We start from the raw sequence: 70,226 nt of genomic DNA on the forward strand, positions 1-70,226 counted from the left end.
CTCTTTAGATTCTTCCTCATGTCCCTTTTTATTGAGTCTGTCTTTCTCCACACATTAGCCCCCTACCCAGGGGGGTTTCTGGCTATCGCAGCTGTGATGCCATCTTCCTGCCTGCCCCAGACACCCAGCCCCAGGAGGCCCAGCCCCATTAAGGCCCTGCCAAAACAACATCTGGGGCAGCTCCAACAGCCTCAGGGCCTCTTCTCTTGTTTTCTGTCTGGAGATGAAGGGGGTTTATGCTGGGCCCCTGGGAGTGAGGATGAGGAGAGTTTGCAATGTGTCTGTCTTCTAAGTTTGGGAAAGAGGTAATAAATTCAGCTTCAGATCTGCTGCTGTCCCCAAGTCCGTGTGTTCCCCCGTTGAGTTTACGGCACTTTCAGCCACACCTTCGAGTACTATTGGAGAAGGCCCAGAGGGTGAAGGTGTGGGAGGTCACATTCCTGGGGGGCCCTCCAGGATAATAGACTTTTAACAGATAGTCTCCATCCTTTTGCTCCTCTGATACACCTAGGGAGTCACAGAAACAAAAACACATCGCTGGGGACCTTTCCAGCCAGATACTGGTCTAGCCATCTGTCCACATGTCTTCTCTCCCCCAGCTCCCACCTTATTCACACTCTCTCTCATACACCCTCAGCCATCCTGTCTTCCTTTGCTCTGTCCTCACCACAGGCCCGTGCTGGTAAAGGAGGGAAGGAAACCGGAGCATTCCTCTAGTGGGTCAGTAGGGCACAGCAGCTGAGAAGCAACCCTCAAGGGAATAGCTATCTTTGGGGAGCAGATCTCCTCCCTAGATAGGAACTGACGTACTGTCAGCATATGTCACAAGTTTGATGAATTAATAACACTTTCCAGCGCTCCCTCCCAGCAGAAGGAGAGTGAACCTGTATGAGCCAATGTGGTGCAGGATGATATAAGGGGATGAAGAGGTGACTTTGGAGAGCACAAAGCAGGCCCTTAGAGCCCAATTCCAGGAACCTGGAGGCCTCAACCCTCCAAGCCACAGAGGTCACCTGTGGTCCCCTGGCTGACCCCTGAGAGCAAAAGTGGCAGTTCCCTGTCCTGTCCAACACTCTGTGTCTCATGTTTTTGTGGCTCTTTGCCCTGAGACCCTGAATTCAGTTGTCTCCCAAGGCCCAGTTAGGTCTAAGTCCTCACTCCTCCTCCCACTGGTCGCCGTCCAAAGGACAAACACTCTCATCCCCACCCTCTGTGTAAGCGCTCTCTGCTAATCCAACTCCCGCCACCTCCCTCTCAAACCCTCTTGTGTCCAGCAAAATCCCTTGTAGCCTCAAGCCCATCCAAGCATTTTCTGTGCCTCCTGACCCTAGCTGAATCGGGGCTGTCTCAAGGGGCGCTTGTTCCTCTGTCACAGCCCACACCACTCAGGCTCACGTGGGGGGGCAGCATCTTCCGTGCTCTGCATTACCGCTTCCGACCGTCACTCCGCATCACCTTCTCTGAAGTTCATTTTGTCCTGCTGTACCATCGTCTTTGACCCTCCTGGTCACTCTTTCTCACTGACCCCAGGTCTTGCCCCTGCAGGGCTCACAGTCTTTCTCTCTGTCCCAAACTCCTGCCTCCACCTGAGGAAACATCAACATGTGTGTGAGCAGCTGAATTCATTCTGCCTCCTGGGCTTTCAGCCTCCTACTCCACCTGACCGTATCCTGCCCTCAGCTTCCAACACCTGCCACTCCAAAACCCACCACTGTTCCTCCAGAGCCTGGCACCAAGGGAACTCAATAAATAGTCCCTGAATAAGTGAAAAAATGAATGAGGGAGTGAATGAAGCCTGTGTCACAAGACGGGATGTGGAAAAATGGAAAGGGCACTAGATGGGGTGGGAGACGGAGGTTCACCACTAAACAGCTGTGTGATTTTGGGCATCTTTTCCCATCTCACAGCCTCCTTTTCTTCATCTGCAAAATTAAAAATTTTGTGTAGATGATTTCTGAAAACTGCTTCTGACTGTTGGCAATACCAAGCTGTGGTTTACTTATACTTATCTGTAATATTTAGGCTTTGCACTAAGCTCTTTCTATATGTTACTACTTATCTACCCAGTAAGTATGTGAAGAACATATTGTCCTCATTATAAAGATGAGAAAAATTGAGGATAAGAGAGATTAAAGATTTGCCTTGTCATAGATAGTAGGTGGCAGATTCAGGATTAGAATCCAGGTTGGTCAACAAAAGCAAGTATGTCTGAATGTGTCTCAAGATGAAAGAAGCCTCCTCTTTAGAGGAACTGCTGTCTGCTCTTCTAAACTAGGCCTCCGAGGAGATTTCCCTGGCGGTCCAGTGGTTAAGACTCTGCACTTCCACTGCAGGGGGCACGGATTTGACCCCTGGTCGGGGAACCAAGATCCCACATGCTGCGTGGTGAGGCCAAAAAATATATAAATAAATAAATAAGGATAAACTAGGCTTCCCGTAGTGAAGGTCTCTCTGAAGTGGCAGGGGGCTGCCTTCAGAATCCTGGCTGCGGGTACAGGCCACCCTTTGCATGTGCCTGACCACCACCAATTCAGCCAACAGTTATGAGCCAGGTGCTGCAGCAGGGGGAGGGGTTGACACAGATGGTGGTGTCTGGGCAGACGTGTCAGGTGGGTTTGGAGCTGTAAGAGTGCCTCTGAGACAAGGTGTGCTGAGTGGGGTCCATGGACCACTGCATCAGAATGGCCTGGATTCTCATTACAAACAGGCCCATATCCCATCTCAAACTACGAATTAGAATATCAAGGGAGAGGCTGCTTAATCTGAATTTTTACCAAACTCCCCAGTGATCTGAGTTACTGTCCTAAGAAGTCCCCGGGTGTAGGGATTTGAATGCCGGATAACAGATTTTTAATTAATGCTGTAGGCAATGAGAAGCCACTGATGTTTTTTAAAGGATGGGGCAGAAAGACTGGGGGAGGGAGGACACTGCCCATGGCAAGAGGCAAAAACAGGAGAGATGTTGCGATTGCAGACTCTCTAGGCCTTGGAAACTGATTAGCAGGGGTACAGTTAAAGGTGTCTGCAGACTGTGAGCCTGGTGACCAGACAAAGAATGGTAATGCTATTGAGAGAGAGAACGAAATCAGAAGTAGAGAAAGGAGAAAAGTATCTTGATTCCTACATGTTGAGATAAAAACACCAGAAAAAATATTTCAAAAATGTCCAGTTCTCAACTGAAAAAAAAAAAAGTAGTTGGGAGTTCAGCAGGAAAGTTAGGGTTAGAGATGATGCTTTGACATTTGCTCTATATCGGGAGATGCTAATTCAAATACCTCCAGGATCAAGGCAAGTTATACAAAAGAGGATTAAGTGTAATAATAATAACAAATCCCAGCATCCAGCCCTGGTAAATGATAACCACCACTTGGTCTCAGCAGGGATGCGATAAAGAGTTGGTGGGGACCCGGGTGAACTGAAGGACACACTTCCTGTCTTAAGTAACAGTCATTGCTGAATAAGAAGGTGGAACCAGTGTAAACAGATATTCTGATTTTTAAAGAGAAATTATAATTCTAAGGTTTTATTTTGATATGACACTTTCTAATCGTTAAATGCTGACAACTAATTTTTTAAATGCTTAAACACTGTAGAGACCAAACACTATATATCTGTGACTGAGTCAGCTCTGCCTCACAGGCTTCCAACTTGTGACTTCTGAGCTGCACGGACCGTATTTGGGAGAGAGAGTTGAGCACACTGAGAGGAAATCCAGAGACTGTGTGCTGTGGAGAACAATGACCCACCCAGGCTCCCAAGTTTGCCTATGTGTGAGCCCAGTAAAGCTTAGAGAGGCTCTGATTGTTTTAGCCACCAGGTGTCTGATGGGCTCCCGGGTTGGTGGTAGCAGGTGGAGCCTGCATCTGCCTTGGCTATTTCTATTCAGCACCTGGAGACTGTGTGGGCAACGGCTGACGTTCTGATACTTTGCAGGTTAGATGCTGCTTGGGGCCAGCAGACTTCACTCCACCACCCTCTGTGGCTATTTTCATCCTTCACTATAAAGGTGCCCTGTACCTCAGTGTCTGAGTCCTGACTGGAGCAGACATCTTGTTTAGCATATCCTAGTTGCTCACTTTCCTATAAGGAAGTTCTTCTGTTGCTTAATTTAGGTGCTTTTTATACAATGGAATCTTCTTTTTGCATGTATCTTCAGAGCAAGTGGAGAAATGGGTTACTTTTTAGCTTTCTGATTCTTCTCCAGCCCTCAAGGCATTCTTAGAAATGGTCCTTAGGGACTTGAAAATTGTTGTGACCTGGGGATTAGAAAGCCCTTTTTCATATTTATATTCTACCAAGCCTTCCTTCAGTCCAGATGGGTAGTTTTCCACTCTACCCTAATCATCTTCGCATTATCTGTTTCTGTCCCTGTTCTCAGTTCACTTTGGGGTAGGGGGGAGGGATTTAAAGACAGAAACTTAAAGATAGCTAACATCCCCACTTTCTTAGTCTTTGTTAGCAGTTTCTAGGGACAATGTCATCTTTTTTTGTCCTCGATTCCTGTTCCTGATTCTAAAGAGTAACCCCCAGACTGGCTGGCCTAGATCTGAACTTGAAGGGTACAGCTTTGTGAGAAGGTGATAGGGAACTCAAAAAGATGTTCTGGACATTACCCAATGATGCTTGCAAAGAATTATGAATATATTTAGTGGTATTTCCACTCTGATTAGAAAGTGAAGAAGAGGCATCTGTCCTCCCTGGGTGATGTTTCTTATCAGCTCTGGTGCGCAGAGCAAGGTTGTCACCGATGAGGCCTGAAAAGAGGAAAGATCAAATTAGCATCTATACCAGCCACACTCAGACATGCCTGCCAAAATACACACTCCAACAAAACACCCACACATCAAAAGGATGTTCTTCAACATATACTAAGTACGTGTTAACATCTGCAAACATATATCCACATTCCCTCCTATCCACAGACATCATACACATTTCAGTATGTACACTCAAATATATATATACTGCCCTCCTACCCACACTGATACACACATACACACACACATACACATGCACACTCACACACAGACCTAGTAAAACTACACACTGCACAGTGTAGGAGTGAGCTGATGTCATCTTCCTAGAATATTGCAGCCCAGACTCTGCCTGCAGATCAACTTTACTCAACCTCAGGTTTCAACATGTGGTCAGGAAACTGGGAGGTAGCCTTGACAACCAAGCCAAGACCCTGCAGGCCCAGCAGGATGCTGAGCAAGACAGTCACGTACAACGTTCTGGTTGCTCCTGACTGGGGAGTAGAGAGCAAGGCATGTGTGATGACTCCACAGACAAGGCCAGGGCTGAGACCTGAGGAGAGGGACCCAGTTCTGGTGGGGATTTGGTCTGAAGAGGGCAGTTTGGGATGCTGTGGGTCACTCTAGAGGGGCCACACAGGTAGGCTGTGCAAGTGGGTGAGATGGGCATCCAGGACCAAGGGAGCCAGTGGGTAGGGGTCACATGGTACAGAAGAAGTTTCTGATCCAGTTGAGGCACAAACTAGCATCCACCTCCAGCTCCACCACTGCCTGCCCACTTGGCAGTAGGTAGAGCCACAGGTCAGCACAGTGTCAGGACATTTAATGTTCAAAATTCAACTCAAGGCCCTTCGGGGGAGGGGAAGAGAGGAGTGAGGAAGGAGAGGAGAAGAGGGAGGGAGGGACACACTGTCCTTACCCTGATGCTTGAACTATGCCTTGGCTCTACCGAGGAAAGGGAGGCAGCAGGCAACAGAAGAAGAAGTGAAATCTGGACTTTAGAGCTTCTAAGGACTGTGGTCCTAGCAGTTTAAGGGCAGTTTCAGCAAATTTCAAAAGTAATTTGGATTATTATAATGTATTGGGTTGGCCAAAAAGTTTGTTCTGGTTCGACCATAAGATGGGACAAAAAACCCGAACGAACTTTTTGGCCACCCCAATAGTTGGCCTTAAACTGATCGAGAATCTAAATCCTGAGTTGGGTACAACTACACTGTAGAGTAACTTGGAAACTTTGAATGTTGGCTACATTAAACTCCCTCTCCCTTGTGTGTAGAAAGAAGAGAGGATGAGAAAGTAGGTGAAGTGCTTTCTGGTTCTTATTATCACTGCCCTCTACAAAGTTCAGAACTAATCACCAATGATGAGAATAAGACACTTCCTAGGTAATGGGGGAATGTGGGGGATAAGACCTTGCTACTGTCCAAAAATGAAGACTGTTTCCCTTCAGTTCATTGCATCATCATCTAGAACAGCTCTGTGGGATGAGGTGGGACCAGCAGCCATTGTAATAGCACAGGGACTCCATGGTCTAATGAAAAGGGCATATTTGAAGTCAGCAGATCTGGTGCCAGTCCTGGCTCTATTAAGAACTAGCTGTGTGACCTGGTGAGTGATACGAGAACCTACATAAGGACAGAGTTCTATTTCCTAAGTCAAAAAACAGGTGATGATCTGTCACAAGACTTTTTTTCCGTCAATTTTGGACTAAAGCAAGGCCCAGAACACCAGACCCCAGTCAACAGCATAGTCAGTTAAGTATTTTCAGGTTTTGGTGCTAAACCACCCTGTACACCTGTCTATACCTTGACCTGTTTCTCTGGCCTCCTTGGTGGTTGACCTTGGTCAATTCTGGTCTTGCTGACACCTGATCTTTTTGTTTGATGCACTCCAGGTTATCTTGTTTCCAGTCCTAGCCCTGTTTCCAGTAACAATTGTTTCCCCCTCAATGAGCAGAGGTCTCACCTGGCCTGATCCAGCTTTGTGGAGGAGCCAGTGAAGAGGCCATCTAAGAGATGTGTTCAATGCCAAAATACTGGAATTCCAGGGCATTTTAGTGAGCTATATGAAGCAATGGAGCAGAATATTTGAAACCTGAAGTGTCCTGGAAATGTAGGACATATGAGCATAGTAACCTGTTTTCAAGCAGTCTGCAAACAAGATGTCAACCTCTAAAAAGATCACTAAGAATATCAAACAACAGATTATAAATGCCAAATGGATGGTATGGATAATATTAATTCTGTAGTGAGAAAATGGTCAGCACAGGTTTTCAAGGTGGAGGACCAAGCTTAAGCTGTGCGTTCAGGAGTGTGAGGGATTGGGAAAGATGGGAAGGAGGCAGTGAGGTATCCAAGAGATAATGGCATGAGCCATGGTGCAGCAATGCCAGGCACATATAGGCATACATGGAATGGGGACCACATTACAGGGCAGGGATAGGGATCATAGGCAAATGTTGAGGGCTCTGGGATGCAGAGCTGCTCTGATGCTTAGAGAACAGTGATGAGAGTCACCTTGGAGCACAAAGTGGCAGAAACCTAAAAAGATAGATGGGGCCAAATTATGAAAGGTCTTAACTATTAGGCAAAGAAGTCCATACTTAATGCAGTAGACAAATGGAGGGTGTCTCAGAATGATCTGAGCAAAAGAAGAGCAAGTGAATGTAGAACTTTAGGAAGGTAGGTCTACTAACAGTGGGAAGGGTGATTTGGGGATTGGATTTGACAGAGTCTACCGCAATCATCTAGATATGAAGAAGCAACAGGTCTTGAGACTGGATCTAAGGAGCAAAGTACAAGGTGAAGCCAAAAGTGAGTCTGAGTTTTCTGGGTAGAGTGACTGGGAACCGATGGTATCTGATAGAAATGGAGATCAGGAAGGAAGCTGGCCTTGGAGAAGACAGTGGGCTTAGACTGACATTGATGTGGTGGCTGGACATCCAAGGGGAGAGACAGAGCAGGTAGGAGGGGCGGGATGAGAGAAGATGTGGACAGACTATGCAGATAAGAAAGTCAATAGTAAAAAAGTAAACATCAAAATGGACAACATGAATAGAATCTCTCTAAGGAAAGAAAGTGGAGAGAAAAGGAAGAGTGAGTGGACATAGTGAGGGAACGGGGACAGGAAGAGATCCAGGGGAGACACAGCCAGGGAAGGTGGCAGAGAAACCTGGGGTCAAGGAAAAAGAGGGGAGACTGCCTCCAGGAAAATGTGGTCAAGGAAAATAAGAATTTACAGAGGCCACTGGGTTTGATTCATTTAACATATATGTATGAGGCACCTATGTATGCTGGACCCTGGTATATTAAGAATTATCCCCATTCAACAGACCTCTAGGAGTGCCTGTGATGCTGCCAGGTTCTGAGCCTGGTTCCCCGTGTGGAAGAGGAAGACTGAAAAGTTTCGCAACACTCCCTCCACCCCTACCCACCCAGCAGTCGGTAAGACTCAGGATGGTACTAGGCAAGAGAAAAGGCATTGCTGTAGAAGAGCATAACTTGTTGGGGAAGTTGGTATTATTGTGGAAGTAAATAGAATACTTCGTCTCCATTTCCGGAGAGCCAAGAGGAACCCATTCCGACTAGTTGGGAAACGCGGCAAAGCGGTAAAATGGGTGAGTTCTGACAGGGTGTGGTTGAAAGTGGGGGAATCAGAAAAGGCGACCTCCTGGTAGAGGTGGTGTCAACGAAGGCTTCTTCTTGGAGGTGTTCTTTAACCTGTCTGGAAGAATGGGAGAATAGGAGAGGTCAGAGAATCCCCAGCTTGAAGCGCCGCTCTCCTTCCCAGAGAGCCTTCGGGCCCCCCCACCCCTTTCTCCTCCCGCCTCCCTCAGCCTGCAAGCTCAGCTACGGTTCCCAGCACTGACGTCAGCGGGCGATGACCTCAGCGCAGAGGAGGTGGCGGTAGGTGGGGGCGGGACTGAGACCGATGGCGCGCGGGGCGGGGCGGACGCCAGGCTCCGCCCCTATCCGCTGGCTGCGGCCAATGAATTCCGCCGCCGGCTCCTCCGGCTCTCGCAACAGTATGAAAGGCGTGTAGCAGGTAAAGTCCGGGCAAAGCCCTCGCGACTGGCGAGCGAGCAGAGGCTTACGGTTCGGCACGTCCCTTCAGAGACCTCTCTCTGACCCCCGCCTCCGCCACCGCTCCCAGAGTTGCACACGACATGAGCCAGGCCAGCTGGACCGGGAAGAGAACAGACATGCTCCCGGAGATCGCCGCCGCTGTGGGCTTCCTCTCCAGCCTTCTGAGGACCCGGGGCTGCGTGAACGAGCAGCGACTTCAGGTTTTCAGCGGGGCTCTCCAGGAAGCCCTGACGGGTGAGCACATTGCGGAGGGTCCTGGCGCCCGTCGAACCCTGACACCGGGGTTCGGCCCCCCTCCCTGCCTGAGGCGTCTTTCCTCTCCACTTAGGGCAGGGCTCCCCACTCGAGCAGCTCCGGGACTCGGTTTCCTTCCAGCTCCCGGGGCGGCCTGCAGTCTCCTCCCCCCACCCCCACATCCCCACCTTCCGCCCATTCCTCTGGGTCCTGTCCCTCCTCCTCGGCCCTGCTCTAGGGTCTCGGTCCGCGGTTGTTCTGGTTGGGCGCTCCCCTCCAAGCTGTCGCGGGCGCAAACACTAGACCTGAGTGCGATCCCGAGTCCCCAGCTTATGTCCCGGAAGGGGGGGGTACCTGCGGCTCTGAGTGCGAGCTCATCTCCCTCAGTGGACCCTGAGACCCTGCAGGCAACAAAGCCTGACCGGCCGGGGGGTCCTTATGGAACAAAAAGGCGCAATTGAATCTTCTAAACAACTTGGAGTCCCAGCCGTGGTTCTTCCCGCCGCGCGGGGCTGCGCTGAGCCTGCGTCTGCTGTTCACTCAGTCGAAGTTGGAATCCGGGCCCCCTTTGTATTTTCTGCCCACCCCCTTAGCCATCTGCCACCTATTATGGTACAGAGAGAGCCTTGTACGTAGTAACTGCGCTCTGCGGGCGTGTGTCGGGGTTGGGGGCGGTGCGGTGTGAGACGGAGGAGGTTGACAAGATACAAGCAGCCGCTGGCTGGGGAAGAGACCCATCTCCCAGCTGTTTCTAGCGGGTTGGCCGGCGGTCTTGGGCAGCAATAGCCATCTCTGAACGTGCCCACACAGATCCTGCCTTCTGAGGAACAACGTATGTTTCACCCAAACATCCCGGTTTTGCCTCCCTTACCCGCTGAGACAGGCCTCTGACTTTTCAAGGCAGAGGGAACCACTGAGGCACAGGGTGGGAGACATGGGTCCGACAATGATGGCAGCCTTCTTGGCCTTGAAACTTCAGCTCATAGGTCCCCAGAGGCCCTGCCTGGACATGCCAGCCCCAGTCACACCCCTCCTCCTTAAACTGGGGATGTGCCAAAGGCAATATACTGGCTACAGAGGATTGACCCAGAGCTCTGGGACACCCTCCCGATACACATAAACCCTTGTCCTGGAAGGAGGGGTTTTTCCAGATCCCGTAATTTTTTTTTCTGCTACAGTGTCAGGAGGGTTTCAGGAGGGTCCTGAAACTCATGAGAAACCATGTTGCTTACTTAAAATCACTAGGTCCCTTCCTCTCCTATCCCATCACCCCCACCCCCCTTGTGGTAGCATCCATGGCCCAACTGTTCTAACCAGTGCATATCCCCCTTGTCCTGTCTCCACAGAGCACTACAAACACCACTGGTTTCCTGAAAAACCATCCAAGGGCTCTGGCTACCGCTGCATCCGAATCAACCACAAAATGGACCCCATCATCAGTAAAGTGGCTAGCCAGATTGGACTCAGCCAGCCTCAGCTGCACCGGCTGCTGCCCAGTGAGCTGACCCTGTGGGTGGACCCCTATGAGGTGTCCTACCGCATTGGGGAGGATGGCTCCATCTGCGTCCTGTACGAGGAGGCCCCGGTGGCCACCTCCTACGGGCTCCTCACCTGCAAGAACCAAATGATGCTGGGCAGGAGCAGCCCCTCAAAGAACTACATCATGGCAGTCTCCAGTTAGATCCCCCGCCACCCCACCCGGCGCTCTGCTGTACTAATTCTGCTGTGACAACAGGCCACTGCATACCTCTACCTGGGGAATTGTATTTTAAGTGAAGAGTTATTTATATATATATATATATATTATTTTTTTTAAGAAAAGGGGGGAAAAAAACCAAAAGATTTTTTTAAGAAAAAAATCCTTAAAGGGAGCTGCTTGGAAGTGGCCTCCCCAGGTGCCTTTGGAGAGAATTGTTGTGTGCTTGAGTCTGGGAGGCAGTGTCTGGAATGGGAGTGGGGAATGGTCAGGGAGGGCATGGGTCTGGCCAAGGTGAGGTGCGAGAAGCTTGGCTAGCAACCCAGGAAGATGTGAGAGGGAGCAAGCAAGGTTAGTAACTGTGAATGAGAGAGGTCAGGATTTGCCCTGGGGAGAGAAGAGAGGCTGAGTTCAAACCTCTCACCCAGGACACCTGCATCCCTGGCCCCTCTCTTACTCTTAACTCAGGGGCATTCAAGCCTGGACTTAAATCATACTATATTGCCTAATCTTCTCTTTCAATTTTTGATGAGATTCTAGGCAGAGAGTGAAAAGGCCTCTCCTGATTCCTTCTGTCCTGAGCAGCTTTTCTTGAAATCATGACTTGTTTCTAATTCTATTCTCAGGGGGCTGTAGATGTTGCTTCCCACCAAGAATATAAAGCTTTTTGTTTTGGGAGTCAGGGGAGTGAGGCAGGGGTTGAGAGTTATTGGAGTTGGGAGAGAAGGGCACTCTGCACAAAACCTTTGCCTTGCTATGAGCTGCTCTGTGTGTGAGTATGTGTGGCAAATACCTTGGGGTTGATTTGCAATGGAATTTTGGGAACCATAGAGTATCCACTGGGATATTTTTTGGCCAAAACCCTTCTTTTGTAACCAGACAGAAGTCCTCATGATGCTGCCATTATCCCTTTGAGAGGTGGCTCAAAAGCTACAGGGAACTTCAGGTCCTTGAATACTGCCTTCTTTTTAAAAGCACAACACTCCTCTCTAACTGCCCCCCCCCCCCCCCCCCCCCGCCGCTCCTCTCTCCCCTTCTGGTTGGGTCATGGAGCTACCCTATTTTCTAGGACAAGAGTTCTCAGTCACTGTGCAATATGGCCTCCTGGGTCCCAGGAGGATCTGGAGGAGAACTGGCTCTCACAACTTCCTGGTGCCCTGGTGGGCTTAAGGAACCATTTCTCCCTCTGTCCTCAGGACTATGGCTGGATGCTTAGCCTTGTAGATATTCCTTGGCTGAATGGGAGAATGCCCCAAGTTCTGCAGGACTACTTGGTATTCTTGTAGGGCTGACATTGAAAGCCAAACCTTGGGCATTGTTTTTTCTCCCTGGTACTCAGAGCACCTGTGGGAGAGGCTACTGTCTCTCTCAGTACAATCCAAATTTGTCTATAGACTTGTGCAATACTTACTGTTCTGGGTTGGAGAAAAATGGAAAATTACACAGGGAAGAAATCTCCTTCCTTCAGTTTCTCGGTGACATTAGTGAGGGATCCTCAGAAGGCCTTAAGTTTCCCAAACCTGAATCACCTTAAGAAGGATGTAGCTAGAACATCTGGTCAACCTGGCTACCCTCCTGCTGTTGCCTTTAGTGAGGAAACTTTCTCCCCACTGCCAGTCCCCTTTCCTGGATTTCTTAAATACTCAATTCTGACTCAAGGGTGCTAGTTACCAAACACTCCCCTACCCATTCCTGCCAGTACTGCCTCTTCAACTTTCCAGATCCCGAGTACCTTCCCAGATCCTTTTTCCAGTCCTTATTGCTTTAAAGTTAACTTCAGGCCAGTAGACCCAAGAGCTCATTTTCTGGTCTGTGGGTTGAAACAAAGCTGTGAATCACTGCAGATTGTTGTTGCATCTTGTCTGCAAACAGGTCCCTGCCTTTTTATAAGCAGCCTCATGGTCTCATTCTTAATCTTTTCTCTCTTCTTTTTCACGTTCACTTTAAAAACAACAAAACACCCAGAGCTGGACTGTTGAGCAGGCCTGTCTCTCCCATTAAGTAAAAATAAATACGTTTGTAAGCTATTCTGACAGAAAACACAAAGGTTACTAATTGTATAATAGTGTTTTTATATGGAAGAATGTACAGCTTTATGGACAAATGTACACTTTTTTTTGGTTTCTTTAATAAAAGTGTAGCAGATGAAGTCGTGTGGTATAGAGAAGATAAAATTCCCACATCACTAATTTGCGTTTCCCTCAGAAGCAAATCCTTTGTGCCTCATAGTATTTCTCTTCAGTTGGATTCAGCAGACCTATCGCGTAGGTGGTAGGGACATTTCCAAGCATCCCCTCTTTCCTGGGAGATAGCTCCTTACTTCCCTTCTTTAATGCATATTCTAACTTCCCTGTGAAAATGCTAGATGGGCCAGTGTTCTAGTCTGAGCATTCCTCAGTCTAGCCAGGGCTCATCTTATGCATCCTGTTCTTCCTCCGCCTTACTCATTAGTTCATTCTGCAAGCATTTATTGTATGTGCTAGGTACTAAAATTATTAAAAATGATTAAGACTCACAGCCCATTCACAGACTGGGATGGTTAACAGAGGACACTGAACCCCTTTCCAGGTTGGGGCAGAATTTTTTGAAATTCCTGCTCAAGCTCTCTTGTCATCTTTGGGGCTCCCACTTGGCAACCACCATTCTTATTATACAAGAGCAATTGGGCCTCAGGATACAGGCACTGGAGCTGAACATGTGACAGAAGGCCAATGTTACCAGTTAGCTAAAAAGGAGCTGCTTCTGACAGCAAACACCAAGAGCATAGGTCTGTTACCCTTTATAACTCTGGCTATGTAGATAGGATCTATGCAAGGACATAGAAACACCCTTTCTCATCCCTGACTCTAGGGTTCTGCCCATGAGGTTTTGAAACAGGCTTCCCCACCCCCACTTCACTTGCTAGCTCCGCAGTTTGCACTAAGGTCACAAGTACATTTTTGACCTGGGCTATCTTTTTTCTTGGCTGTACGTGGGCTATACTGAAACTAAATTGTAAACATGTTGTCTCATGAGCAGTGGTACCACCCTACACACACACACACACACACACACACACACACACTTCATTTCATACCTCCATGACCCTCATCAACAAACATGCAGTTTGACCTAGGTGTCTTAGGTGGGAGGTAGGCCTGGGAGTCTGTGTGTGATATACTGGGAGGGTAGGTGAGCCAGGAGATGGGGGTCAGGGAAGCTAGCTCATCTGTATCACAAATAGAATTGGTTAGGGACCCACTTGTGTCAAGGAGTTGTTTAAAAGAATGGTCCCATTTTCATGTCTAGCTTCTAACACAAATGTCCTAGGTACTCATTTGTTAAGGACCTACCTAGGTCCTTAACAAATGAGGTTAGGGCCGAATTTTTGCCATCCTGGTGTACTCTTCTCTTATTCAGTACAAAATCAGCATCTAACTTCTTGTTTCCTAACAGGCTTCTCTCATGAAGGATATTTCATTGTTTAGTCAAAGGCCTGAAATTCAGGGAGGGTTGTCTGGGGGTTAAGGGGACACCGTCACCCACCTCTGTTTCCAAGCCAGGTAAACCACAGAATGGCAGATTGATCTTGAGGTTTCTCATGGCTCTAGGTAGAACTAATAGTCCCTCAATTTAAATAAGAGGGTTCTGTGATCAAGCAGTTTGTTATTTACTTTAGATCTGACCAATGTCAATAGGAGTGGAGAGTACCCCTTAGCCAGGTGAGGGAATAGGGGCTGTAGACAAGAATTGCTTGAGGAATTGCAGTTGGTGGCTTTTATGTGTTCAGGGACTGGGCATTGGTTGGTCCATTCTGCTCCCAGCTTCCCCGCTTGGTAAACAGTGCCAGCCTGGGAGACCTGTGCTTGGTCAGCTGTTTCTGGATGATAAGCACCACCCCAAAGAGTGTAGACAAGGCCCTGGGAGCTGCAGATTAAGAGCCCATCCTGGCTCCTGATAAGGAGGTTTTGGGTGGGGAAGTCCTTGATGCTGCAACAAACGAGCCCCGGGGGAAGAAACCCACTTCTGTGAGGCTGACATCTGTTCCTCGAGTAGCCTGTGGTCCGGAAAGATAGTGAGGACTCCTGGCTTCCGAGCCAGTGCTGGCACCCGGCCCAAAAAAGAGTGGTGCAATAGAAAGAGTTCTGGGCTGGGGTGGGGTGGGGGGGCGGGGGATAGAATCTATGGGCTGTGGTCCAGGTTCTTCTTCCTAACTAGCTATGTGAGTTCATATAAACCCTGAAAGTTTCCTGTCTCAGAAATTAGGGGGTGGATTAGATGAACTCTGTTCCTTTCTTCAGCTTCTGGTTCTAAATTATCTCCATTATCCTAGCAATTACTGGAGAGCAAATTAGCACAATTATTATCATATTTTCAGTTAGTTGAACTGAAAGTTCATTGGGGCTGGGAAGTGAAGTCTGTAATAATCTTCCCTTGTTTGGCTCAGACTCCTGCCTGATAAGGTTTCAATTTCCAGGTCTAGTGAGACAGTGCTGCAAAGAGGTCAGGAGCTCAGGCCCTGGTGTCAGGCTGCCTGGAGGTCTAATCTCAGCTCTACCACCTACCTACTGGCTGTGAAACCTGGGGCAGATTACTTCACCAGGCCTCCATTTCCCCATTTGTAAAATGGGATTAAGAATAGAACCTATCTCAAAATGGTATGAGGATTAAATGAGATCCATATTCTACTTAGAATAGTGCTTTGCACACTTGAGTACTAAATAAATGAGAATTGTAGTTTTAAGTAGAAATTAACCTCATCTCTTCATGGGCTCTGAACTGGTCCTGAGACGAATAAGGACACTCTGACATTCTGATAACTGGAAGGAAACCATTATTAAATTAAAATTCCTACTAGGGCCTCCAAGAGCAGCTACAGTTAACACCAAGAAGCCTCTATAAGTACCTGATAAATAAATGAATGAACTGATGTCTGACCTTTGTCATTCTTGCTGAAATGGACAGTGTCCTTTCCAGACATCTGATCTCATTGACCACCGAGCAGTTTTGACCTGTTGGCTTCATGTTCTGCTTATGGAGATTAACCAAACCGGCTACGTGCTCATTCACACACCAAGTGGGTGGGGAAAGGGATTTTCCAATAACAACTTTGCTTACCTCCATCCTGCCCATCTGTGGAATCACACCCATCTGCTCTCCCTTCCCAGAAGAGAGAGAAATGGGGAGATGGGGAAGGGTAATGAGTTCTGGAGAGTTCTGGCTTTCTCTCTGCACCATTTCTTTGCAGAGCTGGCAAAAACAAAACAAAACAAAACAAAACAAAAAACCATTTGAGCTTAGTCTAAAAGGCTACCAGGGCCCTGGATAACAATGATCTTATACAAACAAGTGTACCCCAGATGTGCAGCCAGTCCTTTCCCTTGGATTGAGAGAAGCCTGGTTCTCTGAGCTCCCACCAGCTCCAAGACATTTTGTTCCCAGCTGAAGTCTGGCTCTTCCACTCCCCACCCTCATTGCCATAAACAAGGGCGGCCTTAATCCAACCCTGGTTCAGTAAACCTGACAGGCTGCCCAGAGCACATCAGATAAGAGGAGGTTATAGCTGGGCAGGTTGGACCAAGGACTACTTTATATACCAGCAGGGAGAGCTCCTTTAAAATTTGGTGGGTAGCAGGGGTGAGGGTAAGGCCAGACAGTCAATGAATGAGGATAGCTGGATAGAGGCTACAATGAACTTGGAGAGCCAGCTCAAGCCTTGTCTGAAAAGGACCCCACTCATTAGCTCTATACCAGATATTGTAATTTTTCAAGAGAAACCTGAAATGTAGACTTCTATTTGACATCTCCCTAAATTCTAAAGATGGCAACTAATTTTTTTAAAGTGTTAAGCTATTTTTTTTAAGTGCATATCAGCCTAGGCTGCCAGTTTGTGACCTATGATGCCCCTAGGAGTGGGGATGTAGAGGTTTCTGACCCCATCCCCCATACTCACAGCGAGGCTCTGCATTGAGGACATCAGTGGCTGGCTGTCACCATGGCCATGATCTTTAGGAAGGAACACCCCTAATAGAACCAAGGGCACACCTGAGGCCTTCTTCCCCCTCCAAGGACTGGACTAGAAGCAGCTCTCCCTTCCCTCAACTGGTGTCCATTAGCCTGTGCCTGGGACTGTGGCCTCTGGACCTTTACTCAGGGATGCTCTGCCCCTCTCCTACCCACCCACTTCATCTGGTTAACTCTTGCCTCTGAAGATTTAGAGCATCTCTTCCAGGCAACTTTTCTGTGACATTTCCCCTTCCCAGTCTGGGACATGTGTTCCCATGTTACTCAGTTCTTTCCTCTACCCTAGTCCTTATAACCCTGAGTTTACAGCTAGAATGTAGGCCAGGGACCTTATCTGAGTAGTGTTTGGTGCTTAGTGGGTGTTAGTGAATATTGGTTGAACGAATGAATGTCAAAGTGGCCAAGAGTAGAGGCTAGCAGATGAAAGAGATTTAGATCAGGGATGGGAGGAAAAACTCAAGTCCATTCAGGGTCTGCCACGAGGAGTCCCAGCTCAAAATACCAACCTGTGATTGCACCTTCTTAAAAAAAACCAATCCTTTGACTCTAGCAGCCTCTTAGGTCTTTAACCACCTGCCATTGAAATGTAAATGTCACTTAAAGAGGCGTGCACACACTTTAATTCATAATATGGGAGAGCCTTAGTTAACAATGAACTCCTTAAATGGGTTTACCCAGAAAGTAATCACCTGGAGAAGAAAAGCCTGGGCTGCCATCAGGAAGGAATTCCAAGGTGGCAGGAGAGAGAATAGAGTCCACAGCTCCTGAACACTGATGCTGTCTACAGAAATTCTCTTCCCCATGTCTACTTGTGAAGCCAGCTATGAGGTGGTGGAAATAACTCTAGGTTTAGGAGTTGGGAAATAGGGGCCCTAGCTTCAGGTCTGAAAATAGCTAGTAATAGATGTCTTTGACAACTTAGACTGGTCACTTCCACCTTCTGAGTCTTGGTTTTCTCATCTGTAAAATGAGTCACTTATGCTAAATCACCTCTCACCATTCCATTTCCATTTCCAGATGGAACAGGAAAATCTCTGATTCTTCTGTCCCATTTAGGGCAGCACAGAGTTCTAGTCGGGCCCCTGTCACACTTGAAATAAAACAACAGCCTTCTACCTGCTCTACTACCTGGCCTGCCCAGCAGCCCGGGGCAAGTGCAAACTATTTTCATTGTGCCATTCCCTTCCTGCTGCCTTTCTTTTTCACTCTGAATCCCTAAAATGGGAATATAAGGCTCTCCCAGTCTTTCCAACCTCAAATACTCTGTGCAATGGCCTATCTGCACCAGGACCCCTCACCTTGTCAATTCTTACCTGCTCACCTTTCCTTGCAGCCACGTCCACATTTGCAAGTTTCTCTACTCCGACAATTATCACGGCCCAAAACTGCTTGTAAAAGACTTTGACACACTTTCTTCTAGGACATGAGCACTTAACCATGTGCTGAGCACCCACAATTGCCAGATACTCTGCCTGGTGCCTTACACACAGAATGTCTCTTGTAATGTCCACAGCGCACTGTGAGATATTGTTACCTCAAGTCACAGATGAAGAAAGCAAAGCACCAGTAACTAGAGGGAGAGGTAGTGGAAACAAATTTAAAATCAATGTGACTCTTGGGACTTCCCTGGTGGTCCAGTGTTTGAGAATCCATCTTGCAATGCAGGGGACACAGGTTCGATCCCTGGTCAGGGAACTGAGATCCCATGTACCGCGGGGCAACTAAGCCCAAGCGCTGCAACTACTGCGTTCTGGAGTCTTCATGCCACAGCTCAAGAGAAGCCCGTGTGCCGCAATGAAGAACCCACGTGCTACAACGAAAGATCCCTTGTGCTGCAACTAAGACCTGACGCAGCCAATAAATAAATAAATAAAGCTTTAAAAAAAAAAAAAAACCACCAAAAAAACCTACATGACTCTCTAGAGTTTTTTCCTTCCCCTGTTGCCTCTTCAGGATACTTTTCCTGAATAATCCTGCTAGTCCTCTTTAAAAACATTCTTACCTCAGGGCTTTTCAATGTTTGTACATATGGTTTAAAACTGCTTGCACTTTTATAACACATTTCTTACTCTAGAGCCTCTTAATGATATATATATACATGTCATTTATTGCTATTTACACTTTCATAACAAAGAGTCAGCACATCTTCATGTTTTGCTTTTGGTTGAGGTCTGGTGGCTTTGCAAGCTTGCATCCCCTCTCCAACTGTTACCGTATACACCTCCACAGGAGGAACCATTGTGTTCTATTTCTTTTTATACCCCCATGTGCCATGCACAACTTGGCATGAGACAGTCTTAGTACACTGAGTACACTGGCGGTTGAATGAAAGGATGTGCCCACAGGTGACTGTGGGGCAAGTGCCCTCTCCTCACTGCCCTCTTCTAACATCCTCCCTCCCATTCAGGACCTAAAAAGGAAATTGCCCACTTTGGGAGTTTCCTAAGAGCGGGTGAGGGAGCCCTGTGAGCTGAGTCCCCCTGCAGATATCACAGTTCCCAGCACATGGTCTACACACCAGCAAATTTATTCTTAGGTGGATACTGATGGTAGGACTTCATTTGATCTTTTCAGTCAAATCTGTTCCACACAACTGGAACCACAACAACTTGAAATAATAAGCAATGAGTAGGCAGATATGAATGCAGGTCTGGATAAATACGTTTGGAAATAAATGGAGACTTATTGTTGGAAAAATGCTTTCACATAACACAGGCTGATGCATCATTTAAGGATTCTGTCTTCATGCTTACACCATGGCTTTAAATTTACATGGTCTGAAGAGGATTAAGCTTTCTGGCTGAGGGTGAGGAGGCCACGGAAGGAAGGAGAGGGGCAGAGGCACAGCCCTCTCAGGAGTCTTTCCTTTATGAGCCTTCTTGTCCTGGCTCTAGGGAAGCTGGTGCCGGAGGGGGATGATCCCTTTCCTCTGTGTGTGTGTGTGGTTGGGTGGGGGGGAGTGACAGTGCATTTGAGCAACTCAGCTGTTAGTTCTCTGCCGCTGCTGGGTACCCAGAGAAGGCAATCAAGCAGCCGAGCCCCTCCCCCAGCTCCTCACTGGCCTAACTAATCCTGAAAGCCCTTTCTTCTCCTGGGCAGAGCGTCCCCTTGCCAGCTGCCCATTCCTCCAGGTGTTTCCTGTAGCTCTTTGTTTGCTGGCTGGGTGGCTGAGGGCAGCGGGTGGGAGTCTGTTTTGGCTTCCCGTTAACCAATGGCAGCCAGTGTGGGGGTAGGTCTGGAGCTCCTGTATCTGGGGGGAACTGACCACAAACACCAGCTGCCTCCTGATACCTGCCTTTCTGAGAGTGTATAAACAGTACTGGGCCCAGAGAGGAAGAAGGCTTTCTCAGCAGAGCAGGGCAGGGGCTTCAGCTGGGTCAGAACAGAGGGTCATATCGCAAGTGAAATGTCTGGAAGCTTCCTACCTTAATTCCCCTTTCCCCAGGGGAGAGGGTCAAGGTCTAAAGTGTGAGTCACCACAGGAACCTCAGCACAAAGGCCTGGTTGCCCTGGACTCTAACGCCAACGTGACAAGGGCTGGTGGTGCTGGGTCACCCTCCACCGTTCACCTGCCATAAAGTGGAGTGCATGGCTTCTCAAGGCAAAGGCTGAGAGCGGAAGGGGCCGTCTTGACAAAGCCTCCGTTTTCTTACCTCAGAGCTGAAGCGACTATACACCCCATCTTCACCAAACCTCCCCAACCCCAGACAGTTGGTGCAAAGACAAACGCTGTCTTGGGTTTCTCCCTGGCCACTCTTCCCAGGAAGGTAGGGTAGTATTTGCGGTTCAAGTTTCTCCATTTTAGTTGAAGTGATCCACTCATCTGGATGATTATTTTATTTATGTCTCCCTGGGAGGCTGTTGGCTCTGGGAGCTGGGCTGCGTATCTTGATGTTACATTGTATCTCCAGTGCTTGCATGGGGCCTGGCATACAGTAGGTTCTCAACAATAGTGTAAATGAATGAATGGGAATGTTACCTCCTTAATCCTTTTCTGTCTTGGTGTTTGCAATGGGTTAACAGAATAACACAATAATAAATGTCACTAGTGAGCTTTCGCCATGCGTATAATATCATTAAATTCTCAGAGTAACTCCATGGGTTGATATTATTACCCTTAGACTATAGATGAAGAGACTAAGTCTCAGGGAAGGTGAAGCAAATTACCTACAGGCGTACTGCTAGTAAGTGACAGGGTCGGGTCAAATCCAGGACTGACTGAATAAACAGAGGGGGAAAAGAAAGAAAGAAAAACTAAGGCAAAACTGGATCCAGGGTTTCTTCTAATTCCCCCCGTCACCCTTAGCCCTCTGGTCTTCTGGATTCCAGGAACTTTTACACCAAGCCACAGTTCACATTGCAGGTGGTCAAAAAAAGTTAAGAAGTCTGGAATCTCAATCTTACGTATATTTTATGTCCAAACTCAGATTGCCTGTCCTCTGAACTCCTGCCACTTATCCTAGACTTGACTGATTTTATAACAACCCTCTAAACTTTTATAGGAAGAAGTTGCTGTTCCCTTGCTTATTCATGTATATGATCTTTTATTTGTGTATGTCTTCCTTGAATTTCTTTTCTTTTTATATGTCATATTTCAATTTGAAGGCTCTAGAGATCACCTCTGGTATTTCTCAATACCCACTGTAGCTTCTGGGTTTAATGCAGTACCTGGGTATGAAACTGAGAGCAAGAAGGGCTGGGGAACCAAGCAGTCTAGTCTATACACTTCAGTGGACTCCCCCCAACCCCATAGGGCTCTCTCTCTCTTTCTCTCTCTCTCTCCTTTGCCCTTTGCCTCTTTCCAGATGGAGAAATCCTGATCCAATAGAGACCAACCAGCCAGATGGATTGCTTCATCCTCAGCTGCTGACTTCCCAGCTCTTGTGCAAAACACAGGAACTCCTTGTGCTCATTGTGACCCACTTCCTTTCTTACTAGGACCTGCTCAGGGTAGAGGCTTAGGTCTCAGTGGCTTCTCTTGTTTTTGCAAAAGGAAAATAATCTCCCTGTCATAGTCGCCAATAGGTTTTTCCCATGACTTTTCCCATGGCACCTCCCAGGTGGGAGAGAAAAGAAAGGAACACTGACTGTGTCCTGAGATGAGCTTCAAAGATACCCAGGAGGGCGGAACACAATGTAAAACCACTTGTTAAGATTATAGTGTTATTTGAATATGAGGGATTGAAGTGGGTCGACACAGGTCTTGGAGTCCAGGGTCTGTATCTGGGCTCTAGCACAGAGCCAGCTGCACGTGCAGCTTAAAGGACATTTTTATGGTTTTGAGTTTTCAGTTTGGCAGGCAGGCAATGTGTCCTGGAGTAAGGGCTCTCTTATGTCCAGAGACAGGTCCTTGTGAGAAGCACAGTGTGGGGGGGTGGGCAGAGGCGAGAGTTTTTGTCCTCAGTGTGTTGTCAGTCCAAAGATGTTGATGGGATAATCATAAATGCCGGTACATAAAACACTGATATGTGATTAAATACAAATTAATGGAACTACATAGAATGATACATTCTACATAAATAAGTGCTTAGACAGTTGCTAGACAAATGGAAATGATTAGAGATGGGTGAGGTTAGTTCAAGCAAGGATCGGGAAAGAGAGCTGTTTTGAGAAATGCCTTTATTATCTTGTGCCCAAACAGCTCTGAGCACAGGCACCTTGGCCAGCTCAAACAACAGGAGGTCCGGTGGGTGGGTGGAGGAGCAGGGCATGGAGCCAGGTAGGAGGAGAGTGGTGAGCTGTGTGTTCCCTAAGCTCTGAGCAACTCTGCCCACTCCCACCCCTCACCCCTCACCCCCAGCACCACAGCTCAGTTCTTCTGCAGAAAGAGCAACCGGGGGCATTCAGCCCCGAAGAATGCAGACCTGTGGCCTCAGAATCATAACTTTGCATATGCGATACCTTTTTACTGTTTTAAGACATAGGGAATGATTCCCTTTTATTCTGAATTTATCGAGATCTTTTAGCACCTTAACCTAGAGCTCCCATTAATCCTCCCAAAACAGACTGGACTGATGTTGGAGGGTGGAGCGAGAAGGAGACAAAAATCGGAGATTCAGGAGATTAGGGGGCCAGGGGAGCCTTCACCTCTACTCTTTAAAAAAGATCTTTGCATTGCCCTAGACCTTTCTGGTCTCAATTGCCTCATGAAATAATAGATGTGAAGCACTCTGAAAAATGTTTCAACACTCCACCTCCTGGGAGTTATGACTGTGGGCAAGCTGAAAGCAAAGCCTCCATGGGGGACTTGCCTGGGGGACCAGTGGTTAAGACTCCATGCTTCCACTGCTGGGGGCACGAGTTTGATCCCTGGTTGGAGAACTAAGATTCCACCAAAAAAGAAAAGAAAAGAAGAGAAAACCTCCTATTGCACAGCCTGTCCTGTTTATAGAGCACTGGATTGCACACCAGCTTACTCTCTACTATGCTGGGAGGTAGAGGTGGCGGGTGATTTTACCATTTATGGAGAGGAAACTGAGGCTCAGACAGGCTAGATGACTTGCCCAGAATTATACAGCAAGCAGATGGTAAGCTGAGCATGGAAGCCAGGTCTCCTGATTCCTGGTCCATTTCTTTCCACCTAGCCTCTTAATGTTTGAAAGCACACATGGGTTGTTTTGATAGAATCCTATTCTAGAACAACTCAAAATTCATTATTTAATGGCAGAGTGCCAGATCCCACTGTTCTCCACCTGATAGGTCTTGGAGTTTTCTATTTAACCCTATTTTTTGAGAGGCAAAACAATGCCCAGTCAAGGGAGTTTTACAGAACGAAAGCCTTCAAAGCACAATACCCCAAGCTACCACAGTGTAACATTGTTGCCCCAAATTGAGGTCTCGCTTCCCAGGGATTCTGGCTCTGCACAGAGCTAGACAGAAGCCGAGGAGTAGTGTGGGGGCAGAGCCTCCCCAGAGGGAAACAGATGGGCAGGCTGGCCCCAGTGCCAGCACTTTGAACAACCCTTTTCTTTTCCAGCCAAACGTCCAATGTCATTCCCCTCTCACCTCCAGCTCCCAGGCAGCCCCCCCACCCCCATTCTGTCTTTGGGTGGGCTCTGAGTAGCTGATGGACTCTGGAGGGATGGAGGCTGTTCTTTATGACTGGCAGAAGGATGAAAGGAGGCTTGAAACTGGTGTGGGGCAACTGTTGCCATCTGTCTTGTGGGACGTCACCAGGGATGGTCTCGCCCATTCACTCCTTCACGCACCGCTGGGCTTGGGCCTTTTGTTTGGTTGGCTAGGGGTGGGGTTGCTGTAGTACAGTGAAGAGAGGCGGTGGGTGAGAGAAGCAGCTTCTTTGTGTCTGGACCAAACTTTCAGTGATTCACTAGGGTGATTTGCATGAGGAAGCTGCCTAAGCCCCCAAACACCCAAGTGATTGACAGCCTCCAGCCCTCTCTCCTGGTCACACCCCTCCCCCTCCCCCTTCGGCCAAACAGCTCCCCAGGGTTAGAGGGAGTGGCCCCAGCTCCTCTGCAGGGATGGGGAGCAGGGAAAGCTGCTCTGTCCCTCTCTGTCCCCCCTCTGTCCCCCCTCTGTCCCCATCCCTTTCCCAGTTGGAGGTGGGTCTGATGTCTTCCTCCCTCCCCACCCCCATCAGTCCCTCACAGCGTTTTTCTTTTTGTTTGGTTTCTGCGTACTAGGCTGACAGGCAGAGGGGCCAAAGCGGGAGGAAAGGCCCATTAACCACCCAGCAGCTGAGCAGGAAAAAAAAGGAGCTGAATTGAGACGTCGGGGTTGGCAGCCCTCCAGCCCAGCTCCTGGTCTTTGAATAACACCCCAGGCCAGGAGCTGGGATCAGTGTGTGGAAGGCTTTGGGGCATTTAATTATTTAAAGGGCTCACTAAAAGGAGCTAAGACCCTGGGGAAGGGGGAGGATAGGCAGATGGTGTGCCCAAGTTGCTGGGAACCTGGGTGCAGGATGGGTGAGGGTGGGGGTGGGGGAGGGAGGGAGGACTGAGCTAGAGGTCAGGGTTCAGGGAATAAGAGAATGGGGGAGGGGAAGTGAAACAGAGATTGCCCTCTAGACCCAAGCACGCCCTGTGGATAGTCTTTGCCTACACCAGCTGTGAGCAGGCTCTCAGCTTCTCCCTTCTGTACTCCTGCCCACCACTCCCCAACTTTTAAATTCGTATCTGCCCTGAGAGGGAACCATTTTGGAAACACACAACAAAACTGTTAAGTTTAGGGGATTACCCCTTCTCTTCTGGCACTTAGGGATGTTCCAGATTGGTTCAATGGTGACCTGAACTGGGCAGACGGATAGGAGGATTTTCTCTTCCTCCCTCTCTCACTCCCTCCCTTCCTTTCTTTCTTCTTTCTTTCTTTCTTTCTTTTCTTTCCTTTCTTTCTTTCTCTCTTTCTTTCTTTCTTTCTTTCTTTCTTTCTTTCTTTCTTTCTTTCTTTCTTTCTTTCTTTCCTTCTTTTCTTTCTTTCTTTCTTTCTACTTGTGGTAAAACTTCTGCAACATAAAATTCACCATTTTATCTAGTTTCATTTTATAAGATGAGACCATACACTGAGTCTGTGGAAATACTGAGAAAGCAAATAATTGGAGGTCCTGCTCTTGGGGGCACAGGGTGCTTCGAAAGGCAGTCTGTGCCCCCGAGAGCACAGGGGCCCTAGGTCCCTAGGTAGAAACATACTAGTCAGATTCAATTTGAATTCAGCTCTGCCATGTACTAGCTCTGCGACCACAGGTAAGTTATTTAATTGTTCAATGCCTCAATTTTCTCATCTTTAAAATGAGGATAAAAAATTGCTCCCACTCAGTATTCTTGAGGGGATTAATATAGGTGAAGCACTTAGAAGAGTGTCTGGCTCTTTGTAAGGACACAACAAATGTTATTAAATATTATTGTCATTACCATTACCAGATCAGGAGGCATTTATATAGGCTACACAATGGAAACTGAGAGAAACAGGGAATTTGGGAATTGGGTACAAGGCCAAAGGGGAATTTGGTAAGGGTGTAGATTTGCCTCCATCCTCTCTCCCATTTGTAATGAGCTACGGTTGGAAATGTGGTCTTTGCTGTTCCAAAAATAGTAGTCCTGTTCGGGTAGCCCCCCTTTCCCACCTGCATCCCTCTTCCACCTTCACCAGGGCGAGCGAACAGCTCCAGGACCTGGGGCTCTGAAACCCTCTGGTCCAGACCCTTGCTTTGTGGCAGTTTAGGCATTATTGTTAGCCCTATTTTACTGATGGGATGACCAATTCAAAGGGGTTAAGGGACTTGAGATTTGATTCTTCTGCTTTTTGGGGCTTTCCCTACTCTAGCCCCGCCCAGGCCACAAGGTCATGTGGAATGAACTGGTCACTTGGTCACTGTGGGGCACACAGTGCAATACAGCATCTCAGCCTGTCTTCACTTCTCAGTCTGGCCGGCCTCAAACGTGTGAGGTGGGCTTGTTTTCTGCACCTTCCAGCGAGGCAGTTCTCCCGTCCTCAACACGCCTGGGGGGCAACGGCGACGGCTTTCAGTCGGGGACAGCCGAGGATGATCCCGCGCGGGCCGCCCGCACTCAGACGTGCACCGCAAGGGTGGTGCTACGGGGAGGCTGGGGGCGTGAGGGCAGGCAGGTGTTTGGCTCCCTCCCTCCCGGATGTGGGCAGAGGGAGGAGCCCCCGGCCAATCATCCACGTCCCTCAGTCCCTACGGAGAAGCTGTCTGGGACCTTGAAACGCGACCAAACGCGCTAGCTAGTTCGTTTTCCTAGTTTGGCAACTGGGTGGTGCCGCAGCCTCCGCCCCCTCTGGGAAGCCCCACCTTGGTAACAAGCTGCTGATTGGCTGGCCGTGGGGCACAGCGGACCAGTCAAAGCTCTCCTTGATGTCGAGGTTTGGCAGAGAGGAGTTAAAAATGGGGGGGGGGGGGGGGAGGCGGGATACTACGAGTTTTCGGAGTGGAGGTGCTACGCGGGTAGGTAGCGGAGAATCGGGCCTTTCACCAGGAAAAGGCAGGCGGGGGAGGGGCCGAGAAGTGGCGGCCTCTGTGACGGGACCCCCTCCCTCCCGCCACCTGCTGCTAGAGCGTCTCGGGTCCCTAAAGCTTAGGTCTTTCCTCCATTTCTCAGGCCTTCCTCACAGCCTGACCGACTGCAGGGCTGGTGCAGCCTTTCTTGAGCAATTTTGGAGGTTCCGGGTTTCTGAAACCTCCTCGGTCCTCTCTCCAAAGTCCCTCTGTATTTGGGCGTTTATTTTCCCAAGTTTGTTACTCGGGCCCTCTTCGTTTTCTTTTTGTACATCTGTGTGTCTCACGCCCTCCTAGGGCCGTGTTACCAGTCACCCATCCTCTAAAACCAACTTAATCATCCGCTTTATTACACTGTACCTATTGGCACCAACCTCCTAGACAGTACAGTATACATTTCTGAGGACATACATTGTAAGCTTTGTAAGAGAAAGCATTTTGAATAACTTTGTTCCCCCACCTCAATGCACACAAACATACACACATACATATTCAAAGAACCTAGCACGGTAGCATCAAGATTAAGACTCTAGAGACCGTGACAGGGTACAATTCCAGCTCTGCCACTGCTACTGGCTGTGTGACCTTGAGCAGATACTTCACCTCTCTGAACCTCAGTTTTTACCAATGAAAAATGCTAATGATAATAGCACCTACCTCCTAGCATTATTATGACAAAATGCCTGACACATAATGCCTAATAAATGATATTATTTTAGATATTAATAAAGAAGGAATGAGTATTACTTCCCCACAGTTAATCTCAGCCCCCCATTCTTGGTTTAGGTGCTAGGGATAACAACTAGATTCTAGGGACATTTAAAATTACTATCAGTAAAACAATTTAGGACTCAGAATAAAACTTAGCACAGTCTCACAGCTCCCAGCCTTCACATGGGTCCTGTTTTAGCTCATAGATTTTACGAAGGGAGAGATCTGTTGGCAAGATAGGATTCGTTTTTCCTCAAGGACTTTTCTTAACAAAGTTTTTTTTTTTTTGGCCGTATTCAGCATGAGGGATTCCCCAACCAGGAATCAAACCTGTGCCCCTGCAGTGGAAGCTCAGAGTCAAGGACTTTTCTTCAAATTCCTCCCTCTCAAAAATTTTAGAACAGCAGTGTCTGAGGATTTACAGTAATCCCATTTTAACAGGATTTAACAGTCTCCTTTTTTTTCACGGACTCATGGAGTGCCTTACCTGACCTCTCCATATACTTACAGTAACACCAAGGTGTGATTGTTAAGTTTTTCCCAAAACTCTCCACTGAAGTCCTTTCTTGTTGCTCAGAGACTCATCTTTTCTGCAGTCTCTGCCTCTCCCCCGAATGCTACACACTGGTCCATAGATTTTCTTCAGTGAACACAGAGGCTGGCAGTTCAGTGCTCCCAGACCCCTAGTGGTCATCCTGCCATGTTCTATCACCTGCTGTACCCTGTTGATGTCAGAAGTGGCCTTCGTTGATATTTTGCATTATTAAGAACAAAAGCAATGATGTGTCTGGGGCGCCTCAGTGGTGCCAGATGCCGGGGACAGGGAGGATGCAAGGGGCACCCAGCACTGGGGTGTATTTCAGTGGGAAGCCAGCAGACCTGGGTTTCAGTGTTGAGTATATGCCATTAGGGACAAGTCAATAAAAAGTGTTAGGTCTCAATTACCCTATCTGTAAAGTGGGTGAATCAGACCTGGCTCCTTACTTTATAGATATTTTGGGAAAATAACTGGGGTCATACTGTTGAAAGCACTTCATATTTTTTGGAAATTAAAAGGGGTGTGTTTGTGTGGGTGTGGGTGTGGGTGTGTGCAACAGGCTATTAAATTCATTTTATGCTACTATTTCCATTTGGCTCCCAGAAATATGATCCAACAGTTGTTATTAAAAACTTATGAACCCAGCTTTGTGCTAACTGTTGTGAGGTATATGGAGGGATCATATGACACGCTCTCTACCTTTAAGGAATTTACAGTCTAACCAGGTTGCTCAACTAACACATGAAATGATGTGTCGTATTGACTGTGGATCCCCCACATATCCTCTTCTGACTTACAAGTAAAGGATGATCTGGTGGTGTAACAATGGAGCCAATAGGTGGACGTGCCTTACTGCAGCTAGCACAGCTGCTTGCCTCTTACCTCTCTCTTTCTATCCTTGGTGGGGTGTGGGGTCTTACAGACCATCCTCACTGCTGCCTTCACCAATGCTCATGAGTCATGGCCTGGTGCCTTGTGACCTGAGGTTGGGGAGATGCTCACCTTTGATGCTGCCCTTCACTTACTGTTCATGTAGTTACCTGTTGCTGATGCTTTCTCATCTGCACCTGCCCACTGCCACTGCTTACAAACGCCATCACAGCCATTGTAGCTACAGCAGCTCCTTTGGGGTGGGCTTTGGGTGGGACACTGAGGATGCTGTTATTCCCAGCCCCCTGTACCCGGCAAGAGAGACCACCTCCCTACCCCTTCTAATCTCTGTATTTGCTCCCATGGCCAGGTAGACTAGAAAAGATGCAAGTTGCTCACACTTCCCCACAGCACAGAGGGCTGTGTCCCATTTGGGGCTCCCCCCAGCCTTCTTGGTGGAGGGAGCTAGTCTGGGATGGGGTTGAGGACCAGTTCTGCTGCGGCATGCTCAGCAGGCAGATTCCAGCTCCAGGTTCTCTGTGCTGGGCCAGCAGATTTAGCTCCTTTCCTTTTTGGAGACTGTCAACAAAGGCTCAGCATAGCTTCTAAGAAGGAATAGATCAGTGTAATTGCTATCATCTTTGAAAAGAAAAAGATGGGCATGCAAATTAAAATAAATATCAATACCAAGTCTCATCCATTAGACTGTCCAAATTACTAAAGTCTGAAGCAGTATTTGGCGTCATGGGGATGTGGGGAAATGGAGGCTCAGGTACAACTGGTGTGAGTGCACATTCGTACAACCCCTTTGGAGAGCAGTTTGACAGAATCTAGTAGAGGTAAATTGTTCATATTTCACGACTTAGCAGTTCCCTCCTGGGCATATATACCAGTAGTTTTTAACTGGTGGTGGTTTTGACCCCCCAGGGAACATTTGGCAAATTTGGAGATATTTTTGAGTTGGACTGGGGAGGGGACAGATGCTAATGGCATCTCGTGGATAGAGGCCAGGGATGCTGCTAAACATCCTACAGGCAGTCCACTCTGTCCCCCCTCCCCTTGCCCCACAAAGAATTATCCAGAGCCAAAGGCCAGTAGCGCACTGTTAAGAAATCCTGATGTAAACGCTAGAGAGACTCTCAAATGCAATCTCAAAGAGACAGATAAAAGGATGTTCACTGCATCATTTGTTTCTAACATTACAGTATTGAAAATAATCTAAATGTCCCTCAAAAGGAGAATAGAGAAATAAATTTAGGTGTTTTCACACAATGGTTAGAATGAATGAACTGGAACCACAAGAATCAATATGGATAAATCTTGAACACACAATGTTCACTGAAAGAAGCAGAGTAATACAGAAAGTGCTACTCTGTAAAGTTTAAAGACACAAACAACTCTCTACTTCCCCTGTGGATGTAATGCAAGTTAGTTATTTTTGTCTCCACCAAATTCCACAGCAAGTACCTGGAGACCTTTACATTCATTCTTTCATACACTAAATGCACCAACTATTGACATTATCTGGCTCAGGATTTTGCATACAGAAAAAATTGTTGAATGATTGAGCTGTGCTCATAGAGAGACAAGACCATGATTTGCCTTCTCTTCTTGCCTTTCCTCTATGATCTGCCTTTCTGCCTGTCTTTTCATGGCTTAATTTAGGGAGGGTCCCAGAACTTGGATGAGAAAACACTGACTCTTCATTTTTCACACTGCTAACTGAAATTTAGCATTCCCTTCAATTATGAAGGTAACAAGTCACTGCAATATTAGCAGCCTGAAGCTTTGTCACCAACTGAAATTACAGATATTTTCATATCACATTACAGTTATTGAAAATACATACATTCATGCTTATTAGCACTTCGAAATGACTGTATTTAGACTTGTTGCTGGATCTCATTATTTATGACATTAATAAATATTTATATATATATGATCTAAAATATTTATACATTTTGATAACTGTACTTCATTGGTTTCCTTTGGAATCCAATGGATTTTATTTTATACCTTCAAAAACATTTTGAGAAGAGGTCCATAGGCTTTGGCAGGCTGCCAAAGGGGTCCACAAATGTCAAGACTCCCTGGTTACACCATACCTTCTGTTGCTTTGATTATTGGTTAAGTGTCCATTGGGGCTCGGTACTGATCAGAGCCGAATGGGAGAAAGTGGGCATGGATTGCCACCTTTAAAAGTTTCAGAAAAGGCTCTGATGGTGCGAAGTGAGATCTGCCCGTTAGTTGCTGGAAGACAGAACTGTGAGATTGAGCCGGGGCTTTGGAATGTTGGTAAAGTTTTTTGGTACTTGTGTCTGAAATAAGAGAATAAAGGCAGTAGTTGGTTTTACCCCTGCCTACAGCTCCAGCCTCGTTGCTCCTTGCCACTGTGCCCCCAGCCATTTTTGCTGTCTTTCAGTGTCCAGGAAGCTTCCTCCTGCATTAGGAGGTCTATACATGCTGTTATCTCTGCTGGACTCTCCTCCCATCTCTTCATCTAGGTAAGTACACTCTCCCTCCATATCTGATTATCTGCCCCTGTTCCTCCAGACTAGGTCAGGCTCCTTGATAATCCTCATGTAGACCCATCCTCATCTCCTTCACAGCCCTTTCTCAGTTTGTAACTATGTGGTCCTTGGGGTGACTCTTTAGTTCACTGCTTGTCACTGCACCAGATTATAAATCCCCCAATGGCAAGGAAGGCTTTCCTTTATTGTCTGCAGTATCCCCAGTGCCTGACCAAGGGCTTGTGGTAAATATTTATTGATGAAGAGTGAATTTTAATGGGAAAATTCATAAAGGGACTGTGAATGCTAGCAGAATGGATTTAGGTCCACAAAAAATAAAGTCGGATGGCCTCCCCCCCCCTTGTGAGACCCCATCTACCACCAAGCATCCCCCACACTCCTAGCAGTTCTGCATACACCAGTAACACAGAGATCTTCAGGCTAGCACAGTAGAAACAGTATAGCAAAACTGGCAGGCTGGGGAGAGAGATGGCCTGGGGTCAGATCCTGGCCTCGATGCTTTCTTCCTGGGTGACCTCAGCCTCTTTGTGCCTCAGTCTCTCCATCTATATAAAATAGTGAAAATAATAGTACCAATGGCATAGAATGTTTAGGAATGCTAATGAAGCCATATAAATAAAACACCTAACACATAAGTACTGATCAAACGGTAGCTTAAAGGAAAAGAGACAACTTTTATCCATCAGAGCCTGATGGATAATCCACCCCTGCTACCCCCTTGAGAAGCACTGGATTTAGAAACAGAATTTCACAGAATATATTAGTGAATATCTTCAGTAAATAATATATTCAGCTCAGTAAATATCAGTTGTGGTTATTTCTCTATTAGAAAATAGTGAATTGTCCTAAAAGCACAAGCCTAGCTCTTAAAGGCTTTCAAGAAACGTGCATTGAGGGCTTCCCTGGTGGTGCAGTGGTTGAGAGTCTGCTTGCTAATGCAGGGGACACGGGTTCGAGCCCTGGTCTGGGAAGATCCCAGATGCCGTGGAGCAACTGGGCCCGTGAGCCACAAATACGGAGCCTGCGCGTCTGGAGCCTGTGCTCCGCAACAAGAGAGGCCGCGATAGTGAGAGGCCCGCGCACCGCGATGAAGAGTGGCCCCCACTTGCCACAACTAGAGAAAGCCCTCGCACAGAAACGAAGACCCAACACAGCAAAAATTAATTAATTAACTCCTACCCCCAACATCTTCTTTAAAAAAAGAAAAAAGAAATGTGCATTGAGAAGTTGAATGAAAGAGCAGATGGGCTACTTGAATGCTTATTTTCCTCTTCCAGGCCCAACTTGGCTTTGCAGTACTTGACTGCCCTCAGTTCTACATAGTTGCCACTAGAGGGCAGGCGCGGTTAAGACAACAATACTCTGGACCCACCAGCGCCATAATTACTGGGTAAACAAGGGAGGATGGTTGAAGGAGAAAAATGATAGAATGATTGAAAAAAATAATTTTTTTCTTTATCTCTTGGGGACCAAATGGAAGGAAATATGGAGCTAGTGAGATTGAAGTTAGACTTAAAGAAGAACTTCCAGAGCACAGAGTTTGCTAACTAGAGATTTTATACAGGTGACTTTTTAAAAACCTCTTAGCTATATCTACCCAAGCAGAATAGATGAGAAAGTGGGCTCCTCCAGTCTGAGGCTTATGTGACCCCCCCCCCCTTAAAGTAACCCTTCTGTGTCTGCCTTAATTGACTCCATTCTTGCAGATGCAATTGTAAAATAACTTTATTGGTTGGGTTAGCCACCACTCATGCTTTTCCTGTGATAAGGATCCTTTATAGAGGCATGATGGTGTTCACATGCAGATACTTTCTGAAGAGCCCTGGGGCAAGGGGCAGCCTTGCCCCTCACCTCAGAGCTCCTTTGTTGAAATGAGCTGGTTTGGCTTTTGTGGATTTCAAGGTCTGGAGCCAAGAAGCAGTCCAAGTATCCCCCCCTTCCCTTTTCAGGAAAACGGCTTCAAAGCATACACTGTATCAGGGACACAGTGGCATCTGGGCAAGGAGCAGATTAGGGCTAGCTGTCCTCAAGCAGTCCCTGGCCATGGCTGCCTGGATGGCTCCATCCCAATGGTACCCCAAAGAGCAGGAGGGTTAGGTCCCCAGACAACACTCCTTTCAGAAATGGGAAGAACTAATTGCTCTCCACCCAAGCTATAAAGCAACAGCCATCTTCAGTAATGAGAGTGTAGCTCAGAGATGTGAAAGCAGAGGGTTTTGTGCTCAGTACAGGCAAGATTTGGCTGCCGGGCCTGGGCTTCACTGACCCAATGAGCGTCTCCAGCCAGAGCTGGTACTATTAACTGTGGCCTTAGGAGAAAACAATTAATACCACAGCCTCCTCCTTTGGCAAATCCTGGGCTGGTTGGAGTCTGTCTCTCCCATCAGGATATAGACCTTTCTGCTTGCATAAGAGGAGAGGACAAATTACCTCTCTCATGCTTTGAGAACCGCATGGACTCTGCCTTTGAAGATAAAGACCCAAGTAGGGAGCTGCTGGGAATGCAGAGAGTGCTGGCTAAGCATGAAACTACTGCAGCTGCTTCCTCAATTCAGCCAATTCGAGGTGTGTTTGCCTCCATTATGGATGCTGACGATAAGCAGAATCTGGCCTTTCCTCTTTTTTTTTTTTTTTCAGTCAAGCCCAAACTAGTCTCCAGCTGAGTCCATGGCCTTTCCTCTTCTGAAGTCTGATCCACCTTCAAAGAATTGCTTAGCTGTTAAAATCTAGCCCTATACATTTAGCTAAGCCTGAGGTTGCTTTTCTCCTCCCACATCAAGCCAAGAACATGGTCATCATACTGGTGACCTCTGGTGTAGAGGTGACTCTTGGTGTCCTTCCAACCTCAGATGCGAGTGTGAGTTCTCTGCACAGGCACTGGGCAGATGAGCACATGCCTTGGGGTCTCCTGCCTCTGCCCAAGGCAGAGAAGACGTGTCTGTGGGGCCATGTTGAGTGGATGAGGTGGACTTAAGAGGAGGCAGTTGGCCAAAGAGGTATATATTGAGAAGCAGCGAGTGGGAGCCCAGAGTAACTGCACACCTAGCCCAGCACATGGCAGAGCTGTCAAGCGCTGCTCACAGACAGAATCAGTGATGGTTTAAAAAGTAAGGTTATGTACTATTGCTCAAGCAAATTTTAGGGTTCACGGCACCAGATCGTTGTGAAGAACGGGTAATGAGATTTCTGGGGTTGGGACTTCAGGGACAGAAGTCCCTGAAGAAGTCTGCCACCACTTCTGTCCTGGAAAGGAGAGTTTCATGTCCCTCAGAAGAAGGCTGCCTGTCCCCTGATTCCACCTGAACTTGCCTACAGGGTAGAAAACTGTAGAGGGAGCCCATGGACTTCTGTCACATGGTCTGTCCCAGACCTTACAGCAAAAGCCAAACCAAACCATCAAGCCAAATGCAGAGGGGCACGGGGGCTCTGGCCCCGCGCCCAGTGCGTGGGCCACTCAGATCTCGATGAGGCTGGCGACGCGCAGGCAGAGGGGTGCGTCGGGCGGCATGGCGCTGCGCTTGATCTCGTTCCCGTCCAGGCGCAGCACCTGCAGCTTGGAGAAATTCATGACGTCCACCACGGTGCAGAAGCTGCTGATGGAGAACTCTGTGGGAACAAGAGGGGTGGGGGTGGGTCGGAGAAGCCCAGATCAGGGACCTGGGTCTGCAGTGAGGCCAGACCTCCTCTGTGAAGCTTCTAATGTGAGAGGTGGAACTCGGCTGGGTGGGGCAGGCACTTTCCAGGATCGGAGTCATACTTGCACCAATTAGTGGGCAGAACCAGAGACAGAGTGGGGTCTCTGCCTGCATAGCTCCACCTCATACTCATCCCTCTCTGTAGACCCTGGAATGTCCTTCCAGCCAGGCCTTGATCTTTTCCCATCTTTAGGCAGCAGGTGGCAGCAGAAGGCAGTCAAAGACGAACCCTAGCAGCTTTGATTGCTTTTGGAGAGGAGGGTGTTTCCGAATTGCTTTAAGAAGGAAGACTGGGGAAATGCAGGGACTTAAATCTGGACTATTTCCTAACACTTTGCAGATAGAGCAAGTGGCAGAAAATTAAAGAGAGAAAATCTAGACTGAGAGACAAGTGTCTCTGAGTGCAGAGCTTTGAGGGCGTTGTCCGTGTACATTCTGAGTAAGGCCAAAGGAGTGAGCAAGGCCCTGAGGTCTAAGGAGATGGAAACTGATAGATAAACAGGGCTGCTATGGAGCTCAAAAGTCCAATAAATAACTCTCTTGCATCCCACATTTAATATGATACGGTTTACCCTCCTTTTTTGTAATCTCAAAAGAAGTACCCTTTTTTGAAGATTTTCCCTCCAAACCATGCAGTCCTAATTGATACAGTAGTTCTGTTTGATTTAAATACAAATCCTTCTGCTACCATTCACCTTGTTCTCCCTCTGGTTGTCCTCTTGGACAGATCAGCCACCTCTGTCTCTAGCCTGCTGGGTCAGGAACTTGAAGGATAAAAACCAAGAACTCAGCTAAAACTCCAGCAAGGACAGCCAGAGTCACCACTGAGAAGCTGCTGAAGCCCCTAGAGGCTGCCTTCAACACGATGTGTGAGAGCATCAGGAAGGTGGCTCATGTCAAAGGGGCTTTGGGTGAGGTTACCTGTCGGGTCTCCGTAGGCTGTAACACTTAGGCAGACCCAGAGCTGGGCTTGCTTTTGCCTCAACCAGAGGCATTCCTCTGCTTGCCACAGTGGTCAGGAGCTGTGTGTCAGCCTGGAGCAGGGCAGGAGGAATGGGAGGAAGGCTTTCCTAACTCTCTTCCTAGAGGTGACCTTCGAGGGCATTGTGGATGGAGAGATTATGGGTATGAACGTGAAGGTTGCAAGGAAGACAGTATGGAGGGCTTAGATAGATGAAGAAATTGTTTTTTAAATTAGCGCTAGCAATTCTTTTCAGTCTCTGTCAAGACTGACAGAGAGGAGATGGGCTGAGGCTGCAGCCAGTTAACTTGTACTGCAAATGTAAGATAGAAAACCCAGCCCCAAAGAATAATGAGAACAGGAAATACCCTTCTTTGGAGAGCACTCGGTGCGGGGTGGGGGTGGAGACCTGGAATGCTTTTGGATGTTTCCTTTCTGGTCCCAGGGAATAGATCAAGTGGCCTCCAGGTGGACAGGTTGGGGGCAGAGCCAAGGCCAGGGGCCAGGTCTATGGTGTCTGTGTGGAACAGGTGGAGTGAGTTGGGCTGGGGAGAAGTAAAGTGGCCCAGCTTAAATATCACCTCCAACCCTGTCGGCAGACTGCACTTAGAGGTTCCACCATAGATTCTCTACACCATCCTGGGGCCTTCAGACTGCCTGCTAAAGTCCTGGATCCCAACTGTTGAGCACTGAGGGGCTGCTCAGCACACAGCATGTGTAGATTCTATCCACAGGTTGAGCACCGTGAGCCCCCTGTTTATCTTCCCTAAGCTCATGAATAGGACGGGGCTTCTGCTTGGAGACTCCGGAGGACACTTTCCATCCCGGATTAAATTCTGACAAAAGTCTTTCCAAATTCCTCCTGGTACACCCGCCCTGCCCCCTGGATCTCAGAGCTGCTGGATAACATTCTGAGCTGTGTTTCCTGCTCTTGCCAGGCTGGAAAAACTGAGGGAGATGCTAATGGAAGAAGGAAGGGGGAGGGAGAGGGCCGGGCCTAATTCCACTGCACACCCTTCAGCTCCTGTCCTTTTAGCTCCCCTCTCAGAGGGTTGCTTCAATATCCCACCTTCACCACCCACCCCTGCTCTGGGTCCCTGACCAGCTGTGCAGGGAGACCTCCTTCACATTGGCCCAGGCGAGGGCCTGAGCCTGGAGAACTGTCTTTCCTGCTGTTGGTCTGAATCAGAGAGATACTCCTTCCATTCTCAGCTAGAGAAGCCTGGCTTTCAGTCCTTTGCTGTTGATGGTAGAGGCTATGCTACAAGATCTGGGTGACCTAAAGAGATTGCCTTTCCTTCTCTGTGTCTCAGTTTCCCCATCTTTGCGATGAAAAAAATAAAACAGAACAAAACTGTACCTGGCAATTTCAAAGTGGCAATAGAAGAAAAGCTTATAATATAGTTACTGTGTATTGCTTTTTCAATAATGTGCCAGGCGAACCAAGCACTTTACATGTATTCATCCACTAATTAAGAAAAATAAGGAGTTGGTATTATTTTGCCAAAAGAAGACTAAAAGGGAGATATCCAGACAAAGGGGCTTTGGCTTAAATTGCACAAGAAGGGATTTGGGGTAGGCACTGGACATTTTTAGGTTTGACTTAAGGGAGAAATTTCTTGCAAGACCTTGAGACACTCGACTAAAGTGATTTTATCTTTAGCAGAGCTTTTGGAAGGGGTGAACCACCTTGTATTTGAGCGGCAGATGTGGTTCTGCAAGAAGACAGGGTGACAAGATGCTGCAATGGAGACTTCCTCACCCCAAGTTTTCTGATTGTACAGTCAGGCAATAACTAACGGCTTCTCTCCTGTGACAGCTGCTCTTTGCTGTCACATTTTCAGGGTCAAACTCTGATAAAGCACTGTATACAATATGACGTTTCTGTTGTGACGATCCTCCTGTATTTAGAATGGGTGGCAGATAAGTAGTGGTGACTTCTGGGTGGGATGATGAACAGCTACAAGCAAATGTCAAACCCTTTGCAGCATGCAACATCTTGGAGACCAGAGAACCCTGCCTTGGGAATAGGAAGACCCGCACCCCCACACCCCCACCCCCCAAAGAAAGAGAGACTTTAAATACAAAACAGTTTGCCCTATACATGATGGTGTCTTGCACTTCCAACTAGAGAACCAGGGACCTCTTCACCTTGCCTACCTCACAGTCAACCTCTGGGACTGGTGCCTCTCTCACTCAGAGGGCTGTCTAGCTCGTTAACATCTTGCCAAACGACTGATCTGTTCCCTGAGCACAGGGAGAGAAAGTATTGATGGGAGAGGTTGTAGACTCAGTCCCTATCCATGCTTTGATGGTGCTGTTTGCTCTCAGCAGGCTCTACTTCAGAGCCCTTTGCCAATGGTCATTAATGAGTCCTTCATTCCCCTGGGAGAGGGGTACTTTGCTGCAGAGGAAGAGAGGTTAAAATCTGGCTCTGTACCTTCCAGCTGGATTAAGATATCAGAGGCCCTGGGGTAATGTAAGCACATTGTGAACACAAGGTCCTGAGAGGGAGCTGAAAATCAACTAGATAATCCAATCTGAAATGAAGATTTTAGTTCTTGGACACAGAGAGGCAGCACTTTAGGCCTTTTCTGGGAAGAGCTTGGAAAACAAGAAGCCCTTGTCCTTGTCCACCACCCCAGGGTTTGGCGGTGGTCAGGCTCATGTTACCCTAGGGGGCCTCTGCCCTGCCACCAGGGGCTCCTTGTACTCCAGGGAGAACCAGCCAGAGCAAGTGCCGCATTCAGCTCTGAGAGGCTACAAATTCTTGTCCACCAGTTGTTATGTTTAAAAAGCAAATAAACATCCAGACACAAGACCAGGCTGTCGAGGCATGAGTAGATCAGGTGGAAACAGAGAGCTCATCCTCTTCCGGGTCAGTGAGAAAGTGCAGATACCACGGTTTCTTAACAGCACACTTTCCTCCTGAGACGGACCGTAGAAGTTCAACTTAAACCCCCCTGTCTATGAACTGCCACCTCCCCAACCTCTCCCAACTCCTCTCTCACTGCTTAACACATGACCCCTACCTCTTAGACACAGGAATTTCCTGGCTGCCCTCTCCAGGTGGCCTGTTAAATGACTGGTCCCTTTGTTTGTGGCAATTGCATTTCTCAGAAGGGCCCAGTCCTGTGTTCCTCCAGCCCATGCCCGCTTATCTCTCAAGACCTAGATTGAGACTTACCTCTTCTGGGAAGTCTTCTTCCGTACCAACCCACTCTCCCACTGACTTTTCCTAGCACTGCTGTGTAGTATAAGAGTATGCCACTATGTACCATTTTGTACAGGGATATGGCAGGGTTTTCAGCTTACTTCATTGGTACTCTTTGGTTCCCCTACTTCTATTTCTTCTGTATTGCCCCCAGCACTCAGAATTGGGTCTTTCCAATGCAGCAGACAGCCCTCCCCACTCCCCTTTGCGAAAGTCTCACCATTGATCCTATTGCCTTGGAGGTAAAGGTTCTCCAGGTTGGTGTTCACTGGGGGGATCTTCTGCAGCTGGTTGTAGGAGAGATCGAGCTCAAGGAGGCTGCTGGAATTGAAGGTGTTAGAGGCCAGGCCACTGTTGGTGAGACTGTTGTGGGACAGCCGCACATACAGCAGCTTGGGCGACCCCCGGAAGTAGCTGTCGGGGACCGAGTAGACATTGTTGTGCTCTAGGTACAGCTGCTCAAGGGCTGAGGGCAGTCCATCAGGCACCTTCCGAAGGTGGTTGTAACTCAGGTCCAGCAAGATCAGTGACCGGAGGCCTTTCACCGAACTGCCCACTTCCTGGATCTCGTTGTGTTGGAGGTACAAGGCCGTGAGGTTCTCCAGCCCCTCCAGCGCGTTGTTGGGGACCCTCGAGATCTGGTTGTGCTCGAGATGGAGCTCCCTCAGGGATCGAGGCAGTGGGCCAGGCATCCGGGTCAGGTTGTTGTGGTCCATGTACAGCCTCTCCAGGTGCCTCAGCTTGGAGAAGACCTTCTTGCCCACCTTATCACTGGTGATCTGGTTGCCATGGAGAGCAATCCAGAGCAGCCCAGTGGCGTTGTCAAAAACGCCCTCCTGGATGGAAGAGATCTGATTGTTCTGGAAGTAGACGTATTTCATGCGGGAGGGGACGAAGGGTAGGTACTTGAGGTTGCGGTTGTCACAGTACATGGCTGTGGGGAAGTTGGGGGGGCAGTCGCACTCCTGGGGGCAGTCGCGGGGCTCTGGTGGGGGTGGAGAGCCGTAGGCATAGGCTGGACCTTCCTCTCCCCCATAGGGGTAAGGGTCATAGGGCTCATAAGGGTAAGGGTCATAGGGGTCGTAGTAGGTGGACTGCTGGTTGCTGCGGAGGTAGTGGAACCACCAGTGGGAGTCTTCCTCATATTGGGCCCGGGAAAGGGAGCAGAGCCCTGCCAGCAGCAGGAGGGAAGCCCACTGCATGTTGTCTCTCTGCAAGAAGGGAGAGAGAACAGAGTAAGCAGGCGTGAGTGAGACTCTAGGGAGGCAGGGAGGCAGAGCAGGTGAGCCTTAGTCTTTGAGCTACGCAGACCTGACTTCAGCAGCAAACAGCTGTGAGCAGTAGCCTTGCTCTCACTTCCTCTGGGCCTCCTCCCAGTGCCGCCCCTGCACACTTGGTCCAGCAGAAACGTGGCTGTCTGCGGGGAGCTAGGTGCATTTTCCTCTGGTCATAGAGTCGCAGAAACATAGCCTTTGAGATTAAAAGGAGCTTGAATGGAGGTGCTGCATTTGTTTTGGAGGGCAGGCCCATAGGAACCTCTAGCAACCTGAAGGTACTGTTGGGGGAGCTAGAAAGGCCACAGCAATTCCCATGGGAGTGGTAGTGGTGGTGGGTGCTCTTTAGGCCTGAATTCACATCCAGTTTGGACTCCCCAGGACATAATGTTTCCCAAGAGTCCAAGGAAAAAGCCCTCTGGCTCTTTCCATATCTCTGGGAAACAGCCAGAAGTGGCTTGAGATCTCAAAGGGGAAGATCTGAACTACTTGGGAAGGCAGAGGGTTTCTGTTTTGAGTCTGTGGGGAGTGCTGTGGTCCCCCTGCAGCCACCACAAGGCCTGGGCTCGTGGTACCAGCACCTGTAACAGTCTGCTGGGGAGGAAACTCTCTGGTTGGCAGTCTGTGGCTACACATGCAACTTGGCCGGCACAGGGTCTTCATGTAACAGTTACAGATTCCCTCCAGACTGGGCCCACTGCCACCCAGGTGTGGCACTTGTCTTCTAGAGTGGGTACTGAGTGCATGCAAGTCTTCCTGCACTTGTCCAGTAAAGTGTTACTACTTCTCCCGCTCCACCATGGACATTATGCAAGAGCCAAATGGGACCAAGAGAATGAATGAGGAACATCAAACAATGGAACAGGAATTGAAGCCTCTTGAGTATGCCCAAGGGAACATGCCTTTAGAATGGGATTCTGGCATCCTTCTCTCCCATCCCAAGCCACCTCTGGATTACCAGTCTCCATATCTAGGCCCCCACATTTCCTGGCAGCCCATTGCCTTCGAGCTTGTTATGCTAGCGAGATGAGAGCAGGGTAGGTTTAGAGAGAAGTGTGGGTTTGGTGTCACCTGAGAGGGAAGCTGAAGGAGTGGAAGATGAGGGGTCATGGGGTGGCATATCAGTCTGGATGTCTTACTCTGAATACCTATAGCCAAAGCACTGCATAACCCCTGTAAGCAATGGGTCCCTTCCAGAGGGGTGATTGTCACCCTTGGACAGAAGACCTTAGAACCTTTCTTGGTCTGGGAATAGGCACGTATACCATTCACATTGCTATTGGCCCTTGGCTGGGGTTGGCACCCGTGGACAGGAGAAAGAAAGGAGTCTAAAAGCCAACATCAAATCCAATGAACCGATGAGAAGGACCCTAATAGTGACAATCTAGTCACCTTCTGGCCACCGTCTCTGTCAGACCTCTCTGTCCCCTGAAAGCAATTCCCTTAGGCCCACTTTATTCCATTAGCCTCTGGGTTGCAGAGGCGAGGCCCCTGGGTCGCAGAGGCGAGGCCCCGGGCTCATCCTCAGGCAGCCTCAGACAAAGAGCCCACAGTGTTTCTGAGGGGCCAACCCAGCCACCCACTGCCTGGGCATGCTGGCTGGGCCTTGGCACTGGCCAGGGGAAGACGGACGGAATGGCCCATTACCAGTAGCACATTTTTCCATGCTCAGCTCTGGGCTGCTGCAGGATCACAGTGGCTGTCTGGAGGCTGGCACAGTGAGCCTCTGTCTCCATTTCTCCTTCCAGACTAGGCACCGTGGCAGACAAGAGCCATCTTCCTCTTCGAGACCCAGCCTTCCAGGGCTGTGCATCCTGCCCACTTGAGTCTCCTTTGGAGTCATGACGGCTAAAAGGGTTTGGTGGTACCTTATTCCTCTCTTTACCCTACCCCCATCTCTTAGCAATGTTGCTCCAGGGTTTATACTCTTAAATCCTCACCCACCCCACCCCCAATGATAGAGACCCTCCTGTGCTCAGAGCTTTGTAAGGTGGAGAGTTTCTAGGACTGGCACTCTCTGAGTTGGGGGGAGCTTACTCAGGAGTTACTGCCGTTCTTTCATTTCTCCATTCTAGAGAACCATTTCTCCCTTCTGTCAGAGTCCAGGAGGTCAAGCCAGAGCTATTCCCTAACCTGAATTGGATCCCCATTTCACAGCTCCTTGGACCTGGTCAAGTCTCAATATTTCTGTGTATTCTTTCCCTTTCACCCCAGCAACACACAAGCACGCGTGTGCATGCACACGTACGCACACACACACTACACAAAACTCCCTCTCCGCTCTCATAACAGAATTTAGTTACCACAACCCTTCTGAAGAGAGACTGCAGGGACACAGGGCTAGGATGGTGGGCTTTCTGAGCAGTAGTGGGGCAGAGCTGGCTATGCTAGATACCTGGCCCTTCACTTTTTCATGCCTGAGAATTGGATGTCCCCCAACAACAAAGAAACTGTAGGACAAAGGTAGCATGTTGGAAACCCTTCCTTCTACTCCCCTTTCCCGGCTCCAGCATCCTGGGACACAGCCCAGATGGGAGAAGGACGAATGACTCCTTCCGCCCGGCCCTTGCCCTGCTCCCCAGCCTCTTTGCTGTTGTCCCTTTGTGGAACTACCAGGGACAAAACCTGAAGTAAAATGACTGACTTACCTCGAGTTGAACCTTTCAGAGAATGACCACGTCTCTCTGTCTGGCCTCCTTGGTTGGAGAGCGTGTGAGAGGGAGAGGAGTGAGGGTGTCTACTGAGAGTGTGTGTGTCTGTGCCAGGCCAGGGCCCGCCCCCACATTCCTAATCAAATGTTGTGAAGAGAGGGGTTGAGGAGCCCGGATCCTGGCTTTTTCGGCTCTGCTGCAGGGGCGGAGCTCACACTCAACCGCGCAAAATCCTGCTGTCCGCCTGACTCTATAAAAACCACCTTCTTTCCACTCATCTGCCCTAAAGCATTGGCAGCTCAGGGTCTCTTTCTGCTGAATGAGTTAGTGGCGCCCTCGAAGTTATTTGTACAGTCTCTTACGAAGCGCCTGGATTTCTCGTTAAACCCACAAGGGCAGATGCAGGGATGGGGAGGGCCAGGATTTGGGAAGAGGCATCTTAACTCTTTCAGCAACCCACGGGTCCCACGGGAGAGCGAGGGCTCACCCTTCTGGGCTCCGGCGCCCTCTACGGGCAGGTGGTTAGGCTAATGGACTAAGGGAGAGGACACAGGACAGCTGGCTCTGGCTCCAGTTCCATCCCTGACCAGTGTAGACCTGTCTGGGCTGTAGGGTTTCTCTCTCGCCACTGTGATAAAAGGGAAGAAAGGGACTCACATTTGTTGATCACTTACTGTTCACTAGCCTCATGCACTTTCGCCTGTCTCATGATGATCTTAGGGTTAGCAACAAGTACCTTGTTGAGTTGTAGCAAGGACTCTGTGAGGTAATTTGTGTGAGGCCCCCGGCCCAGAGATGATTGCTGTTGTGGCCATTTTACAGATGTAGAGACCCTGAGCAAGGGGAAGATGAGGTCGGAGAAGTAGGCAGGAGCTAGACCATGAAGGGACTTTTAGGCCATGGCATGGATTTAACTTTTATTCTGAATGTTTAAGCAGAGGAAGTGAAAAGATCTGACCTACATTTTTAAAAGCACATGGGAGAGACTGCTGTGTGGCAAAAAGCAGGAAAGTGTGGAAGCAGGAGCTCTAGCCCGCCTTTGTTGAGAGATAATGGCAGATTGGGCTAGTGCAATGGAAGAGGGAACAATGTATCTTTAGACAAGGAATCTTGAAAATGGACCAGATAGGGAGTTAGAGGAAGTCAAGGACGAGTCCTTGATTTTGAGTTTGAGCAACTGGTTGGGTGGTAGCACCATTTCCTGACATTAGAAAGATGGGGAGGGACAGAGTCTAAGTTAGAGATGCCTGTTAGGCATTCCAGTGGAGATGCATGCAGGCAGTTAGATAGATGAGTCTGAACTGGAAGTTCAGGGGCTAGAAGAATTTGGATTACTTAGAATCTCAGTAGCTTAGATGAAGCCTTGCATCCTGAATGCTCTTTCCTCAACTAACTGCCTCATGCTAACATCCAAGAAACACCCTTCAAATTGTTTTAAATTGTGGTAACTGACTCATAACTTAAACTTTACTATCTTAACAAATTTTAAGTGTGCAGTTCAGAAGTGTTAAGTATTGCTGTACAGCCATTCTCTAGAACTTTTTCATCTTTCAAAACTGAAACTCTATATTCATTAAACAAAAACACCCCATTTCACCCTCCCTCAGCCCCTGGCAACCACCAGAGTAGAAAGAACGACTTTCCACCTCTATGAATTTGACCACTCTGCATGACTCATGTAAATGGAATCATACAGTCTTTGTCTTTTTGTGACTGGCTTATTTCACTTAGAATAATGTTCTCAGGGTTCATCCATGTTGTGGTGTGTGTCAGAATTTCCTTCCTTTTAAAGGCTGAGTAATTACTGTATGCATATACCACATTTTGTTTATCCATTTATCTGTCAATGGACATTTGAGTTGCTTACACTTCTTAGCTATTGTGAATAATGCCGCTGTGAACATGGGTGTACAAATATCTCTTTGAGATCCTGCTTTTAATTATATTGGTTATATGTTCAGAAGTGGAATTGTTGGATCATATGGTAATCTATTTTTAACTTCTTTGAGGAGCTGCCATATTGTTTTTCATAGTGGATACACCATGTTACATATCCACCAACAATGCACAAGGGTGTGAATTTGAATCGCTCCTTATTTTTTAAAAGTACCAATTGAGAAAGCCTCAGATTTGAATTTGAAGAATTTAGAATTTGAATTTTAAAGAATGACACTTTTGGTTGCTCCAATAAGGTTGAGCTGTTGACATAATATGAAAGGTCCTTATTAGGGACCCAATCTCCTCAGGAATTTCAAAGAGTTTTTAAAAAGATTAAATATAACGAATGGACCTCTGCTGACTACCTACTATAAACTAGATGGTTTACGTATGTTATCTCATTAATAATCACAGTGGATATTTTGTGTTGGAAATAGGGGATCACAGATATAAAGTGATTGGATAGTGGTAAAATAAGGATTTGAACCTTGACCTGCACGACTCCAAAGACCTTTCTCACAACACAAGGCCAGAGGACTGGTGGAGTGTAGGGAGTAATGACCACCCTGCTGTCAGGGCTGAACTCAATTAATATGGAGTGCAGCTAATTACAGTGGCCCAATCTGCTTGAATTTGGGGACAGGGGATTGTAAAGATGAGAGGGGGCTGGGATACAGGGTTTCTCTTCCTGACCCCACACATATTTCATTTCAATTTAATGCATATGAGCATTTACTGTGGGCCTGGCATGCTCTTAAGTGTTCGGGACACAAAGAAGGTTTTGATAGAGTACCTGCTCAAAATAAAGCAGATGTATAAGCAGCAAACTCTGATCTCATGACGGAGGCAGAGTGGCCGTAATGTGAAGATGGTTATAAAGAATGCACAGATGGGCTTCCTTGGTGGCGCAGTGGTTCAGAGTCCGCCTGCCGATGCAGGGGACACAGATTTGTGCCCCGGTCCGCGAAGATCCCACATGCCGTGGAGCGGCTGGGTCCGTGAGCCATGGCCACTGAGCCTGCGCGTCCGGAGCCTGTTGCTCTGCAGCGGGAGAGGCCACAACAGTGAGAGGCCCGCGTGCCGCAAAAAAAAAAAATACACAGATAACTTTCCCATCATTTTTGAGTCTAGAAAGCAGTCACTTTTCAATGGAAAACACTAGTTCTGGCAACTGGGCCTGAGAGACACTCCTTAGCTGGATCTAGATAGCCTGGACAAATACACCCATTAGGTACAGATGTTAATTTTTTTAAATTCCAGCATACCGAATAATACTTCACTTAGTAACAATGAAAGTCAGCAGAGTCTGGGGGCCAAACATTGATTGGGATTCTTTCCAACTAAGATCTACCAAAAAACACAGTATCCCCATGTGGATTTGCACTAGGTCTTTAGTCACCTATTCTGTTTCAAGGTAGACTTGGGAGGAAGAAAAGAGGGAGGGGATGATTGAGATCAGGTCAGGAGGAAGAGTTTCAGGGAATCATTCACTGTTCAAAAATTCCTTTGTCAATGGATTCTAACCTCCATTTTGACTACTGCCTCTCTGTTTCCCTGGTTCCTGGATCTAGGCCCTCAGAGCTTGATTTCAATATAGGAAACCAAGTAGGGGATCCTGACGTCTCTCAGATTGCCAAAGGAATCCGCATGTGAAGAAAGTTCATTTGGGACACTGGTGCTTTCTGGGAGGTGTCAAGCCAGCACTACCCAGTTACTAGACTGCAAGCAAACTAAGGAAAGAGGCTATGTTATTCATTTCTGTAGCCCCTATCCCCAGCTGGGCATATAGTGCTTGGCGCTTAGTAGGTAATTGGTAAAGTATTATAAAGTGAACTGTATTTTTGGTTCCCTACAGAGTCTGCCTGTCTTCAGAACCCAATGTTTGGTAGAACAGCCACCATCAACCAGGACAGGAAAACCCTTAGGCCTTCAGGCCAGTTAGACTTTCCAGGGGTTCATGTCATTGCTATTTCCTTCCCACCCAGAAAAGTACAAGTTAAGCCACAGCCACTAGGCAAAGCTGATTCCCTTTGATGTTTGGACCCACCCTGTCTGGAAGAGACAAAGTGCCTTCTGACTCAAATTCCTACCAGCAAAGAGAGTTATGCACCTGTGGCCGCCAAACCCTTCCACTTCAACCTTCACAGAACCCAAAAGCCACTGTTTTTATAAAACAGCCTCTGATCCCAAACAACCGAGGGATGAGGGGTAAGCCTGAAATCCACCCAAACAAAATTATTGAGTTGGATATAAAGAGGTCAGTAGAAAGATGATCATGGTGGTACAATCCAGGCCCTGCTGCTTGCCCATCCTGAAAACTCTTGATGCCAGAGAGGGACTGTTTACTAGTCTGAGGTTTTGATGGGAAGTCCTGGCTATACTGGCACTCAACAGTGGTATCTCAGAGTTTCCAAGGGAGATGTTTCCCCTTATTCCCTTGGCACTGAGTGGTCATTAGAAGTCCTCACCATGGATAGTCTCCTCTCTCCAGAGGATGAAACAAAGATGTTGGAGCTGGGAGAATGGCTTGTTTTCTTTCAAATGCAATAGGAGAATAAGAACTTGGAACCTCAAGTTCCAAGTTCTGGGAAATGCATTGAGGGCTTCAGAATTTCCTTTTAATAAGCTCTTTAAAAATAAGACAGAGAACAACCTTTCTTATTTAATGGATAGTATCTCTTATTTTTACTGTATATTTACTGCATGCTTGCTATTATTAACATGATGAGGACATACATGACGGATTCCAGAAGATCACCTTCTGGAAAATATGAGTGTATCTGAGTCAGGAAAGGGAAGTTGTTGGTTCAGGGAGCGATACCTAAATGAGGATGGAGGCAGAGGAGACAACCTGAAATTTGAAACCTGGAGGGTTTGGTCATTCAGTGAGTCAGTATGTGACATCCCTCTATGTTCTGCAAATGAGCTAATGGTTCCCCTCAGACTGTGCTTGGGGCTGTTGGAGAGAACAGGTGTAGGATAGACCAGTTCCCAGGATGCTGGTACCTGTCACGGATGTTACCTGGCTGTAGGTGAGACCAGGTCTGGATATTCGCTCTAAAATACCACGTACCATTTCTGAATTCTCACCACAACCCTATGAGATAGGTATTTTCATATCTTACTTTTACAGATGAGGAAACCAAAGTTCAGAAAGGCTAATTAATTTGTTCAAGGTCGTATAGCAATTAAAAGCAGCAGGGCTTGGATTCTAAACTTAAGTCTGTCCACCCCTAGAGTCTGAGTTCCTAACCAGTATGCTTTATAGAATCTCCAGAGTAAAGGAAAAAGCATGGGTTGGGAACACAGATATATGTTCACATTCCAGCTCTACCACTTACTAAAGTAGTCTCTGTGACTTTGGGCTAATTGCTTAAACATCAGTGAGACAACGTTCTCATTTGTAGAATGGGAGCAATAACCTTAACCTCATGAGATGTTGGGAGGACTAAATGACATAAAGGACATAGACTCCTAGTAGGGAGGCGGCCACACGTGGACCTTCAATAAATGGTAGCATCCTTTGGTTATTTTAGTAGATTGTCAGCTCCCTGAGGAACAAGGCAATGTCGTTGTGCCTCCCACTAGTACAATGCTTGGCCAAGTGCCTGGCACGTATTAGCCCTTTTCTAAGCATTATGAATAAATGAAAGGTGAAGAAGCTGGATTTTACTAAAGGGTAGTAAACATACTTTGGTAACTTAAACCAATCAGAGAGAAGCTAGCCAAGGGTAGAGGTGGGACTTTCAGGGCTAGAATTATTGAACTGCCCCAAGGAAGGGCAAGAAAGATGACTATAAGGTCAGTGTAGAACCCTCCACAGACAAATGTACAAATATCTTTGGGGGACAGATAGGGAAATATCTTACTTATCTTGGGGGTCATGGAAAGGTCAGGATTCAAGAGCCATGTACAGAGCAGCCCACAAGAGGAGATGCCTCAGCTCCTTCCCAGACAGGAGTGTAAGAATCAGGTTTGGGTTGGGGAGAGAATACCACCTAACTGGTAGCACCACTCTGAATACCCTCAGGCTGAGGAGAGTGGTTAACTCCTACCTGGAGATGGATGAGGCTGAGTCCTCAAAGCAAGAATTAGGAACAGGTCCCATGAGCCCATCCAAAGGTCTGTGGACTTGGATCTAGTTCAGTTAGGTCTGCAAAGACCAGGAATAATGATCCTTAGTACCATGTGAGATATCTAGAACTCTAGTTCTTTCTGTGGTCCCTGAAATAAAACAATAGTTTAACAATTAAATAAAAAACAAATAAGAAAAATTCCTTAAAAACAAAAAGAGGAAGGGCAATATATTGTCATTGTCTTGGAAAGGACAGGGATTTTGAGTCAGGCAGAATGGCTTTGAATCCCAGAATCTAGAGCATGCCCCTTAATTTCCTTGGTTTCCTTAATTTCCTTGGTTCTCCTTCAGGTTCCTTATCTGTAGCATGAGGATGTTAACACCTAGCTCTTTGGGTGGTTTTAAAACAATTGTAAGTATCTAGCACAGCACCTGGCACATGGGAGACATTTAGAAAATGTCATTTCCTTTCCTCACCTTGCGTGTTTGTCCAGGAACTCGTTAAAAATAGGACCTTATATCCTAATCTATGGGAAGGTCAGAGGGAAGACAATTTTAGTAGGACTGTAGCTGGTGGCAGCCTGGAAAGAAAACAGACTAAATACCTGACACTTGTAAGAAAAAACAGAAATGGGGGTTAGCAGGCCCAAAGGGTCTAGGAGTCTGACAATACAGCCCTCCATTTAGGAGGAGTGGTTCTCAGCCCCGGCTGCACATGGGAGCCACTGGGGTGGCTTTGGAACACACCTGGGCCCAGGCCCCACTCCAGACAAATGGAATAGAATTTCTGCAGTTGGAGCCTGACATCTTTTTGTGGACTGATTGATGATTTTAGTGTGAAACCAGGTTTGAGAGTGCTATCCGGAGGCAGGGGGATGATCATGATGACTTCTAAGATAGAGGTCATCCTAACATCTAGCTCCAAAAAGAAGGGCTTTTCAAACTTTTATTTATGAAGTACCCAGAAAAGGAGAGAATGAATGTGATCAAGGAACATAATCCAAAGCAGCTCATTCAAACTGAAATCTCACATTTGATGTAAAAAAATCATCTGAATTTTGAATTTTGTTCCATAAAGCATTCATGTTTATTTCAATAGAAATTACCCCTCCTCCCCCCCCAAAAAATCTCCTTTAGTAAAAATGGTGCCCCAGATATGCCATGCTTCTCCAGGGCATCACGCATCCCAGGAATCCCCAACTGAACAGCATAATTTTAGGTCATTCACCTTGGCTGACGAGCTCCTCGGCCACTGGAGGGACAGCTGGGCGGGGGGTTGCCCCTGTGCATGATGCTGGCTGTGGGGTCACCCAGAGCAGGAACTGACAGGTGCAGCTCCCTATGTCTGTTGCTGTAGCCTGAGGAGGGGGCACTGTTACTTCTTCCACAACTTTCTTGCTAGAGAAACTGCCCGATGGCTCCTAGCCAGGCAGCTTGGTAAAGCTTTGTGAAGAAATAGATTCCTTTCCCAATCCTCCTGAGGCTGTATTTCTAAGGGAATTTACAAGAATAGAAATTGTTTTCATCTTCAGTCAAGATACAGAAAGCTTCACTCTCTCCCCACTTCCTCCCACTTTTTAGATCCCCAACTGCTTTAAGAAACACATCCTTATGGGAGAATTTGCTCTCTCCTCTACCTCCCTACCAGCAGCCAGCCTCACAAAAAGTACTTGAACTTCACCTGCCCTGAGGCATTTCTGTCTGGCCTGCTACTTTCCTTTGGACCTGCCCCTCTCTCCAAATCCATTGCCCCCTCCTCCTCCAGCCCCCCATTTCATAAATTTCAACAAAACAACATCTTCCAGGAGCAAACATGTTCTGGCTTGAGGGGATAAGTGGGATGTGGGGTGTAGGATTAGAAGGAGCTGCCTTCTTTCCAGAGAACTAGAAGAAGGAAGCAGAGGGAATTAACGTTTTTTAAGGCTAAGTCCTCATACATCATTTCATTTAAACGTCATAAAACGCTGGAACACAGCTACAATTATCTCCATTTAACACATGAGAAAAACTGAGGCTCGAAGAGGTGAAGATTTAAACACAAGCATATGGTGTGTATAGTATGTATGAATGAATGAACAGATAAATGAGTGAATGGATGGAGTAAACTAGGAAACAAAATTAGGATTCTTTTGACTGCACCACCTGCCCAAGGGTCGCCAGGAGTCCCAACTGTCAGTGATCCCCCTCAGGGAAATATACTGAAGGCCACTGTCCCTGGCTTCTCACAGGCAGTGCTAACTCCTTATTGTCTGTGTTTCTCCTGCTGCTGCGGCTCCCAGCCTCCCATTGTCGTCCCAGGGCAGCAGCAGAGGCGCTCAGCATTTGCCCTGGGACCTGTATTACAAGCTGTACTGTCTAAGTGAATCTTCTGTGCCCACCTGGGAAAGTTAGTTGGAAGGAACTTCTCCCAGAAAGCCCCAATTCCAGAAGATCTGCTCCTGGGGTCTCCACCACGGAGTCCAGGACTGTGAGAAGCCACCTGACCTGCCGCAGAACACCCACCTTCCGTGTCTCTCTTTCTTCCAGAGCCAGGTTTCCATGAGAACCAAGCCTGAAGGGGACAGAAGGCCAGGTGTTCTCTGACTCTTTCTTTCTTTCTTTTTCTGTGTTCTGGCCTAGTTCTCTTTGACTCTGGCCCTGGTTTGTACTGACACTGCTGAAGGAACATCTCCTCGGACTCTGCACCCATGCCTAGGGCATCGTGGGTATTCAGTCAAGGTTTGATGAAGTGCACTGAGTGGACAGCTGCCAGACATACCATCTTGTTTCAACAGGAGGGAAGAGAGCCCGGACAGGACAAGAAATGGAGGAGAGGAGGGAGACACTGGGGAAGGGAGGAGGGGCCCTGAGTTAGGGAGGCCCTGGTCTTTAGTTGGCTGCTGTGGGTTTGCTGGAGGAGAGGAGTTAGTGTCACCGATTAGTGGGATTTGACATGAACAAGTGCTGTTATTTGGAAGGGAATGAAGAATTGACAGGTTAGTAGCTGAAGAGATGTTCTTGCCTAGTCACACTTTTGTTCTTAGAGACCTGTGTCTGCAGCCCAGGGCTGGGAGCCCCATGGAAGCTCTGAGCTGTGTCGCTATATCATCAGGAGGCATTTTAAGTGAGTGAAAAAAGTGACTGGGGTTCAGGCACAAAGCTGATGCTTTAATTAACGTCCTCTCCTCTGCTGTGTGAGGCCCTCTCCTGATTTAACGCAGCAGGAGGGATGGGAAGAGAGCACCAGCTGGTTATAGGTAAAGGAAAGTCAGATTTTGTTGTTTCTTTTTTTCTTTTTCTTTTTTTTGGCTGGATGCCTCTCCAACTACAGAGGACCACCTCCTGACAAACCTCCTCCCTTCTGCATTATTCATCCTCTTGCTTCTTATGCATATGAGTGCCTGTGTATGTACACGTGCATGAGCACTGGGGAGGGCGATAGGTGTGCACAGTTTGCCTGGTTGTGCCGGTTCCCTACCTCATGCAGACTGTTGTCTGTGCCCCGGGCTGCCAGCAGCATCTCCTAAAGCCCAGTACCTCCCAGGCCTGGGGAAAATGCAAGGAAACAGCAAGGAGCCATTACCTAAGACCTCTGGCTTCTGGCAGTTGAGTGGGCTTGGCCACCAGGCAGAAGGAACCTTGAGTGCTGCTGGCAGGGTCTCTGGCAGCTCATGTAGTAACTGTGGCTCCAACCCGTCAACCAGGGCAAAGGAGCCCAGAGGCATGAACTCACTTCCACTTTAAGCTCTGGGATTCAGAGAGGTCACCTGGCCCCATTCATCTGGGGTCATTAGGGATGTGGCCTCAGGGGTAGCAAGGCAGCTCCTCTAGAGGTTGGTGACCAGGCGCCTGCTAGAACCCAGCATCCTCTGGGGCTTAGAGCAGGTGACGGATGGAGGAGAGCTGGGGCCCCTCTTGCTTGTCAGTCTAAGAAAGCAGTCTTCCTGGTGAGCTTACAGCACCCAAGATTGTACTCTCCTCACCTCACACACACTGTCCTGTCCACCCAGCCCTACTGGGATCTTCATGCAAAGTAATAAACCCAGGGCTAATGGCCCTAACAGCAGAAGAAGCCTGGGTACCAACCCGGAGCGCCCAGAGCAGCAACAATTTGGCCACAGTCCTTCCCCCTGGTACACATCCAGCCCTACAGGCTTTGGGTCCCTCCTGGCCCCTGCCTCTCCAGGGACCCTCCCCGAGGAAAGCAGTACCCTTTAAGTGCTTGGAGATCAGTGCAGGAGGCGCCAGGGGAGTGTGTGTGTCATTCACTAGCTAAAAGCAAATCGTGCCTTCGCACTTGGCCGCAAGTGCCCGCAGCCTCCCGCTTGCTATTGTCTCTGGAGCCTGCCCTGCATTTCTGTGAGCCTTCTGTGGGCACCGCTATGTGTGAAGACACTCAATGAGAATAGGAACTCATTGGATTTGCTGACAATTCCCTACTACCTGAGATGCGTAAATTAGGACATATTTGCTCACTGCAGAGGGATGGGTGCTCCACGTGGGAACTGTGTTCTCTGCAGAGCACCACCGCCTGTGGGCACATCAGTGTACGCGTGGTAACATATGCCTGCACAGTCTGGCAACAACACTGACCAGGGAGGCTGAATTGAACCACAGGTAGTGGAACATGGTTGCAATGTGCTTTAGAGGAGAGTTAAGGCAAGCTGCCCTCATCTCTTCTCATTGCAGAGGAGTAAGCAAGCCAGTGGTCATATACACCAAAGGCTTCACACATTGCACACTTCCACATATACGTACATATTTTATTGAGATAAAAATACGATTATCCATTTAAATGCACAATGCAGTGTCATTTAGTGCATTCACAATGTTATGCAGCTACCACCACTCTGGTTTCAAAAGATTTTTGTCACCCCTGAAGAATGCCCCTCACCCAATAAGCAGTCACTCCCCATTCTTCCTTCCCACTCAGTCCCTGGCAACCACTAATCTAGTTTCTGTCTCTATGGATTTGCCTATTCTGAATTTTTCATACAAATGAAATCATACAATGTGTGATTCTTTGACGTCTTTAACTTAGCATAATGTCTTCAAGTTTCATCCAAAGTGTAGCATGTATCAGGGCTCCATTCCTTTTTATGGCTGAATGATAATCTGTTGTATGTATATACCACAATTTGTTTATCCATTCATCCATTGATAAACGTTGGGGTTGTTACAGCCTTTTGGCTATTGTGAATAGTGTTGCTATGAATATTTGTGAACAAGTATTTGTTTGAGTACCTGTTTTCAATTCTTTGGGGAATATACCTAGTAGTGGAATAGTGGCTAATATGGTTAAACATAATTCTATGTTTAACTTTTTGAGGAAATATATTTTTTATTTGATCCTCACAGCACCCCTGTGAAGTAGAGAGGGCAGATATTAGAATGCATATTAAGCATCTAGGTCGTTCATTACCTACACATAATTGCTCAATAAATTTTAAAATATTATTATCAGATGCAGAAACTGAGGCTCAGAGAGTTCAAGTGACTTGCACAAGCTCCCTATAAATAATAGAATCTAAACTAAATCCACGGCTTCCAATTTTAGACCATAGAGCCAGTCTCCTTCCAACAGATTTCAGGAACTCAGGCCATGGATTTTCCCCAGGAAAAAAAAAAAACCAATAGTGTGAATTTCCCCTTGGGCTCAGGGACCTGCCCTGCCCTAGCCCAAGGAGAAGAGACTGGAGAACTGAGCAGGGAGAGACCTCCCACTCTGCTCTCCCAACCTCTGCGCTGTCCTGCCTTCTCCCCGGACCTCAGCTCTGCAACAGCAGCCTGACAGCAGGTGGAGAGTGGCGCTGAGTGTAACTGACAGCTGGCTGGGCTGTCACTTCCCCTGAACTCCCATTGTCCCTCCAGAGCCCCTGGTTTTCCTGCCTTTGGCCCGTCTGCAGAAATAGTTACAATGGACCTCCCCCTGGGGCAACCCAGGGCGGGCGTGTGACCCAGAGGCTCGCCCTGCGCAGAGGATCCATCTGCTTGTCTCTTCTCATCTGGGATCCCACCTGAGCATTTCATGTCTGCATCAGTGTTTACTCACCAGCACCTCAGAGGGACTTGACCAGTACCCTCACCTCAGAGGGCTGGGTCTGCAGCCCAGAGGAGTTAAGTGGCTTTCCGGCAGTCAGGCAAGGGGAAGACAGCACAGATTCCCGGCAGGCGCTTTCTGCCCAGCCCCCATTCTCTTACTCTGCCCTGCCCATGATACCGAGAGTAGGAGCACAGACTTCTGGAGAAGAGAGGTGTCGCAAACTCAGGCAGGAAAGATCCAAGAATCCATGTGGTTCACCCCTGCCTCCGGCTGAGATTAGGCTGAAATCCTGTGGGTCTAGCTGACCCCTGCACATACAGCAGAGGCATCTCGGATGGGATGGGGAGGAAGAAGTGGCAGCCAGGGGGTCCTGGGGGACTTTGTAATTTTTGCTTTGTTTCTTTAACTCATCCATGATTGTTGCCCTTGGGCCTATCCTTCTGCTTTCCCCCCTCCCTCTCTCTCTCTTCTTGTTAAAAGTCTGTGGTTTGACTGCTTCAAAAAGTGGCAGCCACTCCCAGATTTTATGGTTCTGAAATGTCAAGACCAGTTGGGAGTTTTGTTTTTATTTTTCTCCTGAAGAGTAGGGTGGGGGAGAGCCCTAGAGTGTCCTAGCTTCAGGGGAAAGGCCTTAGGGGAAAAAGTTGACAGGTTTCTGTCTCTTCCTGTGGTCTCTGTTGATTCCTAATGATGCAAAGGTCAGAATGGAACAGAGAGGAATGGCCTGGCAGTGACTACCTTGGGCAGAAGGAAGGAGGAGTGATTGGCAGAGGGTGCCTGGGAGCTGGCAACGTTCTATTCCTTGACCTAGTGAGTGGTTATGTGGGTGTTGCTGACCTTGAGCTATACATTTGTGTTTTGTGCATCTTTTAAAAGAAAATATTTATTTGGCTGAGTCAGGTCTTAGTTGCGGCATGCGGGATCTTTCGTTGCGGCACTCAGGCTTCTCTCCAGTTGTGGCATGAGGGCTCTAGAGCGCGTGGGCTCACTAGTTGCAGCGTGTGGGCTCTCTAGTTGTGGCGTGTGGGATTTAGAGCACGCAGACTTAGTTACCCCACGGCATGTGGGATAGAACCCACGTCCCTTGCATTGGAAGACAGATTTTTAACCGTTGGAACACCAGGGAAGTCCCCTGTTTTGTGCATCTTTATGTATGTGTATTGTTATATTTCACAACAAAAAAGCTTAAAGAAGAACAATCCTGGCTTACGAGTCAGAATATCTGGGTTCATCCGCGGCTCTTCCACTTATTTTTCATGAGATCATAGTATAGTCAACTTAATCTCTCTGGTCCTCAGTTTCCACATCTGTAAAATGGGGTCAGCAAACCTTAAAGCTCTCAGGGTGGCTGTGAGGGTTGAGTGAAAAACTTGTGTATTGTTGAGACCCAGTAAACTATAAAGCATGATTCACATGTAAAATAGTATTTTATTTTATGGAGGGTCAGATAAGGGTGGAGATCAGCAGGAGAGCAGAGGCTGCTGATGGGACTGGGCCAGCCAAGGAAAGGTCAGCAGCCATGCTTCGGGTTTGTGGGGAGGGTGGAGGTATTAGTTTCCTAAGGCTGCCAGAACAAATTACCAAAACCTGGGTGGCTTAAAACAACAGAAATTTATTCTTCCACAGTTCTAGAGCCTAGAAGTGTGAAATCAAGGTATTGGCAGGGCCACACTCCCTCTGAAGGCTCCAAGGAAGAGGCTTTCCTTGCCTCATCCTACCTTCTCCTGGCTCCCCGTAGATCTTGGATTTCTTTGGCTTTGCAGCTGCGTCACTCCCATCTCTGCCTTCATCTTTACACCATCTTTTTCTTTGTGTGTCTCTGTGTCCAAATTTCAGTCTCCTTTCTCTTATCAAGATATAGGTCATTGGATTTAGGGCCAACTCTAGTCCAATATGACTTCATCTTAACTTGACTACATCTGCAAAGACCCTATTTCCAAATAAGGTCATATTCTCGGTACCAGGGATTAGGACTTCCACATATCCTTTTGGGGGACACAATTCAACCCATTGCAATGGAATTCTGGATGGAGAGATAGAGAAACTGGACTCAGGCCCCACTTCTACCACTTTGTGGACTTGGGCACTGGCTTCTTCAACCTAAATGAGAAAATAAGTAGGAAATTAGAATTTGTTAAATGCCTGTAACGTGGTGTAAGGGTATTGTGAGGTTGACAATGTCATCCTTATTTTGCAGATAAAAAGATTGAGGCTGGGAAAGGGCATGGAAGTTACTCGATCCCACTGCTCGTAAGAAGGGTCTTCTGGGATATGAGTGGAGAGGAAGTGCATGGTGACCCCTTCTGGGGCTCAAATTCAACAAGTCAAAGCCATATGATTTTATAAAACACCAGAGGGTTTATTCCTGGTCCCCAAGTGAATCAAAGGATAGGAAGTTAAAAAATAAACTGTAGTTGAGCTCAGAACCCAGGACTTACACTGCCTTGTGGAAATGAGTATGAGTGTAGACCCCTGAGAGAGGATGCACAGCTGTGTAATTCCCTCTGCTCAGTGGCCAGCTCAGCACAGAGTCCTGCATCGGTCATGTGATATGGGCTGTGGAGGACAGGACAGATTCAAATCTCTGCTCTGTCTGCAACTATAAAGGTCCACAGCTCCCTCCCCAAAGTGCCCTGACCCCTGACTGGGCTATGGCATAGGTTCCTACCTTGGTTATAATGTTGCTGTTGGATTGTCTATGGGTGCTTGGCCTGTCCATGTGTCCCCCTCAGACTGAGAGATCCCCAGAGACCATCTGGTAAGCATTCAGCACAGCTCACTGTTCAGGTACCTTTCAAATGTAAGCACTGTGCTAGGGATACAGACAAAGGTTGGTTTTCCCACTCCAAGGAATTGGCCCAATTTTCCAGCAGACATTCTGTCTTTCTAACCCACTGGCCAGCTGCTTCCCAGGGATCCAGCTCCCCAGCAGGTGAGGACTGATCTTCTTTTGCTCTGACCATTTTCTGGGGCCACAGATGCAGCTGCCAACACTTCTGGTCACAGCTCCAGGTGCAGAGAAAAGGAAAAAATGAGGGTGTTTGCTCATTTAACAATTTTGAATAGAACCTTTCAGAAGGGCCTTTGGCTGGCTAGTGGTCTAGCAGCCAGCAGAAACTAATGCCAGGTATAGCAATAGCCTGGAGAAGTTGTCCCTTCCAGCCTCTCCCTTGCAATATGCTGGTCCCCTAGAGAAGACTAAAGATGTTCCAGTGTTTTCTCCCTACCTCTTGGGCTGCACTGGAAGTGCCCAAAGGAACAGTGGCTGAAATCAGAATTCTGGAAGGCCCCTCGGGTCAATGGCTCTCAAACTTGAATCTATCTCAGAATCACCTAGGGCAGTGGTTCTTAGAATTTTGTGTGCACCAGAATCACCTGAAGGGCTGTTAAAACACAGATTGCTGGGCCCCATCTCCAGAGTCTGTGGTACAGAGGGAGAATTTGCATTTATCAGAAGTTCTCAGGTGTTCATGATGCCACTGGTCTGTGACTACCCTTTAAGAATACTGGTATAGGACCAGAATCTCGGGCCCCAGTCCAGGAGATTCTTAGTGAGAATAAGGTAGGGCTCAGACATCTGTATTTTTAACAAACTTGCAGGTGATTCTGAAGCACAAGGTTTAGGAAATCAATGCCTTAGAGCGACATTGTAAGTCAGGGCTTAGGACTCCCAAAGACACACTCAGGGGATACTGAGGAAATGGACTTTGAGTACAGTTAGGGCAAGGACAGTGTCATATACAGAGACATCTCTGTATGTATTTGGAAGCAAGCAGCATGAAAGAGATGTGAAATGAGAGTTTATTGCTGAGTGAAAGCTAGGACTTCCCCTGGGGTAAATGGAGATCACGCACTCTGTTTTTTTAATGAGGGAGACATTGAATAAAGCTAGTGGTCCTGGTTACATTCTGGGACTTTGCTCAGCCTGATTAGAGGATATTTCCCACTTTGGATTAAGAACCAGATAAGACTCTTGTATCTTCTTTCTCTACCAAATTCTCATCTTCCTAAAATAGGTAGAATAATGTCAGTATCCCTCTGAGATTAGGAGGGAATGGGAACTCCCAAGCCAGGTCTGATGAATTGGTAGTGACTCTTTGGAGCTCTGAGTCAAGGGGGGGATTTAAGTCTGAACTCAGCAGAAAAAGTAGGAAAGAGTGATGTGATTGATTAACAGTGGCTACCGCGGGTGCCTAGTGAGGATCTGCTGTCCCTGGGCAAGAGCAGGAGGGTTGGGTAGCTGGCAGCCCCCAGAGGCAGGGGTTTACCAGACTGAGTCTTTACTATAATTCTGGCGGAGAGGCTGAGATCTTCAGGATGTGAGGAACTGGCCCTCAACAGCGAGCAAGAAAGCTGGTTGTCAGAACTGGGGCCTGAGGTCAGAGGTGGATGAACAGGCAAGGGCTTGATGCACAAATCCAGGGCTCCAACACCTTTAATCCCTCTTGCCCAGGTCCAGGACTGGAACACCAGACTGTGTTGGGGCCCCTGAAGGAGTGGGGACCAGGCAAGGTAGCCTGCTCGGGCAGCCTGGACTGACTCATTCTGGAAAGAAGACAGATTTGGGGCTCTTGAGTCCTGTTGGCAGTGCTGACCTCCCGTCCCTAACCTCATCCATCCAGGCTCTGCTGAGGGACTGGCCAGGCCTGGACAAGTCATTTGGAAGCGTCTGAGATCAGAAGAAAAAGAAAATAGCCCATATCTGGGAGATGCATTAACTTTCCACCCTGTGCTCTGACACCTGGTTTTCCACTGGGGAAATTCATGGGATGCCGCTGCCTCCTTCCTGACCTCTGTGTCCCTGGCTGGGCCTCCTGACCTTGTTGCTTCCTCTCATCCTTCAGGAGATGACCGTGCATCCATTCAGGCAAAGTTTAACAGCCAAGATCTCCCACCCCCCACCCCCTCCAGCCTCCTGTACTTGTGCAACCCCAGTTTCTGCTATGAGTCTGTGCACATTCCTATCTGAGGACAGAAGGGGTCGTGATGGGCTCACAATTAAGTCCTGGAACCGCAGTGTGGAGCCAGTTAGTGTGCAACTCCCAAACAAATGTTGTGTGGCAGCGTGCGGAGGATCCAATCTGGCCCCAGGGTTTCTGGGCTCTGAATAGGGAGCAATAGGAAGGTAGCCCCTTACACCCCACCTAAAATAGCAAGACTGTGCAGGACAGCCCTGGACCGGCACCCAGACGTCAAAATCACCCCTTAGAGCATTGCCTCTGCCCAGGCTGGCTCCCTGAGAATTCCCTCATTTCTTCACCAGCAACCTGGGGCCTCGGACAGTTTCCCTCTCCTCCTCACTGTGCCACCACCTACCCTCCCCCAGTTCAGTCGGAAAGTGGCCTTTTCAGCTCCCCTTCTCTGGCTCCCTCCCATCCTCCAAACCACAAGTACACAAGTACATGGGTCTTTCTATTTAAAGATGTCTCTACATGGAAACAGACAGGAGGTAACAGAATTGTGGAAGATATCCCCAAAGGTTTTATAAATTTTTTCTACCAGGAAAGAATTTCTACTGGGCAGTGGCTGACTCACAGTGACACAGCAGGCCAGTGATGCCTGGGGACACATCTGCTCCTCTTAACAGGGTTATATATTCCATGCGATCAGGGGCAATGCACGGTCCTCAATGATCCACAGGGTCTAGTGGTGCCTGCACACAGTAGGTCCCTCATTCATTTTTTTTCAACAACACTTATTGAGAGTCGTTAGGTGCCAAGCATAGGGACTACATTGATAAACAGGACTGTGGAGTCCCTGCTTTTAAGGAACACATGGCTGAAGAAAGAGATGAACATATATCATTGCAAAAGAGGATGTCATCATAAACCCTGTCAGGGTGGAGAGTTACTAATGCTTTTCCAGAGAGCCTTGAAGGATCAGGAGAATCTTGTCAGGTGTTGATGCAGAGAAAGGACATGGCAGACAAAGGGAGCAGACTTGGCCATTCCTCAGACGCATGGATGGGCCAGCAGGAAGTTATTACCAGAGTGGTCAGACTGAATGGGGAGGCCGTTCTGTCTCAGCATCCCCTCTCTGACCCCTTTGTTGTCCTCCTCTTATCAGTGTGGCAGGGATTGGTGACAGGTGGGGAAGATGGAGCTCAATGGTCTTTCCATCTTCCTCCCAGCTCTTCTCTAGACTCCTTCTCCCCTTTCAACACCACCCCCCACCTATTAAACAAGGAGAGGGGGACAGTTAGGGTAGGGCAACTGTATGGTATAGTGGCTCAGAGCAGAGACTTTGGAGTAAGACTGTCTGAGATCGAATTTAAGTTTTCCTACTTACTAGCTATGTGATCTTAGGACAACCCCCTCTATGTGTCAGTTTCCTAATCTATAAAATGGAGATAATAGTAGTGCCTCCTTCAGAGGGTTACTGTGAGAAGGAAATAACATGTAAAGCACTTAGAAATAGTACCTGCCACATGGAGAGTAGCTATAAGTGCTAGCAATCATTACTACTCCCACATCTATTACTATTGTTACAGGTTTCTAAGTTATGATATCTCAGGGTCTCTTTGGAGTATCTCTTGTTCCAGATTCCGTAGAACTGATACCCTTAAACCAGTAATCCCCAAACTTTTGTGTGCATCTGGATTACCTGAAGAGCTATTGGTGCAGTCACGGGGTTCTCTGTCTCAGGAGATTCTAACTCAGTGATTCTGTGTTGGGGCCCAGGAATTTGTAATTTTATCAATCTCTCTGGGTGTTTCTGATGAACACCAAGGACGGTGAACTTTGCAGAGGCTGATTGTTCCCTCTTTCGGGTTTAGGGACTGGGCATTCTTGTTCTATTGCTCCTGACCCTCAGGGCTGGATTAACTGGGCACTTTGTTACCTTAGAGAAGCATACCTGGGGAGGAGATTCGAATGTATTTGCATCTTGTTGGCAATCAGGAAGGGATACGGACAATCTGAACAAAGGGTTTATTTGTTATAACACTTAGGAGTGAGGGTAGGGCTTCCAGGGACCCAAGCCTGAGAGACCTTGATTAAATGTGAAGGAGGGATGGTGCAGCAAGGTCTAGGTTACAAAAGGAAAGTTTTTTCTTGTCCAGGGGTCCAGGAGAAGAAGAAGAGGACCCGGGGGTGCTAAGGTGGGGCAGAACAGAGGTATGGACCAGCCCTAAGCCAGGGAAGCTGAGATGCAGATCCTGGGAGGGACGAGCAGTCGTTCCACTGACTTCTTGTGTCCCCTGGCCAGCTATCTCCTTTCTCCTCTTTGCAACTTCAACATTTTGACCCCTTTTTGCTCCTGTGTTTCCTCCCATTTCCTATTGAGAGGAGGATCTTGCCTCTTTGTGGAGGAAGGCCAGAGAAGACCTTCAAGAAATACCAGGCCCTAGAAAGAAACAGCATGTTAGCTGAGGAGAAGCAGCTGCCTTTCATATCTGCACCAACAAATGTTAAGCAAATCAATGACCCTTCAAGGCTGCTTCTCAGGGGAGGAAAAGGAAGAGAATTATGATCTCAGGCCAGAAGTCTTAGCTGACTTTGGTGCACTTCAATGGGGAGAAAACTTTTAGTTAAAAGCTGTTTTAGTGCTGATCCAAAGGGAAATTGAGCCAAGTGAACTACAAAGTAATTTCTGACCTTGGAAAAATAAAAGGCAAAATCCAGCTCCCCTAAGCACCCCCTCCCCAGGCCTAGAGAGAACAGAGTTGATTATTGCTATGCCTGCAGGTTATGTTCACTCCAGTAAGACAGTATTTAAATGTACAGTGTTTACCAAGCTGTGGCTTCGGAGGTAGCATGAAAGGTCTGGAAGGGGTTGAGGGGCCTTCACAGTGAGTTCCATGACTGCTTCCAGCTCTGCTCAGCTCCAGCTCCCTCTCAGCCACAGGCCGCCACTAGGGAACAGCAGTGATGCTTTCACTTCTTCAGGGCTTCTCATGAAGGAGAGCTGCTAAGGGTTTAGGCCCTGGAACTCCCTCAAATATGTATGCCTGTCATTTCTGGTAATGTCTATTTCATATCCGTCATTCCACTTCAAAATTTTTTTAAACATTTCATATATCATGACTTCATATTCTGTGTCTGATAATTTCAGTACCTGGAGCTCTTGCTGGGAAGCAGGGGGCTACATTTGTTGTGGTGGTTTATTTCTTGTGTGTTTACTGATCTTTGACGGCGAGGTCATATTTGATTTTTATTTCTGAAAAACCTAGAGAACTAAAATGAAGATTCTTTCCTCAGTGAGAATTTGCATTTGCTTTTGATGGAAGCTAGGACCACTACGGACCACAGAAAGCTTTATACCCTAGTGGATCCTTGGCTAAACCTCAGGGTCTTGGGTTCAGCTCCTCCACTTTGCTGATGGCCCAAGGCTTAGTCTCCTAAAAGCAGCCCTGATATCAGCATTTATCCTCTGGACAACCCTCACCTTTTACTTACGCTTAACCATTCACAGTACTGGTTTTAGTTCATGGTTTATAAGGCCTTTTTTCGTCCTTGTAGAATTATTTATTACAAGTCTGGCACTGAAATAACAATTATATTTTGTATAGGGTCTAGTTGTTTTGTAGCAGAAATCTTCAGAATTTTTAGTCCATCAAACTGCTGCATTATGAAGTCGAGATTTAAATTTATATCCTGCCTCTGACATGTGCTAGCTGCATGGAACTTAACCTTTTGAGTCTCAATTTGACTCTCTGTGAAAAGATGTGTAAAAATACCTCGCAGTTGTTCCCATCCATTTCCCACTGCCACACACTGCAAATTGTAATAGATGATATTCACATGAATGACACACCAGATGTGTATAATACCAAAAACAATTTTACAGGGAAGTAAAGCACTACAGTAGTCTGTATTTGTTACAACTATTAATGTATGTGAGATGTAGTTACTACAAGCACAGATAAGATAAATCTCGTGTTATGTGAAATGTGCCTACCTTTACTAATTTTTCCCCCCACCCAAAATGGCATTTTGGAACAGAAATCAGCAAAAGACTTATTATGTGATAACCTTGATTCTGTTTTACTTCTAACATAATATAAAAAATGTAAATAATTTGAAAACTTTGGTATTCTAAGAGGTCTTTGTATAGCAAGGAGCTCATTCAAGCTGCTTTAGGGCATAGGCAGGCTGGTGGCTGCTCTGAAACCGGAAGGCTGGTGGGATTCAGCCACTTCTCTCTCCCTGTGCATGCCTCCTTTTCCTTATAGCCTCTGTTCACTCCCAGTTTTGCTTCCTCATAACCTCACCTTGCACACAACTTTCATGGCCTTTCCCTTCTCTATATCTTTCCACCTCACCATCCACTGTTAACTACCTCCTCCTTCCAATAGTTTCAACCTTGGATTTCTGAAAGCAACCATCTGAGGGTCCTGGTTAATCTTCTAGCCAGGGCTGGCCAGTCTGTGAATTGGCTGCCACTGGGTCACCTTTGCCCCAGTCAGCTGTATCTAAGAAGACAGAATCACAAAGTTACAGGGGCCTTGGGCAGGGCAATTTTCCGTAGAAGAAGTCTGTGGGTATGGTAAGCTTTCACTGAAGAAACACTTTAAAACTCTAGGGGAAACAACAAGGTAAAGGATTTGTTACACCAGTGTGTCAGGACATGGTGATTATAACAAGCAAGGAGCACAGCAGCTGTTACACACACAGTGCTAAATATGTGAGTTTTCTTCCTGCCAGAAATTTTCCAACCCCAAACTTGTGAGGGCAGGTGGCTTCCTGAGGTTCTATTCCAGCTTTGAGTTTTCATGGAATGAACACATGCATCTGAAAGTATTCCTGGTAGTTGGGCCTTTGATGCACACCCGTTTTAGCCCTAACCCTCCAGGTGTCAGCAATAAGAAGAGGCACTGACTTCTCTGAAGTGATGCAGAGCGCTAGAGCAGAGTTGTCAGGACTAGGACAGTCTAATGGTTGACTGGGTGGACTCTGGAGCCAGACCACCTGGTGTGAATCCTGAATCCATCATTTACTAGCTATATGACCTTAGCCAAGTGTTTTTACCTCTTTGTGTCTCTTTTTCCTCATATGTTAAGTAAGGGTAATAATTATCTTTGAACGGTTGTGGCAGAGATTAAACGAGTTGACACACACAAAGCCCTCATGGCACCATAACAATACCCAATAAACATAAGTTATTGTATTATTAAAACTTCCAGAGATCATCCTGCTGATTGTATGCCCCTCCATGATCCTACTTCTAATTCACCTCAGGGAACTGAGTCCTCGCCTCTTAGAATCACCTGGAAGAGAATTCACAAACACTTCAGAAAGGCCTTATTGTATCCCATGGCCCATAAAGAAGTAGAGACATTTTCCCCTGCTCATTCTGCTACAACCCAATCTCATGTCTTCTTTGTGTCTCCTTGTCCTTAGAAGGAAGAAGGGCATGGCCCCTGGCCCCTTGCCCGTGTGCTAAAGGGATCCACAGCTAGAGAACAGCCCTTTCCCTTTGAACAGTGGGAAGAGGGCCACGATGTTTCAGAGGCAGATAGCAGCAGCTGGAGAGAGGGGAAGGGAAGCTTGATATGTCCAAACTTGCCCCTTCAGGGGCCATGGTCTCTCATCTCTCCTCTTACAACATTCCTTCTAAAGAATTTTTAGCTTAAACTTAATGATGAAATCCTGTCCCTAGATGAAATCAACCATCCTTATCATGACAGAAAAATGCCAATATCTGGTACTTTTCCATTACACATAGAGAAAACATAGAGAGTCTTAAAAAAGAAATGTTTGGGTGTTTTAATCCTTTCTTCAAAATGTTTCGTTCCTCTCTTTTTAGAAGATGATGACATTCTCCAAGCATTTCAACCAGGTTTGTGAAAGTCTCACTCCTGCTCACACGAATCACATCTGCATATGCAAAAATACAGACAGAGGAACACAAAAACGTGATTTTATACACGTTCAAACACACAGGTATCTACGAAATGGCACTCACACATGCCTGTCTACACACACACACACACACACACACACACACACACACGTACCTGCAAACATTCAGGTTCACAATAGATGGCACACATACATATGAACAAATAGAAACTAGTAAATAGAGCCATTTCTGCAGTGTTATTGCCATATACAAGCATCCTTCATTTTATTGTGCTTCACTTTATTGCATTTGCAGATATTGTATTTTTCACAAATTGAAGGTTTGAGGCAACCCTGCACTGAGCAAGTCTATCAGCACCATTTTTCCAACAGCATTTGCTCACTTCATGTCTCTGTGTCACATTCTGGTAATTCTCTCAATATTTCAAACTTTTTCATTATTATTATATTTGTTATGGTGATGTGTGATCAGTGGTCTTCGATGTGACTACTACTCCTCGCTAAAGCCTCAGATGATGCTTAGCATTTTTTTAGCAATAAAGTATTTTTTAATTGAGGTATGTACTTTTTTAGACCTAATGCTATTGCACACTTAATAGACTACAATATAGTGTAAGCATAACTTTTATATGCACTGGGAAACCAAAAAATTTGTGTGACTCATTTTATTGTGATATTCATTTTATTGCAGTGGTCTGGAACCCAGCCTGCACTATCACCAAGGTCTGCCTGTACTGACATGGAGTGCATATACACATGCATCTTTGGTGTGGCTAATTCACTACCAGGTTTGGGGGTAGGAAAGAAAATTGCATCTTTTCAGGGAGGTTCAGAAATCTAGCTGAATTCCTAAACCTGCTGGGTTCCCCATCTCCTCCTTCTGTCCTTGGCTCTCAAGGGAAATGACTGAGTTTTTGAACGGAACTGAGGCCGGAGGATTATTCCAACTCAGAATAGTGGATCCTTGAACATGGGCCCTTGAGAGAGTCCAGTGGAGTCTAAGTAATGTCTACTATGAAAAGAGAAATGAATAACTCCACCACTGAAAACAAGTGTCCAGAAAACAGCAAGTTTATCCTGTGCTAGAGCCAAGGAGCAACCAGGTGCCAATTACATCCCTGGGGGAAGGAAAGGGCAATGCAAGCACAGACTGTGCCCTGTTGTAGAAGAGAGACCAGAGGCAGGAAGGGAGGAAAATCTGAATCTATAAGCTTTCTTTTTATATAAACCAGACTCATAAGTTTTCTTTATTTCAGCTGGAACTCACATCACAGCTGCCCTATTTACTTACCTACTGGCTGCATTCCTTAGAACCAGTTTTTTCCCCGTTCAAATGGAAACCAGGCAGAATTGGGAAAATATTTCTTCAGCCAGCTCCTCAGCACTGCTGTCTGAGGGAGACCATCTGACCCAGATGCCCTTTAAGTAAGTAAATACAGTTTTGCCCCGTCCCTGAGCAGAGGAGGGTGTACGAAAAAGGCAGAGGAAACGTTGGGTTCCGGAGGTGGGCTGACGCTGGGGCTGTTCTAACTGACTTCCCTCAGGTCCGTGGAGTCCAGTGGTGTGCTGGTAAATGTTTAACAGCCAATTCTCGGGGCAGGGCGGGGCGGGGGGCTGATTCGTAGTGCCTGCTGATTTCCATGGCCTATTTGGAGCTACCAAAAGTGAAGTCCCTGAACATGGAGTTGGGAAGAGATGTGCACTGGCACTCCATTTCATAATATTTCTACCATCTGATACAATAGATGTACGTAACCTCCAGAACGTAAGTAATTATAAAATGCAGTAAGATAATTAGTGAGTGATGAGTGTTGAGTATTTATTACCTTTGTTTTTGTTTTGTTTTGTTTTCATTTTTTGGTTTCTTGGTTTTTTTGGCTGAGACGCACAGCTTGGGGAATCTATGTTCCCTGACCAGAGATCGAACTTGGGCCCCGGCCATGAAAGAGCTGAGTCCTAACCACTGGACCGCCAGGGAATTCCCACCTTTGTTTTTAATATGATGTAATTGTCAGTTTTTATAACTTAATTTCAAATGATATAGAATGCCTTTAACAACCTGCTCACAAAGTTCTGGAAAATTGAACAGTCAGTTCTTGCAGGCCAGTGTGGGCTGCCTTTAGGGCACCACTGCTGGGATCCCTCTGTTACTTACAGCCAGGGAATAAATACATTGGTGTTAAAACCACTCCCACTAGAAGCAAAGGCCACATCACCGGGGGAGAGGTTTAGAGTGGGTTCCATTTTCTTAAGGAGGTTCGGACTTCAGGAGACAGAACAGACAACTGCTTGGGGGAGAACAGAGGTTGACAAACACTATGTGGGTTTTTTGTTGTTGTTCTACCCACTCTGAGTGTTTGACACATGGGTCAGGGGGTTCCATCTTACCCAGGCAGCTCCTAACTGTATGTGCTTCCACTAACGTAGTTGAGATAGCTTGATGACTTCTAGTTTTATTCCCTTAAGATCTGTGTGCTCTAAGGATAGCTCTCTGGCTGGAGTTCCCCAGCATTATCTGGGTCTCAGACCTTTGCCACTTTAGCTGGAGGATCCTGGAGGTGTCTGTGGCTATATGCTTTTCCTTGTTACTTCCTGGACCCCACCTATAGGAGTTGGGATGCTACTTATCTCCCAAAACTCTCTTGTGGGAAAACTTCATGCATAAGAGAGACAACATTTTACTCAACTGGGGTCAAGGGAGGCTACACATCTGGCCCCAGCCTCTGATCTTCTGAAAAATTGCTGAGCTTTATCCAAAGTACTCAGGTCCAGAAGTGGCAGTGTAAGGAAAAAAGAGTATAAGGATTGAAACTGGAGGAGAAAAATCTTATTAGTAGGGTTATAGGGCCAAGAATTGAGGTAGATTTTTTGTCGAAGGATGTACAAAATGTGCCCGGGACAGCAGGTCAGACAGCAGACAGCTGCCTCAGAAGTGTTTAAAGTGTGGAGAGGTGGGAGTGAACAATGCTAATAGGTTTGGGTCTTCCATTTTAGGGTTGTCTCTGGTGGCCGCCTGCCGGCACAGTCAGTCTCACAATTCTTCACACTCATCAGGATCTTAGCTACATTGGCCCTGAAATTTAATGACCCTCATTCCCCTCCTGTCTTCATGTCCCTCCTAACCAAGTGGGGATTCTATGGTCCTTCAGTGTAATCATCCCTTGTGTATGTCTTTGTCTTTCTCCAACATGCTTTAATGAGGTTCAGTACTGCCTGGAGATCCAGCTATACTTCCCTAGTAAATTCACTCCCCAATTCCCAACTGCAGTGGATGTATAGCCCCCACTCCTATTGAGGCAGGTCCCTCCCCAAATGTTGGGCTGATCCCATCTCCCCCATCTACTAAAGACCTTTGTCCTGCAGTTCTCCCCTCTCTCTCCTGAAACATCAATTATTTCCTCTCTACTTGATCAAAACTCTAAATTTCTTATAAAACTCTCTCTCTCTTTCTCTCAGTACTTCTTCTTCCTCTGCTTCAGGCCAGAAGCTGCAGAGGGCAGAAGGGATGGTGATCAGCTTATATTCTATGTCCCCACCTTGTGCGTCTCCTCATTTTCCCCTCCCTCACTAGGCTGCGTAGTTCTCCAAGGCCATCGCTCAAGGAGAGAGAGGAGATGCAAGGAGCAGGCAAGTTCTTACTTGACTGGTGCTGTTTAGTATAGTGCTGATATTTTCTGGCCTTAGTGGATGTTTAAAGCTGACTTTCTTCTCTTGGGTCTAACATATGTTTCTTGGTGATGCCCCTGTTGTGGTCCTTTGATGGCAGCTTCCTTGATACAGACCATGCCGTTCCTCTGGCTGCCCATTTACCATTCCTCCCTTAGCTCATGGGTATCTTTTGGTCCACACCACACATACTCTTGTTGGGGCTCCAGAGTTCCTCTGGGAAGTCATCATGGGCAGGGTCTGTATATAAAGTCACAGATCAGCATCCGTAATGCTCCTATCCGCATTTTGGTCCTACTATCATGAGAGCACAGCTACTTCCCAGCACAGCTCTCTCTACTCCACTATGCCAAGGCACTAGCCAGCCACAGTCTCTTTATTACCTTTACAGGCATGGGTCCAGCACCAGTCTATTATGTCTATTATATGCTCCAAGTGATCCCTTAAGCCCTAATCACCTTGTTTGATGTGAAGGGCAAGCTTCTCCTCCCCACCTCCAAAACACTTCTATAACTTTCTCCAAAAAAATCAAA

The 70,226-nt window shown here is 47.4% G+C and overlaps 2 protein-coding genes and 3 long non-coding RNA genes across 8 annotated transcripts in view; 2 read left to right on the plus strand and 3 right to left on the minus strand.

The window, feature by feature from the left end:
* LOC125964359 (uncharacterized) overlaps positions 1-4,030 on the minus strand; it is a 4,048-nt gene extending 18 nt beyond the window's left edge. Inside the window, exons 1-3 of the long non-coding RNA XR_007477332.1 lie at positions 4,018-4,030; positions 1,430-1,586; positions 1-507 (exon numbers count right to left, since the gene is read on the minus strand). The exon at positions 1-507 is cut by the window's left edge and continues 18 nt beyond it. This is a non-coding gene — a long non-coding RNA (uncharacterized LOC125964359). The remainder of the gene's footprint in view (positions 508-1,429; positions 1,587-4,017) is intronic.
* A 4,774-nt stretch (positions 4,031-8,804) lies between these two features.
* On the plus strand, positions 8,805-12,918 carry BTG2 (BTG anti-proliferation factor 2). The gene is made up of 2 exons (XM_004282488.4): positions 8,805-9,073; positions 10,420-12,918. Exons 1-2 carry the CDS (start codon positions 8,920-8,922, stop codon positions 10,752-10,754), a joined length of 489 nt encoding a protein of 162 aa, XP_004282536.3. The 5' UTR covers positions 8,805-8,919; the 3' UTR covers positions 10,755-12,918.
* A 12,269-nt stretch (positions 12,919-25,187) lies between these two features.
* On the minus strand, positions 25,188-29,293 carry LOC125964358 (uncharacterized). Its single transcript, XR_007477331.1, has 3 exons — positions 28,877-29,293; positions 27,965-28,178; positions 25,188-25,296 (listed from the first exon to the last, which is right to left on the minus strand). It is a non-coding gene; the product is annotated as an uncharacterized LOC125964358 (long non-coding RNA).
* LOC117197685 (uncharacterized) lies at positions 26,194-39,475 on the plus strand. 4 transcript variants are annotated; one of them, XR_007477329.1, is made up of 4 exons: positions 26,194-26,612; positions 31,287-31,368; positions 32,673-32,785; positions 35,818-39,475. It is a non-coding gene; the product is annotated as an uncharacterized LOC117197685 (long non-coding RNA). The 4 variants fall into 4 exon arrangements; XR_007477328.1 differs by lacking the exon at positions 26,194-26,612 and adding an exon at positions 26,654-26,694; XR_004478483.2 differs by lacking the exon at positions 32,673-32,785 and having other exon boundaries at positions 35,818-39,474.
* Positions 34,151-43,315, minus strand: FMOD (fibromodulin). The gene is made up of 3 exons (XM_033410521.2): positions 43,188-43,315; positions 39,486-40,476; positions 34,151-35,001 (listed from the first exon to the last, which is right to left on the minus strand). The coding sequence occupies exons 2-3, from the start codon at positions 40,465-40,467 to the stop codon at positions 34,850-34,852; spliced, it is 1,134 nt and encodes a 377-aa protein (XP_033266412.1). The 5' UTR covers positions 40,468-40,476; positions 43,188-43,315; the 3' UTR covers positions 34,151-34,849.
* Positions 43,316-70,226: the final 26,911 nt, after the last annotated feature.

The sequence above is a fragment of the Orcinus orca genome, chromosome 1, assembly GCF_937001465.1.
Source record: "Orcinus orca chromosome 1, mOrcOrc1.1, whole genome shotgun sequence".
NCBI lineage: Eukaryota > Metazoa > Chordata > Mammalia > Artiodactyla > Delphinidae > Orcinus > Orcinus orca.

What these genes read in the sequence shown, in the direction of transcription:
- FMOD (XM_033410521.2), bottom strand. Translation starts at nt 40,467, where the DNA reads ATGCAGTGGGCTTCCCTCCTGCTGCTGGCAGGGCTCTGCTCCCTTTCC. An exon ending in CCAAGGCAATAGGATCAATG is followed by an intron (nt 35,002 to 39,485) that starts GTGAGACTTTCG and finishes TTGTTCCCACAG; the next exon opens with AGTTCTCCATCAGCAGCTTC.
- BTG2 (XM_004282488.4), top strand. Translation starts at nt 8,920, where the DNA reads ATGAGCCAGGCCAGCTGGACCGGGAAGAGAACAGACATGCTCCCGGAG. An exon ending in TCTCCAGGAAGCCCTGACGG is followed by an intron (nt 9,074 to 10,419) that starts GTGAGCACATTG and finishes CTGTCTCCACAG; the next exon opens with AGCACTACAAACACCACTGG.